General features: G+C 49.3%; 1 long non-coding RNA gene across 1 annotated transcript; it reads right to left on the bottom strand.

Moving 5' to 3' along the window:
* Positions 1 to 21,430: 21,430 nt before the first annotated feature.
* Positions 21,431 to 60,095, bottom strand: LOC135972698 (uncharacterized). Its single transcript, XR_010589178.1, has 2 exons — positions 59,171 to 60,095; positions 21,431 to 22,148 (listed from the first exon to the last, which is right to left on the bottom strand). It is a non-coding gene; the product is annotated as an uncharacterized LOC135972698 (long non-coding RNA).
* Between the last annotated feature and the right edge of the window lie 11,994 nt (positions 60,096 to 72,089).

Below are 72,089 nucleotides of genomic sequence, written 5' to 3' on the forward strand. Positions count from 1 at the left end.
CAGGGAAGACAGTGGGGACACGAGGGTGATCCTTGATCCCATCCGGTTCCAATGTGGCTCCTCCCCATAGTTTGGCTCTGAGATCTGGGTGTAGCTCTTGCTTGCCCCTCAGATGCTGTGCACATTGGCTGAAATTTCACCTCCTGCCCACAGCTGCTGTGTCACTCTCACCAAGGCCTGAGGAAAGAGCATTTCCTCCCACCTCAAGCGGCTGCTGGAGGCTTTACAAATGACCAGATAACGGTCCCCAGGGCAACAGCAGAGCATCACAGCTCTCCCAGTGTCGCACTGGCCTAGCATTCAGCTAGAGGCTACCTCAGCTTTGCGATACATATTTTTTTACAGCGCCCTAGCAGAGCTGTTCAGTGACCTCCTCCTGCAGGTACATGGGATGAACAGTTACCCTCTGACTGCATGGTGCTATCTGCTTATTCCAGTTCCCCGCTGGGAGCGGTCTCCTCAGACTGGAAGTGTGATGAGAATAAAGCTGGGCAGGGCCATTCGTGCCAGAGAGGAAGAGCTCTGAGCATCTAATATGGGCACAGCCTCCCAGGGCAGCAGGCCGGGCACAGCCCCTTAGGCTGGGCACCACATTTGCCTCTTCCTGGATGGTGCAGAAGGACAGCACGGCCATGTGCTCACCTTCACCCCAAGCTCATGCCCGTTCTGGGGCAGGGAGCGCCACAAGGGGCACTAGCACAAAGCCAGCCCGGTGCCCAGGGGATTGCAGGGGCTGTGACTGGCCCTTGCACATGGGGCATAAGTGACAGGCTCCCAAAAAGTTCACAAGCACAAGGACTAGTCACAGACTAGCCTCAAACTCTTGGTGACTCCATGTAGCGTTCATGCAGAACATATCAGTGCTTTGGGTAAAGTCTCCTTGCCAGGCAGATCCATGCTGAGATCACCTTGCCATCTGTGCATCTCCACACATGGGGTCTGCAGAGCGGTTTGAGTCCAAACCACACCTTAGCACATGTCCAAACTTTGGGGAGATTCGGCTCAGACTTGGCTACTGGCCCTGATCTCTAAAACAAGCCCAGCCCTTCCTCCAGCTCAGAACATCTCCAGACTCTGGGAAAACTCAGACCCAAACATGGGCATGGGCTTTGCTATGCAGGCCAATCTCTAGCCTGACTCCCCCATTAGTTACTAGGGGTTTGGCTGTGGGAGCGGTTTCCTGATCAGCCCATTTCGGACACCTGGCCAGGGTACAGCTCTCCCTGTTGGAGACACAAAAGGACCCGCTAAAATAACTGGATATCACCTCCGGCATGCATCCTTCTCTCTGTCCCTCATCTCGGTCTCCCAGCCAATGGGAGCTTCTTCCCTCAAGGCACTGCCACAGTGGCCACTGGCTGCAATACATATAACTTGAATACAGAATCTGTCCCCAGGTGTTTGTAGTGTGTACTGTTGGTCATATAATTACATACCAAGCAGAGTGCATGTCCGTGTATGATCTGTAGCCCCTACAATGCCATGGGAAATGTTACCAGCTAAGTACTTCCAGGATGAGAACTATGTAGAGAGCTGGGGGTTAGATTAGAGGGCTGGAAGGCAGGAATCTTGTGAATTATTTCTTGCTCTAACAAGGATTTACTGTGTGACCTTGGTCAAATCACTTAACCTCAGATTCCTGTTCTTTAATATGGGTCTAATGATACTCACAGCATCTTTCTCACAGGGGTGTTGTAAAACTTCATCCGTGCTTGTAAAGCATCTTAAGATCCTTAGGAAATAAATCCATAACATCATGTTATTAATTAACCTGCAGATCTGGAGTAAATGAACCTTTTTGCTTAATTTAAACCAATGTCTCTTGAAGGTGATTAGCGGTATTAGTAGTACTCCTCCTTGCTAACTCTGAGTATGGGACCAGCTAGCACTGATTGATCTTTGGGGGGCAATTGGATGTTGACCTGTGTTAGAATAATAGGTTGTGTTTATGCTTGACCATGAGGGTCTTTCCAGAAACCTCCAGTGAGATTCATATGCAAAGCTGTTTTTATGGTTCTAAGAAAGGCATTTCAAGGGATCCGATGTGCCTGAAGCGTAAATTATGACATGCATTAAGGACCACCCGCATTAAATAGGCAGTTGCCCCAGCCCAGGGTTTTCATGGTGAATTGGGAGCAAATTCCACAACCACCCAGGTTTGGGCTTTCATAGAATAATATATTTTCAGGTCAGGAGAGCTGTCTGCTTCTCATACAATAGGTTCTTTCTTCCTCTTCCCCCTACCTCTCAGCCTCTGCTGTTATTTATGGTTTAACTCGTAAGTGTGTTACTGAACTCTGGAGTGTTTCAGGAGATGGGGTGTGTGAAAGAGTATAAAAACACAGACCAGCTCTCTCTGACAACAATTGCAAAACTATTGCTCCAGCGATTGAAATGGACAGGAGTAGCTGTAGAGCTGCGTCGTACCAACACCCTGCAAAGCCCTGGCACACACCATTCCAATGATTGGCTTAATAGTTTTGTATTTTACACATAAAATGGGGAGTCTGATACTTTAAAAGTGGGGAAACTGGGGAACAGAGATTCACTGATTTGCCCAAGATCACAGAGAGTCAGCTTGGAAACCTGCCTTCTATTCCAGCTTCCCAGTTTAGTATTCTTATCTACTGGATAACCGTGACTGGTTTTCCTGGGGTGCAGCCTGAAGTGTGGGACCTCTGAGCCCTCTGTCCCACCAACCTGGGCTCCCTCTCACACTGTGATGCTGTGACAAGCTACAAACCTCTGGCAGGTGCTGCACTTACACAGCCACCCACAGGCAGGGACACACCCAGATGAGTTACATGAATGACCTCCCAGACACTCCTGAACTAACAATAGGGAAGCTCCAGCCAATTCCCCCTAATCCCCAGCCTTGCACCCCAAAACTGTACCATCTCGCACTGGTCAGAAGCCTGACCAGTGGAAGTTCATTACCCTGTCCACCCTCCCTCAATGTGGAGAGGACACACACTAGCTTTTATTAACTGAGCTGAGATTTTCCAAGACTTCAACCAAAACACGCTGTTTTAGGTCAAATATTATCACTTCTATAATAGATTTATTAACTACAGAAATATTTTAAGTAGTAAGCATAGAGATTCAAAGTTGGTTACATAAGAAATAAAATAAATTCACAGTCTAAGTTCTATAAACTAAACAGGATTGGAATCAAGCAGTGTCTCACCCTGATGGTTAGTACAAGCAGGTTACAGCTCTTCAACACAGGCTGGAACTTTCCTTCAGCCCGGGACCATGCTCCCCGCTTTCAGGCTTTGTCCTCCAGACATGTTTCCAGGTGTTGAGTTGTGGAAGGGATTGAGACCATATGGTGATGTCACTTCCCCTCTTTATAGTTTCTTCCAGCTTGCTGGAAATACCCTTTGCTAGGATGTGATCAAAGCAGTCTCCATTGTCTATGTGCTATCTCTGAGATGTCTCCATTGTATACGGTTCCTTGGATAGTCCTTGGGAGTGTCCATTCCCTTTAATGGGCCATCAGCGCATCTGGCTCCTCCATTGTTGTACCTGAACGGCTGGTTTTGGGTGTTCCCATCTGTAAGCGTGCGGACTCACCCCTGCAGTGCCTCCTGCTCGTCTCTCAGGGAATTAGCTTGATTTCCAGCCCGGAGCGCCCTCTGCAGGCTGGTGATCTGCCACAGCTTGGCCTCCTGTGTCCCTCCCAGACTCCGGTGCCCGTTCTCTCTGAGGTGCTGCCTCCTCGCAACACCCCAACAATCTCTGTGGGTCTCCCTTCCCCAGGTAACCCCCTCCCACTACCCCCACCTCGCCTCAGTCTGGGCTACTGCCAGTCCTCACCTAGATGTCTTACCCATCTTTTTCTTTCCAGCCATGACTGACTTTCTTTCAGTCAAGACCATCCATGGAAGTACAAGGTGCTGGCTTCAAACCCTCTTGGTTGAAGGACCCACCTTTCTCACCTTACAAGAGCTCTGGTGTCTGTCCAGTGACAGATGCTGAGATGGCGTCTCTCTCCCTATATCTTCCCAAATTCACTGTTTTGACCCCAGGCTCAGGATGACCTCATGCTATTCTTCCCTTCCTGTGGAGGGCCCATCCCCCTGCTGATTCATATGGAATGGGGTTTCCACTGGTTTTGGTCACATCTTGCTTAATTTCACTGGAGACAGGTAGCTAGTTGCCTTCCTTTCTGTCTGGGGAAAACCCTGTTTCTCCCTGTGTTTGGTCACAGATTTTAAAGCGTAATATCAATGAGTAGCCATAATTCCTCCTATAGTGTTAACACTGACATTTCATAATGAAATTAATCACCAGTGTCATCACTTTCAGGAAAGAGAAGAGTGTATCACGTAAGGTAATACAGTAATCTTGTATATAATCAGTTGATTCAATTACTTATTTGCAGTTCAGACACCCCATTTTTCTAGTCCAGAGGCTATCACGCAGACTCACTAGGGTGATGACTTCTTTTACATGCACCTTCATTGTCTCTGCCTGATGATCAGGCTGGTTAGCCAAGCAAATCCACATTCCTTTGTCTAGGGCAGGCTGGGCTGATGCACTGCTTGCCAACCACATTTCAGTAACATAATTCTAGCCCATATCCCTATGTCACAGGGTTCTCCCTCACAGCGGGTGGTTCCTCCTCCTCCTGGCTGCTCTGGGGAATAGCTCTCTTCCAAGCCCGATGCCTCCTCTTGTGGTCCCTCTCCCTTCCACTCCCCGTCTCCCCTCAGATGTCCTCTCTCGCTCCAGGAGCTTCAGCTTCCTCTTCGTGACTTGGCCTTCCAGCCAGCTCACTATGTTTTCCCCTTCCAGGGTGTAGAGTCTCGCTGGACCCGCTCTCCAGGCAATGCCACCCCCTCAGTGGCTGGGAGGGGAATCTGGGCTACTCTGGGTTCCAGCCCAGGGACCCTACAACACACAGCCAAGGCCTACTCAGTCTCTAACCCTTGCTACTCTCTTCCGGGCTGCTTTTTTCCTCCATCCTTCACTTTTCTGGGGACGTCCTTCCCTCAGGGCCAGGCTCCCAGGGTCCTCCTCTTTGGCTGGGTTCCCTCCTTCCCTCTCCAATGTACAGAAGACAGCTGCAAACATCCTTGATGCCATCACTTCCATTGCCAGCTTCCTGACTTTATACCCACCCAGTCCCCACCTGCTCCGCTGAGCTTCATCTTCCCATCATGGGTTGCTTCTCCAGCCTAATCACACTAATAGGCCCTTTCCGAGTTTCCTTAACACCCCATCACACCATAACTCTTTATACACAATCCCAGAATAATGATGATGAGTGAGGTATTAGTTTTCCAGTAATATGCCACCTTTTGGGCATATATCATGACACTAGTGTGTTCAGTGTAGTGAGTCTGCCAGGCCTGACACAGAGCAGTGGCCCATCAGTGGGCCAGTGTGTGACAGCCTCTCAAAAGGGGAACGCAACAGGGAAACCGGCTGGTGGAGCACAGATACGCACCCTACAGTTGCTCATGCCTGTGTCCAATTTCCAGACACAGACGAAAGGCTGTGGCGTATTTGGAGAAGCGAGTGACACAGACTGTCCTTCACTGAGAGTCTTTCCAGCGGGGGGTTCTGTTGTCATTGGTAAATATGGTGGGTGCTCTTTATATTCTTGGGAGCTACCTGAGAGACCTCAGCCAGGAAATTAACCACAGCCCTGGTTGCATCAGGACCCATCTCACCTGCCCAACACCTTAAGAGCACGGAGATAAGAAGTCGAGGGAGAAGTCTCCAGCATTCCTTGCCCACCACGCTGTGCCTAGCACACGCTCCACAAGGCTTTCACTCCCATCTCCAACAGAGACCATCCCTGTGTAAAAGGAGGGGCCTGAGGAGTCCACTCTCCAAGTCCAATGTGGCTGTGATATAAAGGCTCCCCCTGTGCCTCAGTACATGGTGGAGCTCAGGCTGCAGTGCCAGGGGAGCCTTGCAGGTGCTGACACCCAAGCCAGCATGGGGTCAAGGAACCTTGCAAAGCCAATGACAAGGAAACTACTAATGAGAACTCTTTACACACGGCAGCCTCCCTCACACCACCTGAATCATAACCATCAAGCGAATTGCAAATAAGCTATAAAAGAAGGGTGTCATTGGTTGAGTTCCCTCCAATGTCACAATGCTCCCACCTAAGAGTTATCTGGGCATTTCTATAGCTTATACAACATAATTAGCTATCACAATTGTTAATATCTTAGCTTCAAACCAACCTAATTTCTTCAAATACAGTCAGAGCCCAAGATTTCAATGGCAAGTTAGAAGAGTCTGTGCTATCCAGCTGTTTGGACAAAATTAAAGACTGACATAGATGCTAAATTGCTTATTTTACAATTAATTTCAACTCAAACTAATTAATGATTTTGTAAATTCCCAGAAAAAATTCATAATGCATCCAAGGAGTCAGAGCTGTAAGACTGGGGAGGACATATTGTATATTTCATGGAAGACAAAGGTTGAATCCCTGCTTTAAGTGCACAACGGAATTCAACCTAACTATGGAGTCACGACAAGCACCTCCATTATGTACTTTTATTTGCTGGGGAACAGACTATTGGACAGGTCCAAATCAATAGCTCAGGTCATTCTTGAATTGGGCCATTGTGACATCTGAGTGAATTCAGCCTACCAATCTTTCATCTCAAGCTGACTTGCTGGCTGCGGTTCTATTGGTTGAAATGAGTTGATTGCGTGAGGGGGACTGTACACATGTGCCTGCCAAGTGTTCTCATTGGTAGATTACTCTGCAGACAAGTGTCACTGGATTGACGCCAACCATCACTGTATGTTAATGAATCAAGGGCTGAATTTACCAGTATGTAAAACTACCCCAACTAAATTCCACCTACCAACCATGAAGTTTCCCTAGTTATTGGTTGAATTCCACCAGAGCAGGTAATAATTTTCCACATCAGAGGCAGTGTTACTCTGCAAATGGCTCTGCTCACACATAAGTCCCTAAATAAAGCCTGTTTTATTCCATGCAACAAACTGCCATAAATTCACATTGATGTTTACACACTGTTTTTAACACCTGCCTATTCAGAGAACAATCTATTCTGCCCCTTTAAAACTCCAGGTCTCTCATCCCGGAGCTGGATATCTCACAACCCCAAATCATTCTTGTCTGCACATATAGTCACACGCACATGTGCACATTCACACTCATGCACGCACCAGTATGTGCATGTTCCATATACCTTTGTCTTATGTTGGTTTGTTCATTTCTCCATAAAGCCTCCAATCCACAGATCTCAACTACTTAGCCTCATTGCGCAGCCTACTTTGTTTTTTTTTGCTTGAACTCATTACAGTCAACTTTGTATGTTGCTTCCAACTAGTTTTCCTCTCAGTACAAACTCACCCAGGGTCATTCTGCAGTTCATGCTCCTTGAGCAATTATGAATTCAGATCAGGGCTTCTTTGGAGCCCTCTGCAGTAGTGCTTCTGTGTGAAAGGGAAATGTCCCTCCAAAGCCCCAGGCACTTTCCCATGCTGGTCTGGAAATATCTTCGTGAAACCATCTTCATTGTTGCTTTACCATTGTTATTAGCCACGGGGACACATTTCAGAATAAAAGAACCTGCTGAACTCTGGCTAAACTATGACCAAATCTTACGCAAGCCTCCTTAGAGTGTATGGTTCAGATCCAGTTTTATCATGTATGATTTTGGGATGCAACCCAGAACAGGAAATGCCAGAAATGTGCCCGTTCTCGTGTGATTGTCTGCCAGCCTAGACTCCTGAGCCCATACAGTCAATGGGACCGAACACAGAGAGAGTCGTAGAGTTTAAGATCAGAAGAAACCACCAGATATCTATTCTGACCCCCTGTATCTCACAGGCCACCAGCACTACCCAGCACCCACACATTAACCCAACAACCAAAATGAGACTAGACCACAAAGAGGAACCACCAAAATGCACCAGTGCCCAAGGCCCCTGCATGGACATGATTAAGTGAGATATAGCCAGATAATCCTGACAAGTGACCTGCACCCACACCCTGCAAACCTTCCCACTCTCCCTCCCCACCAAAGTCACTGCCAATCTGACCTGGGGGGAAATTCCCTCCTGAACCCGGACCGGTCAGACCCTGTGTGCGCAAGCAAGCAGATGTTCACTCGCAGATCCTGACGCAGGAAAGGAGCCCAGTTTTGTAGACCTCAGAGAATTATCAGACATTTATAGTAGATTTAGGCCAGAGCAAGGGGTAGGGTGTAAACTGGCCCATTCTGAGAGGGGCCACTGGAACATCACAACTCATTCCAAGGTTCAGTTCCTCTCTAGCTCCTAGGCCCAGAAGCAGCAGTAAATCACTATCCCCAGCCCCCCAGGGCCAGCTCTACCATTTTTGCTGCCCCAAGCAAAAAAAAAAAAAAAGCAAAAAAAAAAAAAAAAACCCCCACAACCGCTCGGACTGCCGCCGCCCGAACTGCTGAAGCGTAAAAAAAAAAAAAGCTGCCCGGACTCTGCCACCCCAAGAATGGACAGAATGCCGCCCCTTAGCATGTGCCGCCCCAGGCATGTGCTTGCTTTGCTGGTGCCTGGAGCCGGCCCTGCAGCTCCCCAAGCTGAGTCAGCTACTCTGGCCAGTGGGGATGGAGTCCACGCTTTGCCCATTCCCTGCCATGCCCAAGCCTGCCCTCCTGCTCCAGAGAAGGGGTAGGTGGGTGAGTGCAGAGCCATGATCCAGACCACCCAGACAGGGGTGTAAGGAGATGACTTCTCTATGCAGTCCTGGAGTGTGTGTCACAATCTAGCTATCACTGATTTTATTAACCAAACAGTGAGCACTTGGGGCTTTCTATCTTCAAAGCCCTGTATCAATAGGAACCAAATCAATGGCAGACTCTGAACCCCTCGGAAATATTTATAGGAAACAATTTATTCAGCAAATTTGATGTTTTCCTGTTTTTGCTTCAGGGGAACACTGCCAGCCCTTCCTTCCATCCATCGAGCCAGCCATGTGCTATCTTTCCAAAAGTATCACTTGACATCAACTATAGCATCTTATGCTAAATATGTTTTCAAGACTCTTGCAGTGTAAACAATGTCTTGTAAGTATGTTGTGTTTGATATCAATCTACTTATGTCCTACCCCTGGGATAAGCACTGTTCTTTTAAAAAGTTTAAATAGGATTTGGGTTTTATATGACAAATATTTTTTGATTAATTGGTATTCAAACTGCCAGTCATCTGTTTATCAATAGCATCAGCCTAGTGCAAGGACAACATTCTGCTCGTTAAATTGCTGGTGAGCAAAGTGTTTAGGTCTCAGCATTTAAAAAAAAAAATCTTTTTTTGTGCAAAGAGGCTCTCAGAAAATGTGCTATCATTTAAAGCCAGAATGAAAGGATTTCCACTTCTCTCTAGTCCAGGCCTGCACAACATGCAGCCCGGGGGTCGCATGCAGCCCACGTGGGCTCACTGTGCGGCCCGTGGGGGTTGAGTGGGTGGCCTCACTGTGCGGCCCGCAGGGGCGTGAGTAGGTAAGCGGCGGGTGAGGGAGGGGGGCTGAGGAGGCGAGCGGGCGGGCAGTGGCGTAGGGGTAAGGAGGCGAGCCAGGGGGGTGGGGGGCTGAGGAGGCGAGCGGGCGGGCTGTGGTGAGGAATGAGTAGGCGAGCCGAGGGGGTGGGGGGCTGAGGAGGCGAGTGGGCAGGCAGTGGCAGGGGGGGCAGGTGAGCCGGGGGAGGGGGGTCTGAGGAGGCGAGTGGGTGGGCAGTGGTGTAGGGGTAAGGAGACGAGCCAGGGGGGTGGGGGGCCGAGAAGGCGAGCGGGCGGGCAGTGGTGTGGGGGCAGGTGAGCCGGCGGGGTGTGGGGTTGAGGAGGCGAGCGAGCGGGCAGTAGCGGGGGTTGAGGAGGCGAGCCGGGGGAGGGGGGCTGAGGAGGCAAGCAGCGAAACGGTGGCTGACCTGTTCTACTGATCTGGTCTGGCTCCCATCCCCTTTCCCAGGGCTGGCTCCAGGCACCAACAAAACAAGCAGGTGCTCGGGGTGGCACATTTCTAGGGGTGGCATTCTGGCGCCAGCCAGCAATAGGCGCCGACTCCGGGGCATGGGGAAAAAGTGCCCCCGCCGCCCCAGCTCACCTCCGCCTGCTCCCCTGAGCGCGCCGCTGCCGCTCCGCTTCTCCCCCCTCCCTCCCAGGCTTGCCACGCGTGAAACAGCTGTTTCGCACAGCAAGGCTGGGAGGGAGGAGAGGCCGAGCGGCGGAGGTGAGCTGGATCGGGGAGTGGTTCCTCTTACCCCCCCCCTGGTTACTTCCTGCCCCCCCCACTCTAGCGTACCTCCGCTCCGCCTGCTCCCCTGGGCATGCCGCTGCTCCGCTTCTCCCCGCTCCCTCCCTCTTAGGCTTGCCACACACGAAACCGCTATTTCGCGCAGCAAGGCTGGGAGGGAGGGAGGGAGAAGCCGAGTGGCGGACGCTCAGGGAAGATGGCGGTGGTGGAGTGGAGGTGAGCTGGAGCGGGGAGCGGTTCCTCTACCCCCCGTTACTTCCTGTGCCCCCCACCCTAGCTCACCTCCGCTCCACCTGCTCCCCTGAATGCGCCGCTGCTCCGCTTCTCTGCCCTCCCTCGCCTGAGAGGGAGGGGGGAGAAGTGGAGCGGCAGCATGCCTGGGGGAGCAGGCGGAGCGGAGGTGAGCTAGGGCGGGAGGTCACGGGGGGCCCGCAGGAAGCAATGGGGGAGGGAAGAAATGCAGCAAGCCGGGGGAGGAGGCGGTGCTGGGGATTTGGGGAAGGGGTTCGGAAGGGGTGGATTTGGGGCGGGGCTGGGGGCAGAAGGGCACAAAAAAGATGGGGGGGCGGGCAAAATTTTTTTGCTTGGGGCGGCAAAAATCCTAGAGCTGGCCCTGCGCTCTCCAAGGGTTGCAGCTGTCTGGAGGTGCCTGCCTTCCACACCTTCCTCATTCACACCTCATTTCATTCAACAGGGCAATTGATTACAAAGTGGGGGGAAGATCTTATTCTGCTTCTAGCAAAAAAGACATTTTTCTTTTACCTTAATTATACTACCTTAGGGGCCCGCTATAACATATTACCGAAGTTCAATACTGCTGTTTTGGTGGGGCGGCGCTGGGGAAAGAGGGTTTGTTTCTGTGGGGCAGGTGGTGCTGGGGAGGGGGGTGTTGTGTTTCAGGGGGGCTGGGCGGCGCTCGGGGGATTTTCGGCCCTCAGTTGTTTTCTTTGGAGTAATATGGCCCTCGCCACTTTACAAGTTGCACAGGCCTGCTCTAGTCCATTCCTAGCATTCACTCTACCCTACACTTTCCATCCACAGATTTTCATAAAGGTGGGTATGCATCATTATCCCCATTTTACAGATGGAGAAACTGAGGCATAATGGCTAAAGCCAATGGTTTCAAGCTTGGCTGCCAAAAGTTGCAGGTGCTCAATGCATAGGAAAATCAGGTCACTACATTTGATGCCTAAACAGGGTTCAAATTCCAACGTTAGGCTCCGAAATTTGAAAACTTTGGCCTCAGTGATTTGCCCAAGAGCAAACTGAGCACAGGAGTGAAATCCTGACCCCACAAAATCAGTTGGATTTTTGCACCAACTTTGGAAGAGCCAGGATTTCACTCCAGCTGTGCCAGTCCTATGCCCCATCTACCAGACCAGGCTGTTATTTGCACTACTCTTCCTAAACTTCTCCATCACAGGCCTAGCCTAAGGGATACCATATAATAGATTTACCTAGTTTCATTTTGATGAAAAAACACCACGTCTATTTATTTTGTAGCCTACCTGGCCAGGATTGTGCAGATTCCTCTTGGGGGCGACACTCATCAAAAGGGTCCTTGGAACTGACAGCGTAACCCGGTGACAGGGAGAGCAGAATTGGGCCCTTTACATTCCATTAAGCTTTGATTTAAAAAACAAAACAAAAAACAAAACCCACATTCAACGTGCCCTTTTGGTGCCGGAAACTCAGAAGTGACCAAATGGCAGTAGTGACGGAGAACCAGGAAATTAAATGGATCACTCTGGTTCTATCGTCCAAGCTGAATGACATACAAACAAATTAGCTTCATACCTTAGATGATTTGCATAAACAGTAATGGAGGGAAGGTTGATTAATATATGGAGATATACCTATCTCATAGAACCAAAAGGGACCTCGAAAGGTCATTAAGTCCAGCCCCCTGCCTTCACTTGCAGGACCAAGTACTGATTTTTGCCCCAGATCTCTAAGTGGCCCCCTCAAGGATTGAACTCACAACCCTGGGTTTAGTAGACCAATGCTCAAACCACTGAGCTATCTCTCCACCCTGAGCTATCCCTCAGATAAGGCTCTGTCCCACAGATGCTGAGCACTCTGACCTCCTTCATTTCCATGGGACTGTTCATGGGCATCAAATTAAGCGCACATTTATGTAGATTGGTGCTGAGCACTCTGGTTCCATACAGGACCAAGCTCTTCAAGACACAGAGAAAGTTGATGTCATCTTCACCTCAACAGCCTTACCTCACTGTAACTCTATGGATTGGAGCGGACAGACGCCAACACCACAGATTAAATCCAGCACTAGATTTGCAGCCAGTTGCTGTTCACAGAGGTGAGTCCATTTCCCGGTTATAAATAGCACCACGGTTTAACAATAATAAAGGAGTGAGACATCTGGATGAAATCAAATGAGGAGAGCTGAGCCACATGTGCGCACAGAGTCCAGGCCTGTCCCAAGCTCTGCTACATTTTTTGGTATGGAGGAGCCAGAGTATTTCATAGAGTGAGAGGGGGCAGCTGGCCAGGAAATGCTTTAAACCTAGATCTCTGCTACTTTTAAACTAAACATCAGTGCCTTTTTGCTTATCTCTTTACTTCTGCAAAGACAGCTCTTGGGGAATGCCAAAATGCTAATGGAACCAGCCTGTGGGGAAGGCAGCCAAGCCCCATAACCCTGTCCAGAAATTGGTTCTCCCCTTGATTGTTTTGGTTTTGACTTTCCCCAATCTGTTTCCCAGCCTCTCTTCTCCTTATTATGCTGAGAGACCATCCTGACATCCTTTTAATTCATCTTGTTTTGTACAACTAGTTCACCCGATCCCAGCACCTCCAGATGCATGAAGTTTGCAGTGATTAGACAGGGCTGACTGCAATTCCTTCTCACTCTCAAGTCCCAGGATAGTTGTTTCTTGGTAGGAAGAGGAGCTGCCTGGATCAGACAGCACAGAATAGAGCTACAGGAGCCTTCTCAGCTCTATCTTACTGATCAGCATGCTGAAGTATGCCATGGCACAACAGGGACGCCAGCTCTGCCAGCAGGCCCTGGCCCATCCAGCCCAACAGCAGCCAATCGCTGATGCTATGATTGGAAAGCAAAACCCTCCCTGTGCAACTAGCCAAGTGTGCGCTGTTCCCCTCCAGGAGCAGCTGAAGCATAAGCCTTGCTTGTGCTGGTCTTTGGCTGCAGCCTAGCTGTTAGTCTGCAGGGCTGTCCCAGCAAACATTCCCAGCTCTGGCTCTGATTTGTGCTTGAAATTCTCTGTGCCTCTGTTTCCCCATCCTTACAATTTCACAATATTTTACAGCCATACAGGGAGCTCTGAGGCCTGCACATAATAGGTGCTGCAGAACAGCTTTGCAAGTCCAAAACTGAGGTTAAGATGGGGCTCATCTTTCCCACAAGCCTCCCACATCACTTAGTGTGACAGGCTCAAGAGGCCATGAGTTGCACAAGCTGAATCAACAATGTGTGATGTTGCTTTGCTTTCCACTTGTTCTACCAGGCACTGGTTTCATAGTGTGTCCTTTGTTCACACCTTATGGGACAAAACCAGGCCCATCAGCACTTTGTCTGACTGTGATGCTGGCCGGAGCACCAAGGGACAGTGGTTAAAGGCAGGCTCTGGTCTCCCCCTGCTGGTGCTGGGGTGCGGCACCCTGTCTCACTCCCAGTTGTGGGCTCCAGGGGATGGGTGAAACGAGCTCACCACAGACACAATGGCAGGATGACCCGCACTCTTGAAATGCACAGTGGAGAAACGTGAGTGACCAACACAAAGGCCCAGACCCTCAAAGGTATTCAGGCTCCTAACTTCCACTGTGGGTGGATCTGGGCCCAACACCTTTGTGTAACAGTTCAGATTGTTCAAGTACACATACAGCGACCTAGGGCATGCACAATTATCTCAACCACACCACACAAGTGACCAACACCACACTCCTCATCCAGCCTGTCATAATGATAAAGGGAAGGGTAACAGCTGTCCTGTGTACAGTACTATAAAACCCCTCCTGGCCAGAGACTCCAAAATCCTTTTCCCTGTAAAGGGTTAAGAAGCTCAGGTAACCTGGCTGGCATCTGACCTAAAGGACCAATAAGGGGACAAGATACTTTCAAATCTTGGGGGGGGGAGAAAGGCTTTTGTTTGTGTTCTTTGTTTGGGAGTGTGTTCGTTCTCGGGACTGAGAGGGACCAGACATCAATCCAGGTTCTCCACATCTTTCTAAACAAGTCTATCCTATTTCAAACTTGTAAGTAAATAGCCAGGCAAGACGTGTTAGTTTTCCTTTGTTTTCTCAACTTGTAAATGTACCTTTTACTAGAGTGTTTATCTTTGTTTGCTGTACTTTGAACCTAAGACTAGAGGGGAGTCCTCTGAGCTCTTTAAGTTTGATTACCCTGTAAGGTTATTTCCATACTGATTTTACAGAGATGATTTTTACCTTTTTCTTTAATTAAAAACCTTCTTTTTAAGAACCTGATTGATTTTTCCTTGTTTAAGATCCAAGGGGTTTGGATCTTGATTCACCAGGAGTTGGTGGGAGGAAGGAGGGGAATGGTTAATTTCTCCTTGTTTAAGATCCAAGGGGTTTGGATCTTGATTCACCAGGAGTTGGTGGGAGGAAGGAGGGGAATGGTTAATTTCTCCTTGTTTTAAGATCCAAGGGGTTTGGATCTGTATTCACCAGGGAATTGGTGAAGGTCTCTCAAGGCTACCCAGGGGAGGAAATTAGCCTTGGGATGGTGGCAGCGGACCAGAGCTAAGCTGGTAGTTAAGCTTAGAAGTTTTCATGCAGGCCCCTACATTTGTACCCTAAAGTTCAAAGTGGGGATACAGCCTTGACACAGCCCCCTTCCACTCAGCATGCACCTCACCCACCAAATTCTAAAGCACACACCCTGCCAAAACCACCTTAAGCCCTTACAGACATTTGGCTTCACTCCCTTTGGGATTAATGGGAGGTGGTAACCACTTTGAAAGAGGGCAGTGCTTTGTTCAGTCCTCTGGAAAAGATCATGCTGGACCATGTCCAGCTGAAGAGAAAACCTCAGTTATGGTGAATAGTGACAAAAATGACCATTAATCCTAGAAATATTCTTCAAACTGTAGACTACCCCCAGATATGGAAACAGAACTCAGACACTTCAAGGTTAAGACTATTCAGGACACCAGGTAGTTAATTTCTAAGCTAATTAATTTTAAATTGGATCCTTTTATAAATTTAAACATCTTTACTTGTAAATTCTCTGAAAATTCATTCTGTGCTTCGAGAGCCGGTGCTCAGAGTCAGGAGAGGATTCGATGCATACTTCAAATGTAATCGCTGGGATCCCACCAATTTTTCAATGCAAAACTCAACTCAGACTTAAGCAAGCATCACTCACAGTTGCCTGGTTAAAACCTGGAAACTTTCACCCACTGACCCATGAGTCATCCCCATTTAACAGATGGGAACTGATTTTTCAAGGTCAAACAGCCAGCCAGCAGCAGAGTGGGAGATCAAACCCAGGGGACCCAACACGCAACCTACTGCTCTAGCCACTGGACAATATTACCATCCTATCTGCACCCAAGGCTGGGAGTGAAGGACAAGCACCCAAAAACAACCAGGTCCCATTGTGCTAGGTCAGTGGTTCCCAAACTGGGGTTCGTGAACCCCTGGGGGTTCACAGAACGTTACAGGGGGTTCGCCAGAAAAATTTCACTAATGGCGAACAGAGGACCCTGGGCCTTGGAGACAGCAGGTGGGACCCGGTTGCAGGGCAGACACCCCGAGCCCCAGGGATAGCGGAGCCGGGCAGTTGGGGCTGGCAGCCCGAGCCCTGCCACCGTGAGCGGGGGAGCCGGCAGCCTGAACCCCAGCCCGAGCCCCAGGGAGAACGGGGCCAGGCAGTTGGGGCCGGCAGCCTGAGCCCTGCCCCCGTCAGCTGGGGAGCCGGCAGCCCAAACCCCAGCGCTCCGCGTGGGGCTGGCAGCCCGAGCCCCAGGGAGAGCGGGGCCCTGCAGTTGGGGCCGGCAGCCTGAACCCAAGTGCTCTGTGGGGGGCTGGCAGCCCGAGCCCCAGGGAGAGCAGGGCCAGGCAATAGGGGCTGGCAGCCTGAGCCCCGCCCCCATCAGAGGGGGAGCCGGCAGCCCGAACCCCAGCCCGAACCCCAGCCCGAGCCCCAGGAATTTGCCAAATCTCATCTAAAGCCAGAACCACGGCCCTCCTTGTTACCACCAGCCACAACCTCACCAGAAACTAGAGATGGGTGAAAAATACCAAGCATTTTTCACAGAAAGTTTTGAATTTTTTTCACATTTTTCAAAATTCTCCAAGAAAAATTTACAAAAAACTGAAACGGAAAAATGGTCCATTTTCAAAAACTGTTTTCATGAAACATTTTCTGATTTTTGAAAACCAAAAATGAATTTATTTTTATTAGAAATCATTTTTTTAAAAACAAAAGCCAAAAAAAAAAACATTTTACAGAAACATCTTTGGTTTCTGGTTTTTCTATATTCGTTAAAAAAAGTTTCAATTAAAAATATTTTTCAGAGGTTCATAGATTCCAGGGCCCGGCAGTTGGGGCATCCATCACACTGAAGAAATTTAAACTTAAATCCCTGAAAATATTCATTTTTAGGAGGGGGTTCACGAGATTTCACAATTTAGTGAAAGGGGTTCGCGGGCTGTTAAAGTTTGGGAACCACTGTGCTAGGTGGTATGTACATATGTTGTAAGAGACAGACTCGGCTCCACGGAGCTCATAATCTAAACAACAGGTGAGGCAGGAAAGAGGAAGATGGAGACATGCCCAAGTCACAGGCAAAGCTGGGACTAGAACTCAGATCTCCTGCCAATCAACCCTACCTCCCAACATTGGGTCAGGGTTCCTGACCCAGCATTGGGGCTTGTCTATTCCCAGCAAGTCACAGAGAAAGTTATGAGCTGAGTGGTGCCATTTAACGGCCTTAAAAAACAGCTCCATGCCTAGAAAAATGTTAACTGCCAAACTGCAGCAAAAAACAGTGCTATGCACAGTAAGATAATGCAAGCGTTGAATCTGTTCCATTCCCCATAATCCACCAAGTGCTTCTGATTCCTCAATTTCTCCCAGGGCATGGGGCCTCGTGGGGAAACGGAGAAGAGATGATCAGCTGAAAGGCACATGAGAGTCCCCACTCCAGCCAGATCTGTTCCCAGTTTAGCAAGAAGGGGGATTGATGTGGAGCTGATCTGGTGTTGCTATCATCTGGGATGACCATTTTCACACAGGGCTATTGAGTCTGCTGCTCAGCGGTTACCTTGCTGCACAGTAGCTACGTCATGTTGGGAGACACAGACGGCCTCAGCTTGTTACTGCAGCAGATACATACGCACAGAAGTACCAGGCTGGAGTCAACCCAGGGTCTGTACTGGCAAAACATTCACCACGGTGAGTGCGTTATAGTGGGAAGTGGCCTCCAACTTTCACTTATCAGGGGGCTGGAGGAAGGGTGTGGTGCTAGCTGGAAAGAGTGTGGGGTCAGGAGATCCTGGGACCACTTCACTCCCTCTCTATGAAAGCCCCCACCATGCACTAGTGCTGCCCCAACCCAGCAGAAGCCACTAAGAAGTGGGCTGCCATACGACCCCAAGGGAATGGGGCTCAGGAGCAGGTCATTCATGCCTCCTTAGATCTCTCCTTCCGGGGGTTACTTCTTAAGAGACGTTGTTACAGTAAATTTCACTGTAGCCCATGAGAGTGGTTGTGCCCATGGGACCACATCCCCAAAGGGTTTGCACCCCTAGCGTAACACTGCAACAGGGGCGGTAGCAGATGTGGCATTTTTTCCAAAAGGGGGGTGTGGGCAGCACAACCTGTGCCTAGAAGGAGGCCTGTTGGGGGAACATGCTTTGTTAGGGAATTGGCAGGAGCACTGTGCAATCGAACCTTCAAACAAGCAAGGCTGAGTGCAGGCAAGATCTGTCACCCCAAAATTACAGCCAGAATCTGCCTCTGTAGGTGCCCCTGGGAGCTGATCAAGCACCGGGTTCCCTGAATTGCCTCTGCATTAAACTGGCCATGCTGCAGAGAGCAGCCACGGGGGCTCCTTCGCAGCTCCTTGTCACGAGCCCTGCACTGTTGCTGCTAAGGGAAGGGGGAGGGGGAGAATGGAGCCCACATACCCAGCTGATGGCACGAAGCCAACCATATCCCCGCAGGAACACTGGTATTTTGGTCTGTTTGTTTTGCTTCTGCTGCCCTCATGCCTGTGAGACCCACACCCGAGGTTTCCCATCCTTTCTCCTAAAATGAGAGAGCTTCCAACCATGCATAAAACAGGGCTCCATGGTGCTTGTGAGCCCACCACGTTGATGCTGTTAAAGAAGATATTGGCCTCTGGGCTCAGAAGAAATTGAGCACTAAAGGGCACAGCAGGTGGTTAATCACACATGAACCCAGGGAAGGTGGAGCTTTGTAGTGAATTAAGATGCTGCCTATATCACGGAAGGCAAAACACAGCCCCTATTCTAGAGCAGACACAGGATCCCAAAGCTCCCATGGAAACAGGAAAGCTTCTGCCTTCTTCGCAGACAACTTAAACCAACCCTGCAGTCCTCCTCCTGGCATGGCCTTCATTTTCAAAGCTGCTGCTGGAGTCAAAGGACTGTGCAAATCTGACCAATTTTAGCCCTTTGTCTTTATTAATTTTCTTCCCAGTGTGAATATAAAGTCTGTGCAACTGGCATTTACAACTCCCCAGTGATGAAATACACAGCACGGCAGCCACTTCTTATTGATCCCGGTGGAGAACATAAATGAGTCATAGGTTGATCACTGACATTCCAGCAATAGGGGACAAAGGCATGGAAAGGCCTCCAAGCTGGGGATGAGCTAGTTAAAAGGAGCTGGTCGAATACTATTCTGTGGAGCAGAGCAATGTGCTTGGTGGATATTTTCTCCTATAGCTGGCTGCATACCATTCCTTCTCTCATCCGCTGAATAGCCACAGTATTAGCTGGCTCATTTAGCCAATTAATATATTTATTTTTCTGGTATTTGACCAGCCTCAGTAATTAGCAAGTCACACCAGATAAGGTTGCGCTCTAGGTGTTCAAAGATAGTAGAAAGACCAGAGGACCTGAGCCTGCCTAATGTTGTCATTGCTCACATTAAAGAATAAACATTTCCAAAGAAGCGCAATCTTGAATGCTGGAGATGTCCTCTCAGCCCCAGAGGAAATGGAGTTCCAGCCATTCATAGCCCCTTTAACAGAATTGTTGGATATTTACAGGCACGAGCAAAAGGCAAGAAAGAATCAAGAAAAGAAAGACAAGACTGCAGACTCCGAGGAACAAGACAAGAGCTGGGAGGAGGAGGAGAGACATGCACATAGGTTGGGCTCTCTTCTGAGAAATATAAATATTATAAATCAACTTAGTTGTGTCTTCTTGCTGTCCAGTAAAGCTCAATACTGTTCTGCTAGGGCCCATCCCTCCTGACTTTAATTCTCAGATGGGGGGGGGGGGGGAGACACCCTGATGAGACTGATACAGGGGCTGTAATAGAAAGGCTACCTCTTCCCCATGCAAGGGGTACTCAGTGGCTGTTCAGAATCTGGAACGACAGTGCTAATATATTCTGAGATGCTCAGTATTAAAGCCCTAAGATTCCCATTGAGAAAGCTACGCAAGACAATGTGTTTTGCTAACTAGATCTGAGGTCATCTCAATAAGCCTTAAGCCTGTTTTGTTTAGTTTAGTTTGTACATAATATGTTGAGAAATAGCACAAGATGCTGAGCACATGAGAGTTTTGTGTAGGGTGGAGTGGAAGTGGGGGTGTCTTAGCTAGATCCCTTCTTTTCATTTCATTCTGACCATGCCTTCTTTTTCCAAAAATGACTGACAATCCAACCCAACCCTATGTGATTTTGGCTTTTTGCAATAATACTGAACAAGGCTCAGCTCTCCACAGGACTGACTTCTGCACAGGATCAGTCAAATTTAAAGAACCTTGCTCTGCTTCTGTAACATAAGGTTGGATGTTAAGTACTTTTTTTTTTTTTTTTTTTTTTTTTAAACTGAAAGCGTGAGGTTTTATAAAAATACCAGAAAGGAAGATGCTTGGCAAGTGATAATCCATTGTAACAATATGCTTAGTCCTTGGACAGCATTTTACATTTTCATTGCGCTTTGCAAGCCACACCAAGGGGCACTTCAGCTGCAGGTGCAGAATGCTAATTGAATGTGCCTGTCGTAGCTTGAAGGGGTGCTGGCATTGTTTACTTGCAAGATTGGATCTCAGTGAGAAAGGTCTCTCTCTCACTGGTCATTACAGGTATTATGCAGGACATAGCAAAGCAAGGCGGGGGGCGGGGGGAGAAGTTTCTATTGGGGTGGAGCTGCCTCTTGAATTTGAACAGCCAGATACAAGGGCTTTTAGGAGAACTCAACAGGGAGCTATAGAGCTCAGGGAGGCTTTGAAATAGTGAGACAGTCTATTGCTATCGTGTGCTCTACCTAGCCTTGCTCTTTTGCAACTCAGTATAATTCTTACATATAGGGCAAACAGTACGACTATAACATTGTCAATGCTGTTATATATTCTAGGACAGAGTGATGTAACAGGAAAGCGGTAGGTATCAACCTGCTCACCACCAGACAGCTTATGTTACAAACTAATAAAGATGTTTCAAGAAATAAAAATTCTGTAACATGAACTAGGCGATTAAAGCTCTTTAAAACTTAATAAATGAAGGGAACATTCATATCCATTTCAGCTACACATACACAAAACCATGGCTTTCATAAGTTAGTGCTGTGATTGTCTTTAATATCCCCTCCCCACCCCCACCGGTTAAGTGGTAGGATAGTGCACCAATCCCTGATGCCAGATGGCAAGTTGAAGAGGGGGTGTTATTGTGCCTCAGTAGGTCACAGCTGAGGATGCCAGATTCAGAACAAACTAATGAGAAATAGGGCAGACTTGCCCCAAATTGGTGGTTATTACTAGATATACCAAGCCAGTAATGAAAGTAAATTTGTCTCAAGCCACTAGTTAACAACGAGTCCAAACTGCAGTATCCTTAGGCATCACAGCCCTTGTTTCACCACTCAGACACTGGACTCTGATGAGTGGCTACTGAAAACCAGTTACATTAAACAAAGGGTTCTTCTGATCTCGAAAGATCAGCCACATACCCAGGTCAATATGTAACTCAGATCTTACCCAATGATCACACTTATCAATCCTTTAATATCAAACCTTTAAATATTAATTTTTGAGAAAAGGAGAGAGAGTTAAAACAGTCAAAGAGATCATATACATACAGTAATTGCTAAGATCTTGGATCAGGTTTGAACCAGCGAAGTTACAAACTGCTGGCTTGTAAAGTCTCTGGCAACTTCCAAAAAGATTGGAAGGTCCTCAGTCCATTGGTTGGAATGCTCCTTTTTAGTGCAAGTCCATAGCCCAGAGATCAGAGCAGGAAAGAGGAAAAATGGAGATGCTTCCAAGCGGCAGCGCTGTCAAATCCCGAGTGTAGCCAAGCCCTTATATGACGGACAACTGCAACAAATCTTGTACAATGTAACAGTGATATAAATGTCATGTTTCAACCATACTTCACAGGGGTATAGGGAGGTCCTGATACTGAATTCTCAATGGACTGCAGGAGGGGAGCATGGAATTGTTAAAGCTGCAGGTCCCCCAGTCTACAGTTTGAGAAAAGCAAGCATCACCTGCTGCATGTTCCTCTCCTTTTCCTGCACCTTTCTCCTCTCCACTCTATCTTTCTCCATGCTGTCTGCACGGGTGATCTCCAGGCCCTGGTCTCGTTCTGATGCAGCACTGGCTTGCAGGATCTCCTGGCACCCAGGGTCTTTTCTCCTCCTTCTCTGGTCCAGGAGTTCTGTGGGCATGGAGACGGAGACCCAGAAGGCCACAATGGCAACAGCTGCAGATACAGCACAGAGAGGTACCACTGTCAGTGTGCTCACACTTAGGGTTACCATATTTTGAGTGTCCAAAAAGACACTCCACGGGGCCCCGCCCCTGCCCCCAACCCCACCCCCTCCCCTGCTTCCCACGAACATTTGATTCGCGGGAAGCCTGAAGCAGGCAGCAGGTAAGCTGGGGGGGGGAGGAGGCGCAGCCCAGTCTGGCCCCCCCAACCGAGCAGCTCCCTCCGGCCCCGGCGTTTCCAGCCTGGCTCGGCTCGGGCCCTGGGGTGCTGGCCCCGGGCCAGCCCCCGGCCGAGCACCCCCGGCCCCCGGGCCCAGCACCGCCGGCCCGGCCCCCAGCCCCAGCCCCGCCGGGCCCAGCACCGAAAAGTCGGACATGTCCGGGAAAATCCGGACGTATGGTAACCCTACTCACACTAGAAATTGAAACTTAAGATATCAAACTCAGTCTGCTTGCTCCCAGGGCCGGCTCCAGGCACCAGCTTCTCAAGCAGGTGCTTGGGGTGGCCGCTCCAGAGAGGGGCGGCACATCCAGGTATTCGGCGGCAATTCGGCGGACGGTCCCTCACTCCACCTGGGAGTGAAGGACCTCCCGCCGAATTGCCGCCGCAGATTGAGATCACGACTTTTGTTTGTTTGTTTTGGCTGCTTGGGGCAGCCAAAACCCTTGAGCCAGCCCTGCTTGCTCCCCAAAAGTTGTAAGCACTGCATTCTCACATTGCTTCAGCCCAGCGGCAGTCACAGCACCAGCCGTGGTGAGCATGGCCTGCTAGGGGTTGGGGAAACGAAGGAATTGCTCGATTGCATGATTCTAATAATAGGGCAATGACACAGAGTACTGGCACTGTTTCCACAGGCAGAGGTGATTTTAGCTTCTCTCTCTCTCTCTGGGGAGTAACAGAGGTTCTGAGCACAACTACTGCTGGTGTTCCAATGCTGCCTGAGCCCATACACTGCTAGCCTGTGCACTGCAGTGGTGCCTGCTGATGGTATCACTGAGTGGCATGGAAATGTGTCCTACCACAGAGGAAGAAATAAGGCACCCCATCCCAGAAACCTCCAGCAGAGGATTGCAGAGTACCTGCATGGAAGTTTCATCGAGATCTCTATGGAGGATTCACAGAACACCCTAGTGCACATAAACAAACTGATCCATGTGGCCCCTAACTCTAGAAGGGGAGGAGAAGCAGAGAGCAACTTTACCTCTATTGGTTGTTCCACTACCTCTTCTACCATGAGTAAGAAAGAGTAAATTAAACAGATGTTTCAAATCAAAGTAGCAGGAACAGTGGTGGAAACCCCAACTGCACACTTAGAGGTGCCTTCCTCAGCTGTCAGGACTGGCTGTGCCACAGTGGAGTCAAGAACTTGGCCTGGCTTGCTGGATCCTCCAGTCGCCTGTCCCCCATACTCATCTTCTGCCTCACTGTTCCTGGCAGGGGCCTGACTCAGACTCCTTGGAAGTCTCCACAGTGCTCTTGGAGGTGGGGGTGGAGTCTCCTGCGAGAATGGTTTGCAACTCTTTGTAAAAGCAGCAGGTTTGTGGTTCTCAGACTTTAAGGCCAGAAGGGACCATCGTGATCATCTAGTTTGACCATCACAGCCACAGAACCCTCACCCACCCACTCCTGTAACAGACCCCTAATCACTGGCTGAGTTACTGACATCCTCAAATCATAGTTTAGAAACTTTAAAGTTACAAAGAATCCACCATTTATACTAGTGTAAACCTGCAAGTGAGCTATGCCCCATGCTGCAGAAGGTGGCAAAAAAAACCTAGGGTCTCGGCCAATCTGACCAGGGGGAAAATTCCTTCTAGACCCCAAATATGGTGATCAGTTAGACCCTGAGCATGTGGGCAAGACCTGCCAGCCAAACACTTGGGAAAAAATTCTCTGTAGTAACTCAGAGCCCTCCCCTTCTAGTGTCTCATCACTGGCCTTTGGAGCCATTTGCTGCTAGCAGTCACAGATCAGCTACGTGCCATTGTAGGCAGTCTCATCATACCAACCCCTCCATAAATTTAAATCGTATCTCCCCTCAGCCTTGCACACAGTATTCCAGATGAGGTCTCACCAGTGCCTTGTTTAAAGGTACTAATTTCCCAGTCTCTACTGGAAATACCTCACTCAGTGCATCCCATGACTGCATTAGCCTTCTTCACAGCTGCACTGCATTGGTGGCTCAGTCACCCTATGATCAATCAATACACCCAAACATTTCTCCTCCTCTGTTGCTTCCAACTGATAAAGCCCCAATTTATAAACAAAAATATTCTTGTTAGTCCCTACTAAGTGCATGACCTTGCCCTTTGCACTATTAAATTATCCCATTCCTATTACTCCAGTTTTCAAATCTGAATCTTCTTGTATGATATTCTGGTCCTCCTCCGTATTGGCAATACCTCCCAACTTTGTCATCCACTAACTTTATTAACACCCATTTTTTGTGCCAAGGTCTCAAAAGAAAAATGTTAAATAAGATTGGATACCTGAGGAACTCCACTAGTAACCTCCCTCCAGGCTGACAATACACTTTCCAGTATGTCCTGTTGTAGTCTCCCCATTAACCGGTTCCTTACTCACCTTTCAATTCTCTTATTAATTACCATCTTCTCCAATTTAATTGCCCATGTGGAACTGTATCAAATACCTTACTGAAATCCAGGTAGATTAGACTTACTTCGTTTCCTTGGTCTTATAACTGATTCCCCTCCTCCTCCCCCTTCTCAAAGAAGGACAAGAGGTTGGTCTAACAATCTACTTTTGTAAAACCATGTTGTATTTTTAGCCTATTACTGTTCTCTTTTGCGTCCTTAACTACTTTCTCTTTCAAAATTTGTTCCAAGACCTTGCATACAATTGAAGTCAAGGTAACAGGCTTGTAGTTTCCCCAGATCACTTGTTTTCCACCCTTTCTTAAATATAGGTAGCATAACAGCAATTCTCCGGTCATTGGGGTTCTACCTTAAGTTTACAGATTCATTAAAAATTCTTGCTATTAGGCTTGCAATTTCATGTGCCAGTGCCTTTAACATTCTTGAATGGAGGAGATTATCCAGGACCTTGATTTAGTCCACTGAATTATCTGAGTGACTTCCACCTCAGATGTGGTCCTTTCTACTTCCATATCCTCATTTCCATTAGTCATCCTGCCACTATCCCTAAATTCCTCATTACCCTTATTGAAAACCTGAGAAAGCATTTAACGATAATCTAGGCATGGCCAACACCTAATCTTCACCCCATCCTCAGCAGTCCCATTTTTCTGTTTGTATAGATCCATTGTTGGCCTCCCTTGCCTTCTGGTACACCTGCTGCAGCTCCTTGGCTTTCACGCAGCACTGCTACTGGTCCCTGTTGTAGCCCTTCACCTGCAATCCCCAGTGATCTGCTCATAGAAAAGGAGAGTGATGAGATAAGAAGAGATATAGCCGGGGGGATGGGATTGGACATAAGAAGGAGAGGGGGGATGAACAGTAAGGGGTCCGTAACAAATTGCATAACTAATGGGAGACAGGCTAAACGGCATACATTAGGATGTTTATACACCAATGCGAGAAGCTTAGGTAACAAAATGGAGGAATTGGAGCTCCTGGTCCGAGAAATGAAACCGGATATCGTAGGAATAACTGAAACGTGGTGGAACGGTAGTCATGACTGGAGTACAGGTATGGAAGGGTATGTGCTGTTTAGGAACGACCGGAACAAAGGTAAATGTGTGGGGGGGTGGCATTGTATGTCAATAATGAGGTAAACTGTAAAGAAATAATAACTGATGGAATGGATAAGACGGAGTCCATCTGGGCAATAATCACACAGGGTAAAAGAACTACTAGAGCCTCCCCTGGGATAGTGCTTGGGGTGTGCTATAGACCACCAGGATCTACCCAGGATATGGACAAAACTATTTAATGTGATTAGGGAAGTAAATACTAATAGGAACTGTGTAATTATGGGGGACTTTAACTTCCCAGATATAGATTGGGGAACAAATGCTAGTAGCAATAATAGAGCTCAGATGTTCCTAGATGTGCTTGCTGATCAATTCCTTCATCAAGTAGTAGCTGAACCGACGAGGGGGGAGGCCATTTTGGATTTGGTTTTGGTGAGTAGTGAGGACCTCGTTGAGGAAATGGTTGTAGGGTACAACCTTGGCTCGAGTGATCATGAGCTAATTCGGTTTAAACTAAATGGAAGGATTAACCGAATTAAATCAAAGACTAGGGTTTACAATTTTAAAAAGGCTAATTTTAATAAATTAAGAGGACTGGTAAGGGAAGTGGATTGGGCTAACATATTTATGGATCTAAAGGCAGATGATGTCTGGAATTATTTTAAGTTAAAGCTGCAGGAGCTGTCGGAGGCCTGTATCCCGAGAAAGGGAAAACGGTTAGTAAGCAAGAGATTTAGACCGAGCTGGATGAGCGACCGTCTCAAAGGGGCGATTAGGAAAAAACAAAAAGCATACAAAGAGTGGAAAAGGGGAGGGATCAGTAAGGAAACTTACCTTATTGAGGTCAGAGCATGTAGAGATGGAGTGAGAAAGGCCAAAAGCCGTGTAGAGTTGGACCTTGCGAGGGGAATTAAAACCAATAGCAAGAGGTTTTATAGCCATATAAATAGGAAGAAAACAAAGAAAGAAGAAGTGGGACCGCTGAAGACTATAGCTGGAGTGGTGATTAAGGATAATCTAGGCATGGCACAATATCTAAACGAATATTTTGCATCAGTCTTCAATGAGGCCAATGAAGGGCTTAGGAATATTGGCAGCGTGACAGAGGGGGATACAGGAGGGGGGATTACCGTATCCGAGGTAGAAACCAAACTTGAACACCTTAACAGGATTAAGTCGGGCGGACCAGATGATCTTCATCCAAGAATATTGAAGGAACTAGCGCGAGAAATAGCAGGCCCCTTAGCGATAATTTTTAATGAATCTTTAAACTCGGGGGTGATACCGTTGGACTGGAGAATAGCTAATGTGGTTCCTATTTTCAAGAAAGGGAAAACAAGTGACCCGGGTAACTACACGCCTGTCAGTTTAACATCTGTAGTGTGCAAGGTCCTGGAGAAAATTTTGAAGGAGAAAGTAGTTAAGGACCTTGAGGTCAATGGCAATTGCGACAAATTACAACATGGTTTTACCAAAGGCAGATCGTGCCAAACCAATCTGATCTCCTTCTTTGAGAAAGTAACAGACTTATTAGATAAGGGAAATGCAGTGGACCTAATATACCTCGATTTCAGTAAAGCGTTTGATACGGTACCGCACGAGCAATTATTGGTTAAATTGGAAAAGATGGGGATCGATATGAAAATCCAGAGGTGGATAAGGAACTGGTTAATGGGGAGATTGCAGCGGGTCGTACTGAAAGGTGAACTGTCAGGTTGGAGGGAGGTCACCAGTCGAGTGCCTCAAGGTTCAGTTTTGGGTCTGATTTTATTTAATCTATTTATTACTGACCTCGGAACCAATTGTAGGAGTGGGCTGATAAAGTTTGCGGATGACACAAAGTTGGGAGGTATTGCCAATTCGGAGGAGGATCGGGATATTCTGCAGGGAGACTTGAATGACCTCGTAAACTGGAGTAAGAGAAATAGGATGAAATTTAATAGTGAAAAGTGTAAGGTGATGCATTTAGGGATGACTAACAAGAATTTTAGTTACAAGCTGGGGACGCATCGGTTGGAAGTAACGGAGGAGGAGAAAGACCTCGGAGTCCTGGTAGACCGCTGGATCACTATGAGTCGGCAATGTGACGTAGCAGTGAAAAAAGCCAATGCGGTCTTGGGATGCATTAGGCGAGGTATATCTAGTAGGGATAAGGAGGTCCTGCTTCCGTTGTACAAGGCGCTGGTGAGACCTCATTTGGAGTACTGTGTGCAGTTCTGGTCTCCCATGTTTAAAAAGGATGAACTCAAACTGGAACGGGTACAGAGAAGGGCCACTAGGATGATCAGAGGAATGGAAAACCTGTCGTATGAAAGGAGACTCGAGGAGCTCGGGTTGTTTAGCCTAACCAAAAGAAGGCTGAGGGGGGATATGATTGCTCTCTTCAAATATATCAGAGGAATAAATACCAGGGAGGGAGAGGAATTATTTCAGCTCAGTACTAATGTGGACACGAGAACGAATGGATATAATCTGGCCGTGGGGAAGTTTAGGCTTGAAATTAGATGAAGGTTTCTAACCGTCAGAGGGGTGAAATATTGGAACAGCCTTCCGAGGGAAACGGTGGGGGCGAAGGACTGTCTGGCTTTAAGATTAAGCTAGATAAGTTTATGGAGGGAATGGTTTAATGGGATAACATGATTTTAGTTAAATGAACAGCATGCCATCGCTGGTAAATAGTATCAATGGCCAATGAGGGTCTGGCTGGAGAATCTTGCCTGCATGTTTGGGGTTCTACTGATCGCCAAATTTGGGGTCGGGAAGGAATTTTCCTCCAGGGTAGATTGGCAGAGGCTCTGGAGGTTTTTCGCCTTCCTCTGCAGCATGGGGCGGGGATCGCTAGCTGGAGGATTCTCTGTTACTTGAAGTCTCTAAACCACAGGATTTGGGGACTTCAACAGCAGAGTCAAGGGAAAGGGGTTGGGACGGCTTTGTGGCCTGCATCATGCGGGAGGTCAGACTAGATGATCATAATGGTCCCTTCTGACCTTAAAGTCTATGAGTCTATAGATGTCTATGTTTCTACAGCTGGATCAGAGCTGTGCCAGACCCAGGAGATCCAACACCTCCTGTCTACTCCAGGCAGGAGCACATCTGAAGCATGAAGCGGGCATGCACTCAGCAGCTCTCCATTGTTAGGTGTGCTCGCCAAACCGTGCAACCAGGAAAAGGCATTTCAAAAATTTGCAGGGCTTTTAAGTGGGGGGAGGGAGGGGAGAAAGGGGGCTTCTGGCCCCAGGGCAGCAGAGTTCACAACAGTGAGCAGAGCAATCAGGATAGGGCATTGTAGGACAGCTCTTGGAGGCTAGTAAGAGTTGCTATAAGTAATACAGTGTCTATACTATCACTAAAAAGCAACAGAGGGTCCTGTGGCACCTTTGAGACTAACAGAAGTACTGGGAGCATAAGCTTTCGTGGGTAAGAACCTCACTTCTTCAGATGCAAGTAATGGAAATCTCCAGAGGCAGGTATATATCAGTGTGGAGTTAACGAGGTTAGTTCAATCAGGGAGGGTGAGGTGCTCTGCTAGCAGTTGAGGTGTGAACACCAAGGGAGGAGAAACTGTTTCTGTAGTTGGATAGCCATTCACAGTCTTTGTTTAATCCTGATCTGATGGTGTCAAATTTGCAAATGAACTGGAGCTCAGCAGTTTCTCTTTGGAGTCTGGTCCTGAAGTTTTTTTGCTGTAAGATGGCTACCTTTACATCTGCTATTGTGTGGCCAGGGAGGTTGAAGTGTTCTCCTACAGGTTTTTGTATATTGCCATTCCTGATATCTGACTTGTGTCCATTTATCCTCTTGCGTAGTGACTGTCCAGTTTGGCCAATGTACATAGCAGAGGGGCATTGCTGGCATATGATGGCATATAGAACATTGGTGGACGTGCAGGTGAATGAGCCGGTGATGTTGTAGCTGATCTGGTTAGGTCCAGTGATGGTGTTGCTGGTGTAAATATGTGGGCAGAGTTGGCATCGAGGTTTGTTGCATGGGTTGGTTCCTGAGTTAGAGTTGTTATGGTGCGGTGCGTGGTTGCTGGTGAGAATACGCTTAAGGTTGGCAGGTTGTCTGTGGGCGAGGACTGGCCTGCCTCCCAAGGTCTGTGAAAGTGAGGGATCATTGTCCAGGATGGGTTGTAGATCACTGATGATGCGTTGGAGAGGTTTAAGCTTTTAAGACCCTCTGTTGCTTTTTACAGATTCAGATTAACACGGCTACCCCTCTGATACTATACTATCACTGTGTCGAACTAACTGTATTGATTGTCATTCTACGCCACTTGGGGAGATGGTGTTAAATTGGCATAGCAGGGCACCTACAACAGGAGACAAAAAGTGAAGACACTTCCATAGCCAGGTCAACATAAGCGGCCTTGCATCAACATAAGCTGCCTAGTTGTTTAGTGTAGGCCAGACCTTAGTGTGTTAGCAGCAAAGCCGCTGGGGCTGGGGGCCTGAGAGTGCTTTTCACTCCAGAGCAAAGCCACCATAGACAATCATTCCTCAGCCTCACTACAGGTGAGTGAAGAGGCCCAGGCTGGACTCATGGTTCCTGCCATTGTTCACAGCTGGCCCTGTGGATGTGGAGAGAACTGCAGGGAGGCAATGCTACTGGAGAGAAGAAGAAGAAGAAGAAGAAAAAAAAAAAAGTCAAGGTCTGGGAGGAAGGGAACAGGGAGAAAACAGGAAGGGAGAGAGCTGTAAACACCAGAGCTCCTTGCTCCCCCCTCATGGCTCCCAGTGCCCTGCAGCTCCCCAGCCTTTGAACCATGTGGTATCATCTGGGGTGAGAGCCAGGAAACCATGCAGAGCAAAGCATGTCATAAAGATGTTAAAGAAAATGAACACAAATGTTAACAAATCCTGCCAAAGAACTCCCCAGATAGATGGCTTGGTGCTGCGAGGGCACAGGCCGAGAGCACAAATCAGCAACTTCTGGGGAAAGCCACGTACACGTGATGAGTGATCCAAACCAGGCAGTTCAGAACCTCCCCCTGAGCTGGAAATGGGGCTCTCCTTCACTTCCCACCGTGAACTATTAAAATGCAGCCATTGCTCTATCATTGCATATGAGCACACTGTCTCTGCTCATTGGCCCTGTAGCTTCTGAGAACAAAGAGGGAAGCAGAGTGGATCATGCCAGGCTTTGAAGCTAATCTAAGTTCAGTGAATCACTTCATTTTTCCATTCTTTGGTCCTCAACAACTGTAAAAGGGAATCAATGATACTTGCTTCCCAGCGTTATGAAGATTAGTTAATGTTTTCCTGGCTCTTTGGAGATATGGGCTACATATTACATGGTGAAGTATTTAATGCTGTAAGTTACTGATAGAAGAATGAGAAGATCTATGTGTGCATCAAGATCTTGTTTTAGGAACAAATTGCAAGTCCCTTTTTATAAAAGGGTGTTGATCATGTGCTGAGGTGCTATTAGAAAGAAATAAACCATGAAGAAATCAACCCTCCCCCCCCCCCCAAAAAAATCAAGTGAAAAAAATGAGCAGCTGCAGGGCTGGATTTACACCTACATGCCCCTAGGCACAGCATCTCCAGCGCCCCCTCTGCCTACAGCTGACCTTTGTGTTTTCTGTAAAAAAATGAAACTTTTAACTCATTTTTAACTTTTAGGTGCCTCCAAAACACTGGTGCCCTTAGGCATGTGCTTATGTCTAATTGGAAATCTGGCCCTGAGGAGCATGATGTATTCAGGAAGCAGTTGTTATTGCAAGAATCCTTGTCACATTTTTCCATACATAAAAAAAGTGAGCAGATATAAGGTATTTGAGATCATGAGACCAAAACAAGAACAAAAGTCAAGTCACCATGAGAGTGGGTGGAGTGTATCCCTGGCTGTCTGAACACAGAATGGCTGCATGTCTCTGAAGACAAGAGTCCTTTCAGACTTAAAGACGTATTGCACAGAAAAAACATGCAACAGTTACAAGCAATCTAGCTTCTGCCTTTTCTCCAAGACTTAAAACAACACCAGAGCTTCTACCATCCTCTTGAATATATCAGCTCATTTATCCATCCACAGTTGATGTCAAAGCCAAGAACCTAAGTCACTGCAGACTCTTACTGGCAGACCCCAGCTTGACCTTCATATCTACATTCCCCCAATCAAAAGAAGCAGTTGTTGAATGTGATTAGGCCCATACTGAGTTGCACAGTGATCAATGTTAATGTTCAGACATTCAAGCAATATAAATGTAGATCCAAAGCCCCTGGGCATCAATGGGATCTTTTCCTAATTGTACTTCTTGTCCACCCTGATCCAGAGACAGTATAGATTCATAGAACTTGGGGCCAGATGGGACCATTCTGATAATCTAGTCGGAGTTCCTTTATAACCTAGGCCAGGGAACTTCACTCACCTACAGCATGTCTTTTAGAAAAGACATGCCATATTGATTTTGTCTCCCAGTGCTGGAGACTTTACCATGTCCCTAGACAACTGTTACAATGGTTGATAACCACATCAGAAAACCGCACACTGAATCCAGTGCAACCACTAAAGTGAAAATAGGGAGTTGAAACATACCAGACAGGATGCGATAACCGTATGACTGTCTCAATAGTTACTTGGGGAACATGGGGCTTTGGCAGATGAAATGGGGAGGCTATTGAAAGGCTGATTTACTAAAAATACGGAAATGGTTCTGACAGATGAGAGACAGAGATGTTGCTAGAGTTTCTGGTAGGAGCTGCATCAGTCACCACATTGCCTGGAAAATATAGCACAGGAAACGGGCTGGCTTCACATTTAGAGACCCTGTCTGAACCGCTTTGCATATAACAAGGATTTGTAGGGAACAAAGAAATCCCTTCCCTTTACCCACCAACATTTGCTAACTTCCCAAGCAGGGAAATAAATCCCTCCTTCCTAGATATTTCTGTGAGCACCATTATCCTTTGCTTGCTATATTTGCAATTCAGGACAGTGAAATATAATGGGACCAAGATATGAGATTAGAAACAAGGAGATTCCCCTTGGAGAAATGCAGCTAATACAACTGGGGGAGCAGGAATAACTATAATACACATACTCAATGGGAAGAGGAAATCTGGGAAGTTGGTCTTTTGCTGAGGGTGACTGAACAGATACAGGAATTTTCCATTTGTTATGGAACCAAAAGGACAATCAAGAGCCGTTACCTAAAGGTGTCATGGAGGAGAGACCTGGGTGAGTTTTTTTTGTTCTAAACTAAAAATAGCCGTTTTCCAACAGTGAAATGAAATTTTCCACAACTTTTGAAAAAGGTTACCAGTTTTTCTACAAAAATCACCAGTTTTGCATTGTCTGGATTTTCAATAAGATGAAAATTTCCATGACAGAACTTTAAGGATTTTTTAAAAATTTGTCATTTCTTTTGAAGTTTTAATGGAAAAATTCTTACCACTTTCCAACCAGCTGCGGGATCTGTGTAGTTCTCATTCAGCTGTGCTAGAAGCTAGGTTACCAGAAAGGTATTGGCAGCCCAATGTAAATTATTCTGGGAGGCTAGAGGGGCTGATTCATGGAGAAATTCTGAGGGCTAGAGCCTACACTCAATGAAGTCTATGACAAAGCTCTCATTGACTTAATTGAGCAGGACCAGGGCCTAAAGAAGAAAGAACAGGTGCGAAACTTAGCTGGCAGTACTAAAAGGGATGGGAACAGGATGCCACTTCACAAACATGGCGCACACATGTTGAGAGACTGCTGTGCAGCCACAGTATAATTTTAAGTAGTCAGAAATCAGGAGGAACAAATACCACCATTCCCAGGAGTTGTTTAAATGCCCCAAAAGTAACTGAAAAATCATGAGACTATTTTATCCATTGTGAAAGCCCCTCCTCCATTTTCAGAGTCCTTGCCATATAACTTTGCAGTGAAGGAGCTTTCGGTACAAGTCAAAATACACCTTAAAGGGAACAGTGATTGCAACCTTCCCTTTGGAGTTGGATTTAATTGAGCAACACTAGTGCTAGTGTTGCTCAATAAGTCCATTATTTCTCTCCCCCACCCCATGAAAATTTCATTTCTTTGTCATGGGAAAATTTCAAACCAAAATGAACAGTTTTCTTTAGAAATAACCTATCCAAAACGGACATTTCCCCCCATTTAAAGAAACACAAACCAACACTTGACAAAAACCTCATTTTACAGCAGGGAATTTTTTCCCACCAGTCCCTCTCTCCAGGGCCGGTACAAGGATATTTTGCGCCCTAGGCGAAACTTCCACCTTGCGCCCCCCGGCACATCAGTTCATTGAGGGGCAAATTCCAACGAGCCTTTATAGACCCCAGGGGCCAGCCACGCCCAGGGGCTGCTCCCCAGACCAGGTTACCCCCTCCCCGCCCCCTGAACTCCCCTGCAGGGTGCACAGCCCCTCCATGAGCCCACCCCGGAGGTCCCCCTGAGTCCACTCACTGGCTTTGCTGGGCTTGGGCCGCTGTAGCAGTTCAGAAGGGAGGAGCCGCCTTCTGGAGGCACCAGATAAGGTGACCAGATGTCCCAATTTTATAGGGACAGTCCCGATTTTTGGGTCTTTTTCTTATATAGGGTCCTATTACCCCCCACTCCCTGTCCCGATTTTTCACACTTGCTGTCTGGTCACCCTAGCACGAGAAAGCGGCACAGGGGGGCAGCAGCCCTGCAAAAGTGGTGGCATGGCTAGCAGGGAGCAGCTGCGCCCCCCGCCCTTCCTGCCCAGACTGCGGCCGGCCCCCCCCCCCGGGGACTCCTAAAGGCTGCAGCGGATGCAGGCCCCACATGCGCCCCCCGGCTGCCCCCCTCGCCATGCTCGGGCTCTGCGGCTCCCGGGCACGTGAGCCGCCTCCCGGGCGCAGGGCCCTGAGCCTGCTCTGGAAGGGGCAGTGGTGGTTCACACGCCCAGGAGCCACAGAACCCGAGCTCGGTGAGGGGTAAGCTGGGAGGTGCGCCTGGCTGGGCTGCAACGCACCTGGCACCTCCCCCCTAGGGGCTCCTGCAGTGATGCATGTAGGTGGCAGCTCCCGTGTGCGTCCCGGCTCCCCCCTGCCATGCTCGGGCTCTGCAGCTCCCAGGAGTATGAGCCTCCACTGCCGCTGCCCCTCCCAGAGTAGGCTCAGGGCCCTGCACCCCGGTAGCTCACATGCCTGGGAGCCGTAGAGCCTGAGCACGGCAAGGGGGGCATATGGGGGCCACTGACCACATGCAACTGCTGCAGCCTACAGGAGCCCGGGGGCCACAGCCTAGGCAGGAGGGCAGGGGGTGCGGCTGCTCCGCGCTAGCGGTGATGCCGCCTTTGCAGGGCTGCTGCCCCCTGTGCCACACCGGCTCCCCCATGGTTGGGGCTCGCTACCCCCGCAAGCTGATGCTCTGGCTCTCCGGTGCCTCCGGAAGGCGGCTCCTCCCTGCTGAGCCAGGGCACCGCTTTTTTAGGGTTACCATATTTCAACAATCAAAAAAAATAAGATGGGGGGGAGCCCCACCCACATCCAGTCCCTTCCACTTCCTACCCTCCTCAGAACATCCAACCCCCCCCCACCCGCTCCTTGTTCCCTTGCTGCCCCCTCTGGGGACCCCTGCCCCCCAGGATCCCATCCCCTGCTCCTTGTCCCTTGACTGTCCCCTCCTGAGACCCCCCCACCCTATCTGCCCCCCCTAGGATCCTACCCCCTACCTGTCCCCTGGCTGCCCCAACCATTATCCACACCCCCACCCCTAGACAGACCTCCGGGACTCCCACGCCCCATCCAGCCACTCCCTGCCCCCTGAGACACCCCCCCAGAATTCCTGATCCATCCAACCCTCCCCCCACCCCTTGACAGCCCCCCCGGGACTCCTTACCACCATGCTGCTCCAGCCGCTGGCTCCACATGGAGCCAAAACAAACAGCCAATCCTTTAGTAAGGAAAAAGCTAAACCTGTATTAATATAAAAAAAAAAAAAAGGAAGTATGTTACTGGAAGGTTAAAATGTATCACATACATTAGTTGATTTCAGAATGCATAGATCACAGTAACAGCAGCAACTTTAATCTGTCCGTTTGTAATAAGTCTCTGATCACCCAAAAGTCTGGGGTCCTCACTCTATTGTTCAAAGCCTCTGTTTGCTAGAAGTTGGAGTCCAAAGATGTGGAGCAGGAAAGAGGCAAGGGGATGATGGTCACAGTCTCCAATGTATAACCACCACCACCAGTCCATGTGCATGGAAAGTTCTCTCTCAAGCATGGAGTCAGGGATCATGGTCCTGCTTTGAGCAGGGGGTTGGACTAGATGACCTCTTGAGGTCCCTTCCAACTCTGATATTCTATGATTCTATGAGCCGAGTCACTGGGCTCCCATTGTCCATATGCTCTCAGAGGCATCCTTGGGAGAGGCCCATTGGAAGAGCTGATTCTCCTGAATGGCCCCATCAACCATGGCTGCTCATGAAGTCCTAGCCTTGATGTAAATCTATCTTGCAGGTGTTACCCAGGAATACAACATGTTTGAGATACAAACACCTACCAAAGACTCATAACATCACATATAGGGAGACCATACGTCCAGTTTTGGCCAGGACAGTCTGTTTTTTTAAGCCCTGCCCATCACAATTTTTTTTTTTTTTTTGGCAAAAGTGGGCATTTGTCCCATTTGCTCTTGACAACTTGATCAGTTGGAGCAGGAACGTGCAGGGGAGGGGGAGCAGCAACAGCAACACCAGGCCCAACCTTGTGGGGGAGGCGGGGGAGCGTAGGCAGAGCTCAGACCAGCCCCACACAGGAAGGAGAGGCTCACGTGAGCAGCGACACCAACCCCAGCCTCATGATGGGGGGAAGGGGGGGGGAGACAGGGCTTGGGCTAACCCCACTTGGTGTCCAGTTTTCATCTACAATGATAATGCATGCACATAAACAAGATAACATTGTTCAACAAATCACAACTTTTCCAATGATACTTTGTATAAGATTTCACAATCGTGCAACAATGGTGATATCTTAGAATAAAACAGTCATCTTTCTTTTTATGCAGTATCATAGGCTGATGTACCAAATGCCAGTTAACACCATCTATAGAATCACCAGGACTTGTGTCACCTGCAATTACCTGGGCCAGCTCCTACCCAAGTACTGTCCAGATTTGTCTATTTAACATTTTAAAATTAACAAGCACAGTTGAAAGTGTAATACACCTCTAACACACTACACTGTATTGTATGTCCATTTATACATGGCAGTTCTATGCAAATACGCACAGCCACTCCTTTCATATTTATGGTAAAACAAAGTTTAAGAGCAAGGCTTTACAATGGAAATTGAGTCATATTTAAATTTCCGCAACTGATTTCCTAGTAGAGCCAGGGCCAGCTCTAGGCACCAGCCGACCAAGCACGTGCTTGGGGTGGCACTTCAGAAGGGGTGGCCAATGTTGGGGTGGCGGGGGGTGCTCGAGGGTTTTTTTTTGTTTGTTTGTTTTTGTTTCAGCCGGGCAGCAGGGGGGGGGGGGCGGGGGCTTTGGCGGCATGGTGCTGGCGGGGGTTTGGCCAGTGCTTTGGGGGGGGCGGGGGTTTGGGCGGCCCGGCGCAGCGCTCTGGGGGGCGGGGGTTTGGGCGGCCCGGCGCAGCGCGGCGCTGGGGGCGGGCGCACGGGGGTTTTGGCGGCGCAGTGCTGGGGGCGTGTTTGGCGGCCTGGCGCAGCACTGGGGGAGGGGTGGGGGGGGGGGTCGGCGGCACGGCACTGTGAGGGCGGCGTTACGGCGGGGCGGCGCACTTCTTGCCTAGGGCAGCAAAAAAAGTTAAAGCCGGCCCTGAGTAGAGCATCTGGGCCTTTGTGCTAAAGTTTTCCAGTGAAGTGCTATCCTTTTGGGTTCAATCCTGCTTTGGAAGGATGAACTAACCACAATTCAGACATCTTCAGATCTTTGGATTTCTCCCAAGTCATGTCCAAGCCTATTAGTCATAACTAGATATCCATCTTTCCTGCAGAGCTCTGGAGGCATTCCAGGCTGCCCCAGACTGTTTGCTAGATTCTGCTATTCTCTCAGATCTATCTTTGTGTGTATATTGTGTGTCACCATCAGTAAGTTACATCCACTGAACATTTGGGAAGAACAAACCACAAATAAATTCACAGAAGAACCGTAACCGAGAAGTGTTGCAAAGAGACATCACACAAGTGGACTTGATTTCCAGCCCATATTTATAAATTATGTAAACAGATTCAGACAGAAAAAAAATCAAGCAAAAGATCAAGAAAGTCATCTGAAACAAGGCTCTGCACTTGGAAGCTGAGCCCTAGAAAGCAGTAATGCTGCAAACTAAGGGTGCCTGTGACCAGCAAAGTGTGTCTCAGCATGGGACCAGTGGGAGCCGCTAGGGTCTCTGCATTTTGGAGAATCTGGCCCACAGAGATTATTGTAACCCTTCTGCCCATCTAAGTTGGCAGCAACAAGGGCCGGGTTCTGTATCTAGGGGTTCCATTTCAATAACGCAATGCAAAACCGGCTCGAGCCCCCACCCAGTGACCTGGGACAATTACATACCACCCCCTGGGTGCCTCTAAGAGGCAATACTTCCCCTCTCGCAAGCACGGAGTCTGAGTGTAACAGAAAATGTTTACTAACATGAGGTAAACGACATCAGCATTAAATTGGAAAAACACCACAAACAGGATTCATAACACAAACCATGAGCAAAAACCCACCCCAGCAAATTGGGCTGTGTCCTTTCCCTTTGGTTCTTGAATCCAGCAACCCAAAAATCACCCAGAGTCCCCAAAGTCCAACACCCCCAAAGTCTCTTGGGTCCAGCAACCACCCAAAGTCCAACAGACCCCAAAGTCTCTGTCCCTGGTCAGTGCAGCCCCAGAGTACAAAGGGTGGGGCATGCAGGGTGTTATGGGGCACCTTACGTGATCCGAGGCCGGCTGGCCATCTCTCTGTGGGGTTCCGCCACAGCCTTCACCACGAGCCAGTCCACTTCCTGCCGTCCCCCTGCTCTACAAGCTGCTCTGCTGCGCTCCGCTCACCAACCTGTGAGCCGCTCCAGCCGTCCCCGCAAACAGCTACGCTTGCCGTTCCTTGGGCCGATCCAACCGGCCCTGCAAGGCTCCGCACCGCTCGCTGCTCCTCCAGTTGTCCCCACAAATTGCTCCTCCAGCTGCTTAGCAATATAGCTTCAGGCTCCCCCACTAGTTAACACAGCCTCAGTGATCTCAGCTCTTAATAACTTTAGCTCTTTTGTGATTTCAGCTCTTAGGAATGTCAGCTCATAGTAGGGGAGCCCCAGTGCTAGTGCACTATTGGCGCAAAGTGAATTCAGCTCAGCAGCCTGTAACTAGACTCCTAATGGAATCAAAATTGGTGTTTCAAACCCTCAGAGGGGGCCCATATCACCAGGTACAAATACCTGTCCCCATCCTCTCTCAATTCACTGGGTTTTGTAACCCATGCCCCTTGTCAAGCAAGTGCTACTTAGGTAATGGTGAAGGACTCACTCAGTCCTTCTGTCATACAACAGTTCCACTGGCCTTGATTCACAGAATCAGGGTAACAAAACTTTATTCTTCCTACCCCAATAACAGAGAAAACTGGGGATCCCACACCAGCCAAAGTAACCACTTTGAGTTGCTGTTTCATGCCAGGCAAGTGGGTGTGCCTATGCAAACAAGATCAGCCCCTGGAGTTCTTTTCCACACTCGCCATAATTCACCACCAGATGTCAGGGTAGAGCTCATCCTGACTCTGCTTACATTATTATAGAAACAAACATCAACCTGTCTCCAAATGAGGGGAGAACCAGAAAGCTCAGCAGCCTGCCCTAAGTGCAGAGAAAAAATGGCCGAATGATAGGTCTCATCTGAAGGACTGCCACAGATATGTATGCTGATTGTGATACGGTGGGTAGAGTGATCCACACTACTAATGGACACGGTTACCCCCGTAGGGTAGCTCCGGCAGCTGTCCACCCCGGCCGCAGCCTCAGCTCACTTCCCCCTCCTCCCCTGAACACTCCGCCCCCCCTTCTCCTCCCCCCCCCCGCTTCCCGCGAATCAGATGTTTGCGGGAAGCCTGAAACAAGCAGCAGGCAGGTAAGCTGGGGCAGCACGGCCCGGCACGGCTCCAGCTGAGCGGCTCCTTCCAGCCCAGCCCCCTGGCCCTGGCCTGGCCCCCGCCGAGCACCGCAGCCTGGTCCGGGCCCCGGGCGCTGGCCCCAGTCCCGGCCGAGCGGCTCCGGTCCCGGTTCCCGCGACCCTGGCCGAGTGGCTCCAGGCAGCGCGGTAAGGGAGCAGGGAGGGGGTGTTGGAAGAGGGCAGGGGAGTTCGGGGGATTGTGGGGGGGTGGATAGGGGTCGGGGCGGTCAGAGGGCAGGGAACAGGGGGATTGAATGGGGGCAAGGGTGCCGGGGGGCAGTCAGGAAGGAGCAGGGGTTGGATGGGGCAGTGGGGGGCAGTCAAGGACAGTCGGAGACAGAGAGAAGGGGTGGTTGGATGGGGCAAGGGTCCCGGGGGGTCCTCAAGGAACATGGGGGGTTGGATGGGGCAGGAGTCTGGCAGGGGGGCACGACCCCCTCGTGGGGTGAGGAGGAGGGAACCTGTTAATATTTTGGCAGCTCATCACTGCCAAGGACAGCAACTGTGAGTGGGGTACAGAGAAGGGACAGGCACGTTAAAAGTACTTTTGAGTTGCTGGACTTAAGACCCTGAAGGCAAAAGGACACTGCTCAACTTACTTGGGGGTGGGTCTTTTGCTCACGGTTTGTGTTTATGAACTCTAGTAGCGGTGTTTTCCCAAATTAATGCTGAGTTACTTCCCTCCTTTTAATAAAATTTTTTGCTACACTCAGACTCTGCTTGTGAGAGGAGAAGTATTGCCTCTTAGAGGTGCCCAGGGCCTGGTGTGTAATTGTCCGAGGTCACTGGGTGGGGGCTCAAGCTGGTTGTGTTGTATTGTTGAAAAGGATCCCCTAGATACTGAACCCAGCCCTTGTTCTGCTGGCTCCACCTGGCAGAAGGGTTACATTAGCAAGTACAAGATCCGACCCCATGGCACAACAAACAGCGCCTGCTCTCCCAGCAAGCTCCAGACCAGGCCTGACCACACAGCATAGTAATCAGGGCCCCACCCTCCTGCAGAAATGCACAGACAAAACCCCACAGGGTGGAAACCAGGGAACCCCCAGCAGCAACCCCTGGGAGCAGCAAACAATACCCACCTCTGCACCAAAGCCACCACCTGAGCAGTATCCATGGGGAATAACCAGCACACACTCTCCCCAAAGGAGCCTTCAGACTAGACTGCTCACCTCTTCACTTGCAACACCCAAGTCAGGCACCATGGCAAATAGGCCTTGCCTTGAGCAGTCCTAGGTCACACCCCACAGTACAGCAACCATGGCTCCCCTGCCCCACAACAGCAACCCTCACACCAGACCCAAGGGCACGGCACACAAGCCTGTATACCTGGCAGCAACACCTGAACAAGACCCCACAGGGCAGCAACCAGAAAACCTCCCCACCCCTCCCAGCAACAACCCCTAGACATGTGAGGGTGACAACCAGAGAACCCCCCTTCCCCAGCAGCAAACCCCAGACCATATGATGGAGTAACATCAGTACCCCCCATCCTCACCTACAGCAACAAACCCAAAGCCCTACAGGACAGCAACCAGAGACACACCTCAGCAACAACCCCTAGACCCCACCAGACCCCACAGGGCAGAAACAAGAGCCCCCCCCAGCCCAAATGGTGGAACAATTAAAGAATCCCACCCCCCCACCCCCTCCAGAAGCAACCCCTAGACTAGACCCTATGATATGGTAACAGGGTTGCCTTGCAGCACTAGGCCCCACAAGAGACCCCACAGCAAAGAAAACTGCCCACCTGCAACACCCAGATGCATCCCCATGGGCAGCAGACAGAGGGAACCCCCCCCCACACACAATCATGCAGGACCCCAGAAGTTGGCAACCAGGTCCCCTTGCAGCAGAAACCCCCACACAGGGCAGCACCCAGAAGAAAAAAATGCCCATTGCCCATATCCCCCAGCCACAACCAACCCCACTCCAGATGGCATAGGGCAGCAGAACCATCCCCCTGCCAATAGCATCCCCCAGACGAGCAGCCAGAGTAGCCCATGCCACCCACCAGTATCAACCCCCAGACCCCCCAGGACAGCAACCAGAGAGAACATTCCCCCCCCCCCAGCAGCAAGCACCAGACTACATGATGGAGCAACTTCAGAACACCCCCGCCGCACAACAAGCCCCAGACCCCACAGGGCAGCAACCAGAGAACCCCCCTCCCCAACAACTACCCCTGGATCCTACAGGTAAGCAAAAAGAGTACCCTCTCCCTGCCCACAGCAGCAACCCCCTGACGCCAACAGCAACCAGAGACACCCGCCCCCCCCAAGCCCACACAGTGAAGCAGCTACAGATTCCCTCCCCCCACGCAGCAACAGGCCTCAGACTCCACAGGGCAGCAACCAAAGAGACCCCCCCCCACCCAGCAGCAATCACCAGACCCCCACAGTACAGCAACCAAAGAGACCTGCCCCCCAAGCCCAGACCAGACCCCATGGTACAGCAACCCATCACCACAATAGCAACCCCCAGATGACAACCAGAACACACACACCCATCACAAAAACTAACACCAGACCCCATGGCACTGCAAAATGACAATTTCCCCCCAGGGCAACAACCAGGTTTTTTTTAAATTAATGGAGATATCCTATCTCCTAGAACTGGAAGGGACCTTAAAAGGTCATTGAGTCCAGCCCCCAGCCTTCACTAGCAGGACCAAATACTGATTTTGCTCCAGATCCCTAAGTGGCCCCTCAAGGATTGAGCTCACAATCCTGGGTTTAGCAGGGCAATGCTCAACCCAGTGAGCTATCCCTCCCGCCCTTCCATAACATAAGAACGGCCGTACCGGGTCAGACCAAAGGTCCATCTAGCCCAGTATCCTGTCTACCGACAGTGGCCAATACCAAGTGCCCCAAAGGGAGTGAACAGAACAGGTAATGATCAAGTGATCTCTCTCCTGCCATCCATCTCCATCCTCTGACAGACAGAGGCTAGGGACACCATTCCTTACCCATCCTGGCTAATAGCCATTAATGGACCTAACCACCATGAATTTATCCAGTTCTCTTTTAAACTGTTATAGTCCTAGCCTTCACAACCTCCTCAGGTAAGGAGTTCCACAAGTTGACTGTGTGCTGCGTGAAGAAGAACTTCCTTTTATTTGTTTTAAACCTGCTGTCTATTAATTTCATTTAGTGACCCCTAGTTCTTGTATTATGGGAATAAGTAAATAACTTTTCCTTATCCACTTTCTCCACATCATCCGCCCTTAGTCTCCTCTTTTCTAAGCTGAAGAGTCCTAGCCTCTTTAATCTCTCCTCATATGGGACCCCTTCCAAACCCCTAATCATTTTAGTTGCCCTTCTGCGAACCTTTTCTAGTGCCAGTATATCTATTTTGAGATGAGGAGACCACATCTGTACACAGTATTCAAGATGTGGGCGTACCATTGATTTATATAAGGGCAATAATATATTCTCAGTCTTATTCTCAATCCCCTTTTAATGATTCCTAACATCCTGTTTGCTTTTTTGACCGCCTCTGCACACTGCGTGGACATCTTCAGAGAACTATCCACGATGACTCCAAGATCTTTTTCTTGATTTGTTGTAGCTAAATTAGCCCCCCATGATATTGTTTGTATAGTTGGGGTTATTTTTTCCAATGTGCATTACTTTACATTCCACCCCACCCCCCAGCAGCAACCCCAGACCACACAAAATCAGGGGGTGGTGACCAGGAAAAAAAAAAAAAAAACACCTTCCTGTTCCCCCTCACCCTCAAATCAGAAAAGACCCCAAAGCACATCAACCCAGGTCCCACCCAGCAAACCCCACACCAGACCCCAGGGCATAGTACACAGGCCGGCCTGCCCACCAGTAACCAGAGTCTTCAGAGTAACAGAGATTCCACCATTTACACTAGTTTAACCTACAAGCGACCTGTGCCTCATGTTGCAGAGGAAGGTGAAAAAAACCCAGGGTCTTGGCCAATCTGATTTTGGGGGAAATTCCTTCCCAACCCCAAATATGGCAATCAGACCCTGAGCATGTGGGCAAGACCTGCCTAGTAGAGATCACCCCCACCTCTCAACAGCCCCCAGACCGTACCACATAGGGCAGCAACCACAGAACCCACGCCCCCCAGCAGCAACTCCTACACCAGATCCCACAGCACAGCAAATAAACCCACCCACCTGCAACACCCAGACCCTACAGGGTGGTAACCAGAGAAGCAGCAACCCTCAAACCAGACCTGACCCTAGAGGGCCACAACCAGAGAACCCCCTACCCCCAAACACACCGAATCCCATAGGCAGCAACCAGAGGAACCCCCCCCCCCACCCCACAAACACCAAACCCAAGACTAGATCCACAGGACAGCAATGAGGTGCCCTTGTAGCAGCAACCCCCAGACCAGACCCCACGAGACAGTAACCAGGTCCCCTTGCAGCAGCAAGCTCCACAAGAGACTCCACAGCACAGCCAACTGGCCCACCTGCCAGCAGCAATACCTAGATGTGTCCCCAAGAGCAACAGCCAGAGGAAACTCCCCACCCATCCCCACACAACAAACTCAAGACCATACAAGACCCCAGAAGATGGCAACCAAGTTCCCTTGCAGCAGCAACCCCTAAAGCAGACCCCATGGCACAGCCACCAGTGGTCTCTCTCCCCACCTGCAGCAACCACCTAACCCCACAGTGCAACAACCAGCACCTGCTCCCACCTGCCATTATCCTTCAGTCACCCCCCCACACACACACACAGCAACCCCCAAACCAAGGCCCCACAGCACAGCCACCACCACCCGCCCTGCAACAAACACTAAATCAGACCCTGCTTTGCAACAACCAACACCTGCTCCCCCCACAGCAACCCTGAGACTAGACCCCATGGTGCAGAGCCCAGGGCCCACCCTGCACCCATCAGCCCAGATCCCATCCTGTGGTGACCAACCACTCCAGACCAGACCTAATAGCATGACAACCAGCACCTGCAACAACCCCCAGGCCAGAACCCATAGTAACCAGCCCCTCCCCTTCAACTTGTAGCAACCCCCACACCCAAACAGGCAGTGACCAGGCATCCACCAAAGAAACCACCAAATGAGACCCTATTTTGACCAGCCTCTCCCTCATAGAAAATGCCAAACACCCCTCCTCATTGATAACCTTCAGACCAGACATCATGGCCACCCCCCAGAGTCCACCACACAGGTACCACCTCCCCAAGATCCATGTAGATGTCCTGATGGGGGACACCCCAGCAAGTGTGGAGTTCATGTTTGCCCTAGAGTTTGGGTTCTTATAGAGACTTATCCAGCACTGGGAACCCCCCCCCCCCCCCCAAGAGAGCCCTGTGAAGAGGTGCACTCACCATAGCAGCAGTCTTTCAGCCTGGCACTCCCTGCTGACAACCAATGTTTCTCTGTGGTAGTCTGTCTTCCCTTGACTCAGCCCTCTGGCTGGCTCACAGTTTTGTCCCCAGCTCTTGGGGTAACAGCAAACCCAACATATAACATTCCAACATCCTCACAGGAGGGTTTTCAGTCCCAACACCAGGCCCTTGGTCCTCACCCCCTTGCCTCAGGGCTTCCCAATGTACTTCTCCAGGCTCAGGCCACCTTGCCACAGGCTAGCAGAGGAACCCAGGCCCTCCTGCTACCCTGGGTTCCAAGCCAAGGACCTTCAGCAGCCAAGGGCTGCATGGTCCCACTCCTTGCTGCTGTTTCCCTGAGCTCCTTCATAGACACCATTTTTCAGGCCTTTTTCCCCACACCCTCTCTAGACTGACCCTTCTTCCTGGACTAGGATCCTAGAGCATCACCACTCTGGTCCCAGCCACTACCTTCAAAGTCTTCCTCTCCTCATACTAAGGAGCCTGCCTCTGCCCAGCTGGATGTCAGGATCAATTAATTCTGATTCTCCCTCCCGGAGCAGCCAGGTAACTTAGCTGGCTTCTCAGGCCCACATTAACCCCTGTATGGTTTACACACTCCCCCAACATCCTCTTCTCTGACACCCTTCTCATGGCTTCCTGCTGGGACCTTTTTATCCATCCCTCCCCCCCCCCAATCGCCTTGCTCTGGCATCTTTAGCAGACTCAGCAGCTTTGCCAGGTCCCTTCCTCCCCCCATCCTCTTTGTGTGAGAGGTACCAGGCTGGATCACTGCCCCCTCCAGATCCTGAATGCATTTCTGGGGGGTCAGGCACACTTTCCACACACCCTGTAGCAGGGAGCAGCAGAGAACTATCCTCCACTGCACTTGCTGACCCCCACGTGTCTGGGGCAGAGATGTGCCTAAAAGCCCTTATGAATGTGTGCTAGGGAAACCCTAGGCCTACGCTCCTGGAGATCTACCGGTGCTCTTGCCTAGGTGCTGTGTTGACAAAGGAGGCTTGTTTGATCCTTGCACTTGTTTCCTTCTCATCCTCAGTGTTGCAATGCTTTGTTCCAACTCCACCGGCAATGGACTTTCAGGGCCAGTGCAGAATGAGGGCTGGGCAGAGACTGGACCTGGTGCCTCTCCTGTTCCAAATGCTGGCGGAGAGAGAGAGAGACTGTGGTGAAGGAGACAAATTCATCCTCCAAGAACATCCATCGATTTCCTTGCACTGGGTAGGGGTGTGAGGGCAGACATCTACTTGGAGCATGAAATGGGCGATGGAAGAGACAGCCCAGGATGATTTCACTAAGCCACCCTGATTTGGGGTTGCACCAAGACCCGAGAAGGGAATGACGTCATTCTCAGTCCATTGAAAACACATCAGGAACTGAGACAGAGGTTAGAATAGAAGTGGGCACCTGACGCTTCTCTCCCAGAGCACACCGGACACAGGGCCCGGGGAGTTCAGCACGGGGATGAGGGTTTGTCATGGGGATAGATGTTATCCCCCATTAGTTATTCTGTGGTGTTAGGCTGCTCACAAAGAGCACGGGAAGACCAAAAGCCAGTGGTCATAAAACTGTCTGCGCTCCCTGCAACACATCCTCCTGGGACTCCTTAGCTAGCGCAGCCACAGAGCACCAACAGCCAGCGAGGAGTGTACACAGCTTTCTATTGGGGAGCTCTCAGCACCTGCTGGAGCCCGTGCATCCCGAAGGGACGTGCTCTGGGAACATCAAGCATTAGCCAGAGAGAATCACTTAGGGCAACTACTTGTGTTTTAAGGCAGAGCTCCCTGGCAGTTCAGGGATGGTGGACCTGTAGGTGTAGGTATTTGCTAGGTGAGGCAGGCATATGTATACATGAAGGCAGTAATGCAATGAGACTACAAGCCACAAGGCCTGTAAGATAATAGCTTAGCTAAACAAGAAGTCTTATCAAAGCAGCTAACTAGGAGTAAGCCTAGACCATAAGCTAACACTGTAATGCCTGAACCACTGACGTGTACCCATGAGAGGTCAGTTCATACCAGCTTGAGATGTTGACTCCCTTAGCCCATGCATTTCTCCAAAGGTGATAAGGAGCGGCTCCTAGAGCTGGACTGCAATTGTGGCTGACATTAGTAGGACTCATGCAAAGGGGCTAGACACGTACCCACCCACACACACACGCAATACCCATCCACAGCCTGACCATTGCTTAGTGACAGCCCTGGATAGGAACACTCCTGAACTGTGGGGACGTTTGGATGCGAGTCCAGAGTCAAATTCTGCAACCACCTTCAGGGATCTTCTTACTCCCTCCATAGACTTTCCTTAACCCACCTCGAAAACTTGCTGCCCCCCTTCCTGCATCTAGCACTGCTTACTCTCTCTCAGACTGGGTCACATGTTTCTCAGTGAAATGATTTTTTTAAATCAGAAAATGGGGTTCCATCGAAAACAAAATTTTGGCAGAATAAAAAATTGTTTTGGCAACATTTTTCATTTCCCGTCCTCCTGGAGAAGTGAAAATAAAATATTTAGGGGGAAAGAAAATGTTTATGTAGTTTCTAATTTTTTCCTTTTTGAAATTGTAGGGAAACATTCCCCTTGGCTAATACTTTTTCCTTTTCCCCTAAAAAACTACCTCCCCCCTACGCCATTATGCACCCTCAATCTCTCCCTGTGGCTGGCCAGCCCTGTAAACAGTGAGGGATGCTTTGTGGTGTGGATAGAGAGGAATGCAGTCACTGCCCCGGCCTGTGAGCCATTAGCCATGCAGGAAAAGCCTGGCCTGGCACAAGGGGCGACTGCAGGGAGAAGTGTAACATTTTGGAGCCCCTACAACAGACCAGTGATTTCAATCACAAGCACCCCACCCCTTATTAATGCTCTCCGCCCTGCGGTGCAGACTCAAACCACAGCGCTCTCTAAATGCCATGGGCCCAGGCGTGGCCCAAACTCTGCAGTTTCAATTCACAGCCAAGGCTCCACCGACCTGCCAAGCCGGCTATTTCCCGGCCAGTTCCGCACATTTTGGCACCGATGGAAAGCAGAAGGCACAGATTAAGATTCCCACAAACAACCCCCTTGCATTAAAATAACATTAGGGACTGCTTCGAAAGCCAGCCCTGCCCAAGCTGTTGTTCCAAAGGGGCCAATCCACACAGCGCTGGGATGAACACAAAGGGGATTTTTTCCTGTGACGGGATGCAGACTGACCTGTGGGTCTCTGGCCGCGACAGCCACATGTACCATCGCACACAGCACTGGCCCAGCCTGAGCAATCGTGGGGCAGATTGCTGACAGTGCTACTGGTTCCGAAGCTGATATTTTGCTGTGTGATGCGAGCAAGGGCAATGTGCGCCAGAAGGAGGCGGGAGAGCATGTGGAACGTCACAGAACTACATGGAGTCAACACATCGTTGTTTCCTTAACGCCCCCAGGGAGAAGTTGGCCCAGCCTCCCCAGACTCTGTCCTGAAAGAGCCCATCCAGAGACGGCTTCTTAGGCTGCACTGCTGCTGTGAGAGGCGTTTGAGTGTCTGAACCTGCTAACAGTCCACTGCTGGTCCCGCCCCTCAGGGTAGTAATAATGCCCTATCCTCTACAGTGCCTGTCCCCCAAGCTGCTTAAACTGTCCGGCAAACATTAACTAAGCCTGATCCTGTGGGTGATTAGCACTGGGCAGAGTAGGAAACTGAGGCACGGACAGATCCACTGACTGGCCCAAGGATACATGAGCAGTCAGTGGCAGAACTAGGAGTAGAACCCAGGAGTCCCAGAGTCTTGCTTTAGGCTGGGATTTTCAAAGGCACCTAAGGGAGTTAGGTGCCAATGGAAGTCAGGCATCTAACTCCCTTAGGTTCCTTCAAAAGCCCACATTTAACCAGTAGACAGCACTCAGGGGAAAGAATGGATCCTTTTACACCTGAGAAAATCCACTCCTGCCAGGAGGCCCTGTCCTCTAGGAACTCTGGATTTGATTCCCAGCAGATTGTTTTTATCAACTCTGTATTTAATCAAATGCTCTCTAATTTAACATGAGCAGCAGTTCCTGTCTCTGAGAGGTTTGGTGAGCAGCCAGAAAGAGCCCCAATAAAACAACTTCAATATGCTGATAGCAAAGCGTGAGGAATTCCAGTGGGAAGGGCAGGCATGGGAGGGGAACCAGGTGGCCCTGCGTGGAAACACACTTTCTCCCCACAGGCCTGTATCAGAGGCTAAATATTCCCCGCCCCAGGCTGGATTCAGTGACTGAGATGTTTCTCCTTTACCAGATTAGCTAAATAAGCAGCTGATGTGCAATCCATCCCCAGCGTGGATTCAAAACAGCCAATTGGCACCTTGCTGGTGTTGGTTTTCACTCACCTTCCCCAGACCATTGTGCATGGCTGCATTGGATAGACTGGAATAGTGTTAATAATAATAACAACAACAACCACCCCTACCTCTTACGTTTGGGAATCTAGGCCTTAGTCATTAGGTCTAGCCCACGAAAAGCATTTACCATGCAACAGCTTCAGCTGCCAGTCATGGTCCCAAAACAGAATTCGCCAGGAATATGGGAGTTTTGAGAGTGATGAGAAATGGAGGCCAGCACTGAAGGATGGATGGTAACCAGCAGCTTCCACTAGTATCTCAGGAGGATGTTAAACAGAAGATATTAAAATTAGACATTTTTAAATCAGCAGGTCAGGAGAGGTTGCATCCAAGAGTTTTAAAAGAGCTGTCTGAGGAGCTCACTGGACCATTAATGTTGATTTGCAATAAGTCTTGGAATGCTGGGGAAGACCAGATGATTATGGTCCCCTCTGGCCTTGGAATCTATGAAAAGAGCCCAAGAGAGAGAGAAAATACACAATACGTCAAAGAGCCAGAGATCCATCCTGTAATGACCCACTTACACGGGAGACTAAACCAGTGCCTCTCACTGCAATTTGCCAGCAATATTGGGTTTACAATGGTGCCAATGGCGCTGGGCCCACACTCAGAAGAGGCCCCGGCTCTTGGACCATGGCCCTGCCTCCCACTCCACCAGCACTCCCCCCCAAGGCCCCGCTCACCAATCGCTCCTCTTCAGCCCCTGACCCCTTGCTTGCTCCTTTCTCCTCCCTTCCCCCATTCAAGTGGCAGACGGGCCCTCAGGAGGAAGAGGCCAAGTGGGGGCAGGGCCTCGGGATGGAGCCTGGGTGGAGCAGGGCCATGGTCCAGGTACCAGGGCCTACAAAAGATTAATCCAGCCCTGCTTGCCAGCCTTTGTATCTCACACCATCCAAGGAAAGTGCTAGATGAGGATAAGGAAGAGAGCTCACCTAACACAAATAATCCACTAAACCTTTATCAGTTTGTTCTGAACAGAACTGGGAGCATATCTGGCAAAACATTTTTTCCATGTTAACTCAGTTTTTCCAAATTTCAAACAGACAGTTTCATCCACCTCTGGTTCCAAAAGGTTCATCTCTCTCTGCCCTGTTCTCATGCATGTCTGCACCTGCAGAGGCCAGCTGGGACTGGAACCAGAACTGATGGGGAATCTCACAAGAAGTTTATTCTTCAGCCTAATCCAGTGCTCATCCAAGTCAATGGTAGCTTTGCCATTTGGTTTTGATAGGGGCAGGATCAGACCACAGGGACATTCCCAGCCCAGGTGAGATAAATCAAGAAATTTGGTTAGTTCCAGTATGATTTTGATAACTACTTGTGCAAACTCAGACTCCAAATTGTATGTGAGTCACTCCCCACACATTCTGATAAACAGGGTACAATTCAGCTCTAGAAGCAGGTGCTGCGATTCCAGCTTTACTAGCTACAGACAAACTCTCTCTGTGGTCTGTTTCAGTCCCACTTGGATGTTGTGGGCTTCACTCAATCTTGAATGTTACTGGGTCACAGCCTGCTTAGGAGAGACTGTGAAAAACACACAGTATAGATTGGGGGGAGGGGGGAGGAAATCCAGGGAACCATCTATCAGAGTAGAAAACAAATCCAGATAGACTGTGACAGAGAGGAGCAGAGAGGGACAGAAAAATCTGAATGAAGAATAAATCCAGTACAGTCCACCCAACTCCTACTGATCACCCATGTGGCCCAGCTTACAGTCTGCTGGGATCCCACCCTAGCATATGGCAGTTTAAGCTAGAACTCATCATTTCACTTTATTTTAGGGGCTAAAGGAATTGCCCTGGAAAGAAAAGGGTTAAATTACAGGGGAAATGTTGAACAAACACACTAGTTTTGCAAACCCATAAAACAGGTTGCAAGTTTCATAAAACCTCAAACCCAGAAAATCCTCCCTCCCCTCCTTTAATTTCCTCCTTATTTGAGTCACAGTCTCACTCAGCTCCTTGTTGTGGGCTAGGATGTGATGAACTCCCTCCCCTTAACAGATAGTGACTTTTACAGCCAGAGCTGGCGGTTGCCTCTGCTCTTAACAACTCAGGAGCCCCAGGTTGTATCACAGCCGGCCCTAGAGCAGAATCCCAGGAGGAACAAGCTTGACCTTTCCTTGGAGCCCAGCTGTGTTCCTTGATCACGAATGCAAGCAGGTGGGGTTGCATGGCTGTGCTCCAACGCCAAGTAATTGATTATTCAAAAACATTACAACTCCCTTGTGGCTCGTCCTTTATTTTTCTGTGGGTAATCTGTTCTTTGTGTTACTCGGCTGAAATTCTATTCGGTTTCTGGGCCGAGAGTGAGCATTCTCTCCGTTGCACCCTCCGTTAAGAGTCCCGGAGGAACTCAGATACCGCCGTAAAGTCTAGCGCTCTAACATGAATGACAAGGGCTTAGGAAGCTCCTTCTACCTGGACACTGTTTTCTAAGGGGCATGTATGAAGGCCCTGAGCAGAGTGGGTGATTTACACTGAGGCCCGTTAAGTGCCTACTCCCTATTCATAGCCAATGGGAACTGGTCGCCTAACTCCCATTTGTGCCTTTGAAAAAAATCTCTCTCTCTGTAACCAGCATTGTTCTGCTGCACAAGGGGTGCAGAATCCCAGCAGCCCAGGGGTAGGATCCACATATGCATGTGTACTGCACAGACCCCCCACTCTACCTCTACCCTGACATCAGCAGGCAAGCAATCTGCAGCTACATGGCTCTGCTGATCAAACCTACCCTTGGAGGGGGCCTCAGCAGCCTTGGTGACTAGACACTGGAGGCTTCAGAGCAGCTCTGCTGCCACTCCATGGTCTGCAGGGGAGAGGGAAGATGTCTCTCCACCTGCCACTCATGGGACTCTTGTGCACAGCCTATTTACCTAGGCTGGGGGAGGGAACCAGTATTTGACCTCAAAAGCTGAGGCTGTCTATTACTCAAAAAACTCTAAAATTCTTTATCCAGCTCTCACTGGTTATTAGAGCTGGCCAAAGCTCGGTAATTTTGGTTCACCTGATGTTTCAACATCTTTAAATTTGCTTTTGTTCCAATTCAAAAGCAAGTTTACCCAAATTCCTTGGCAAACCAGCAATCATTTTGTCTCAGAACCACTAAAATACATTCAAAATGTGAAATTGGCATGCTTGTCAATGTCACAGGTGCTCACTAGGTTGCCTTAGAAAATTTCCAACCCACTCTACTGGGTATTAAAGCTAAACAATCCCAGTGTGGCTGACTGGCTCCCAGCCACTTTGCAATGGCCTCAGCACCATGCACATGACTGGAGCATGACAGAAACAGAGCCCCTGAGCCTGCCCCCTCCCCCAGCCCCACGCTCTGCTACCTCCTTCCATTCACACACTAACAAGAACATCAAAACAGTCCTGCTTTTGCCCGGATGTTGTTTGACAGCCCTGACCGTGGAAGGTGATTGTCTAGGGAAAACTACAGAGAGGTACAAGGACAGAGGCAGGGACAAGGTGGCAGCATGGACAGGAAAACCCAGCCTTGAGACTGAGAGGTAATGGGCTGAGATTCAAAGACAGAATAAAAATTCCCCCACTAAAAATACTGTTTCAAAATGGCTAAAGGTGCTGGTGTCCAACTACCCTCCGACATGGGCAGAAAACACATTGTCCCTAATCTCATTCCTTTATTGCTGAAATTGAGAAAAATAATCAGCCTGGGGCAGACACGTGGCATAAAACATTTCAGCACAAATAGTTAAAGTTTGGCAGAGCTATAAGGAAGTGAAAATATGGTCTTATCCTGGGAAATGTCAGGCAACCTTAACTGTAGCTTGTGCTACCACAGCCACCTGTAATAACATCCAGGCTAATTTCCCAGCCAAACACAGCGCCCATCCTAAGTGGTCCATCAACTGCACTGACAGCTTTAACATGGGGAAAAATAGGATGTGATCATGTAATAAAAGACTGCATCAAAATGCATTTGCACAAGGGGTTGAAATAAGGATGCTCTCTGGCATTTCCTAACTGTTGAGTGCTTGACTTTACAAACTTCATTGTTTTCATATATTTGTACTGTGATTTCCTAGGGATTTTTTTTATAAAGAAAATTATAACTGGAGGACACCTCCCCACACACTCATCAGCAGGGTTGGAACTCAAGACTTCCAACATCCCAGTATAGGCCTCTACCTCCAGGGTTGAATAAGTAGTGATGTGGGCCTAGTATCTACCACTGCTAGTGAACTGCTTGAAAATTTGGCCCTAATCACAATAGCTGGCAGCAGTGGTAGGCTGTTATGCTCTGCACCAGCCAATAATTGGGGCAGCATACTAGACTGAAACAATGGGTTATATATGCAGGAGTAACCCCATTTTACAGACAGCATACCCAAGTACATAGATTGGGCAAGTCCTTTGTGTGGGGGCAGTGGGGCTAAGTGGCAGAGACTCAGCTGCGCTGTTTTAGCACCATGGGTTCTAATCCCAAATCACCCAAAAAGGACCTTGGACTACTTCAGTTCCTGGCCTCCCTTCTACAGTAGGAATATTATTATTCTGTCGTAGAGAGGAGGCACTAACTCACATTACCTCTATCCTGTGTCTGCTTTGCTTTTCCTTGGAAAGAACAAGGCTGCCAGAGGCCAGGCACAGAATCTGGGAGCACTCAGGGTAGAACACTCAAGAAATGGCAAGAGCAATTGAGAAAAATAAACACGTCTGAAGTCTATGACTAGCTGAGCTTGTAAACATCAAACCCTTATTATAAAATCATAGCTCAGTAAAACAGCACAGGGGAGGTTACATATTGGAGAGTAACCTTTAAAGAACGACTTATGCGCTGGGGAGACTAAAGCCAAATCAGCCGAAGTATGTGTGTCTTTGTTCATGAGGTTTTATAATTAGTCAAGCTGTCAAAGAAAATCATCTAAGAGATGTGGATTGAATCCAGGCTTCTCCTATACACATCCACCCATATTCTCCTGGAGTGAAGTCTCAGCAAGGTATTGGTTACATAACTAGAGCCAGTGAACAATTTTTCAATTGATTTATCTGCCGACTATTTTCTGATTGCTAATTTTCTCCAAACAGATCAAGATTTTTACTGGTTGCTCATTTATTAAAAGTGAGCAACAAATAATGTTCTCAAATGTATCAGAGCTATGGATGGTTCCTAGACTGATCCTAAGAGCGTTCAGTCAGCTACCTGAGCTTTCTGACTGGCCGTGTGTCACATGTTATTATTTCTGTTCTCTGATTGGAGGATCTAACCTTTGTAAACTACCTCCACTTTTGAGTGAAACAAGCAAATCTCATTTCTTGATTAAATGTTCCCTTAAAAAAAAAAATCACTCTCCGCAAATACTGGTACAGTAACTCCTCGCTTAACGTTGTAGTTATTTTCCTGAAAAATCCGACTTTAAGCGAAACGATGTTAAGTGAATCCAATTTCCGCATAAGAATTAGTGTAAATAAGGGGGATTAAGTTCCAGGGGAAAATTATATATATTACATACATACACAAGTATAAGTTTTAAACAAACAATTTAATACTATACACAGCAATGATGATTGTGAAGCTTGGTTGAGGTGGTGAAGTCAGAAGGTGGGATATTTCCCAGGGAATGCCTTACTGCTAAATGATGAACTAGCACTCGGCTGAGCCCTCAAGGGTTAACACGTTGTTAATGTAGCCTCACACTCTACAACGCAGCACAAATGGGGGGGGGGGGGGAAACAGCATGGCAGACAGAGACAGTGACACACACCCTGTCTGTGTGTGAGAGAGAGAGAGAGATACGCATTGCCCCTTTAAGGAGGCTGACACCACTCTAAGTACATTGCCTTTTTAAGTAGATCAGCAAGTTGGGACAGCAGCTGCTGCCAGCAAGCTCCCTCCATGCTGAGCCCTGTTGTGTCCTCCCCCTGCTCTATGGAGATGGGGTAAGTGGGGGGCAGGAGGAGGTGGGAGGACACAACAGGGGGGATATTCGCCCCACTCTTCCTCCTCCCCTCCACCCCCCTCCCCACACAGCAAGCAGGAGGCTCCCGGGAGCAGCTCCAAGACAGAGGACAGGAGCAGCACATGGCAATGGGGGGGGAGGGACAGCTGAACTTCCGGCAATTGATAGCCTGCTGGGCAACTGCCGCCCAGGGAACTTAGGGAAGCGGGGAGCTGATGGGGGGCTGCCAGTCCACCCTGGTTCCAAGCCTCCCCCCTCCCCCCCACTAGGGACAACGGGCTGCTCTTTCTGCAAGCAGTGGACAAAGCAGGTGGCTGCCAAAACAAACAATGTTATAAGGGAGCATTGCACATCTTTAAACGAACATGCTCTAATTGATCAGCAACGTAACAACAAAACAGTGTTAACCAGGACGACTTTAAGTGAAGAGTTATTTTATAAGCAAAACTTCACAGGGGTGAATATTAACAGCAATTAATACATGAACAGACAAATGGAAACCTTGCTTCTGATTCATTTAACGGTCTGCATTTGGAACCAGGTCTACACATGATGTCCATGTGACATACCTCCAGCCACATGAGATTCAAGACAACATTTAAATCCAGGGTGTGAATGCCACAACATTCCGGGGTGTTCAGACCCTGTGCTTTGGCCTGGTCCATTATAAAAATCCATGTAGGGGCCACTTACACATTTTAGGCCAAGGCTCAGAACATACCTAAGTTTAGATTAGTCTGCAGTGTTGTAACCAGAAGGCTTTGAGTCAGCGTCGCTATGGCAGGATCAGCCTGGGTGAGAAGCTGTGTTAAGAGGAACACCTTGGGCCTTTGTGTTATATTTATTTCTCACCATCATTATTGTCTGTTTCATGTTTCCCCCAGTGGACGAGTCCCTCTTTAAGAGGAAGTGAAGCAAATGTGTATTTAGCCCAGCTAATAACTGAAAATAATTCTTGAGCTGTCTAAATCAGGGTAGATAACAGCAGCTGGGCATACAGCCAATGACATAGCAATCCAACCAAATCAATGTGTATCATTTTTCTGTGTACATTTATGACAATGTAAGGATCTAAGTCAGTGCTTTCCAGCCTCCTGGATGCCACTGACTTCTTCGGAAAAGAAAAAAATTGGAGCACTGAATATTTATTTAATTTGTCATCGTCCCATGCCCAGTTAAATCTAAATGGGTGTGAATGATGCAGTTACGTTTCAACATACAGTGGCTGCTGCTGTGATCATTTGGTGCTAAAGGTAATTGCCAGTACAAGTTACAGTCTCCAAGTGTACCGCAGCATAATTCCAGAGACCTTCCGAGTACTGCTAATGTTGCATCATTTCTTACCTGCTCAAGCCAGTTTGGAAGGGCACCTCCAACATCCCCACTCTTTCCTTCTTGGCTTCGTTTTCAATTCACACTAGCACTTGAGCTGCCATGGTTTTCAACAGACTGTCTGTTCTTCAAGAGCTTACACAGAAATGGCGGAGAGAGGCCAAGGCTGGCTGCAGCTTCTCATTAATTACTTTTCCGAGATGACACTATCTGGTGATGCTGACAAAAACCAACAGATGTGGTGCAGTCATTTGCAGAAGACTTACGTGGGATAGATGAGGCTGTTTTTCACAGAACAGTGTGGAAATGTAAGGAGTAATTGGTGCCAGATTTACAGCTCCAAATGTCTTGCATCTGGATTTCATTTTGAGAGCAGCCAATGTAGAGAATCCCTTTTCGAAACAAGGTATTAAGTATTTCCCATCTCTGAGTGACAATTCTGGAAATTCTGTTGGCAAAGTAAGCTAGACTGCAAAATGTCATTCTTGCTGAAAGGTACGTCCAGAGAAATCTCACATGCTTGTTTCTGTAAGTCCCTTCTGGAGAACTAGAGAACTACTAGTTAGGTCTGCAGGGATTCCACTTTCAGCATCTGCAAAAGGGCTCCTCATCCACTGATCATTAGCAACTTGCAAGGGAAATACACACAAAATGGCTTTTTGAGGTGATCGCTTATAGATCCTTGATCTCTATCGTGATTTCACTTCATTTTTGGTAACAAAGCCAATGTCTTCTTAATCCTGCCATCTTCTTGTCTCCCATGTTAAACACAACAACAGAGACCCCTTGGATAGCGAACAGGTCGCTAAGTAGCTAACCTGAACAGCCATGCATGGTCTTCAAAATTCAAGACATCTTCTGTTGGGTACTCCTACGCCTTTCCCTTCCCAGGTAACAGTGCTCCCTTGCGGGTTCCTCCTGCTACCCGCCTGGTTTGAGATATCCAGTTCCGGAGTCTTTGGTAAGTATTTAAACAATAGCTTTTATTATAGAAATGAAATAATGAACACTGGAATTCTGTTGGGCAGGTAGAGTCACAGTGGGGCAACCTAGCTAAATAATACCTAGCCAGATAATGCCAAAGAACTGGTAACAATATACAAATTAACAATTGACCAATCAGTACAGAGCACAAGGGAGTTACTGATAGGTAAACAGATTAACAAATCAGGAACTGTTGCTGGGTCAACTAGCAACTGTTGCTATGCAGAGCAAGACTAGTATCCTACACATGATCCATAACCATAACAGGATTTTGAGACCCACACTCTTCAGGTCAGGAGTCCCTTCTGCACATCTGCAGATCCACAAAGGTCACACAGGAGACGCCATGACTGACAGCCCTTGGGCAGCACTCAATCTACTGGCTCTATGCAACCTACACCTCCAGTTAGTGCTCAGTCAGCACTAGCTGAAGCTCTCCAGGCTGCTTGAAGTGATGAGTGAGCACCCAATCCATTGGAGTGTGAGGGGAAAGCTGTTCACACTTGCTGCTCATCTCATCACATATGGCAATAAATACCCAAGACATCAATACCCAAGAATTTATCAGATTACCTATCTTCACTGCGTCGGCCAAGCTCTCTTCAGCTGGGTCGGCATTTTCTGAGTGGCTAATGCTCCCTGAGGAACGTGGCAATGGCTCCGCCCAGCAACAGGAGCACTAGTGGGAACATAAACAGTCCACCCCTGTGTTTGCCAGTCATTGCCTGGGCACCCACTACATATTACAGCGCAGCATGCTGGGTCAGGGCCAGGCTTCACTGCAAACTCACTGAAAAGCTGGGAAGCACAGTCAGCAATAGTATGAGTGGCTACATTGCACGCTAAGAAATTTTCACTGACTATTCCATCCCTGTCACACCTGATTGTCCAGGAGACTTAGGCACCTAAGTGCTTATGTCACTTCTGAAAATGGGACGTAGGCACATAAAAGGCTTTTAGGCGTGTGATAGGACTGCCCCTACCAGGAGTGCCCTCCTGTAGCAAGCCATGGCATGACAGGCATGCCTCCCTTGGTTTCCCTCCTTTAGAGACACCCAGAAATAGACCACAGTTTCCCCAAGTATAAATATAGCCATTGCGGAGCTCGTTTATTACAAAAGTCCCAGGCACATTAATAAGTCCCACAATTACAGTGCAAAATTCCCCCAGCTTAGTCCAAACACTAAATGCAACATACAGCCCTGGTATCCCCCAGCAACAGCCCCAGCATCCCTCAGTGTCCCCCAGTGACATGCCTCATCTGGAGGGCACCCCACTCTTCCCAGCAGGAATCCCACACACACACACACACCTCTCTGCTAAGAGCATCCTTTCTAGGGAAGCATCCCTCACTCCCCTGGCCTCTCCGGGTTCCTCTGGGTCCAGCTCTCCAGCTCTGGTGCTGTCAGGGGGTGAGCTCCTCTGCTGCTCCCCTGCCTTCAGTCCTCTGGCCCTGGCTTGGCATTGCTGGCAGCACACCCCTTTTGCTACTCTTCTGCCTTCAACCTTCTCCCAGGAACCAACTACAGCTTCCCTGAGGGAGACACCACCAGTTCCCTGGTCTCTGGCAACTCTAATCTGCCCTTCCTGATTGAATCAGTCTGCTGTGACTTGCTGGGCCTCCCTCTCACTGGGTCTCTTCCAGCTCAGAAGCTTGCTGGTCCTTTATAGACCCCAGCTGCTGCCCCACCCTCTTCCTTGGTCAAATATGAGCACCTGCTGTAGTACTGGTAGCTGACCCTACTTCATTTATAGAGGCCAGCCCCAATGACACACCTCTCCCCTTTTCAAAAAGCCCTGCCTCTCTCACAGACAGGTTTTATTCGACCTGTGAGATCCCTCTTGGATTACTCTAACCCCCAAACCAAGCACTCTCCTCACAAACCTCACACAAACACTCAAGGTGCCTGCATTCTCCACAATATTGCTATAGGGCAACCCCTCCCCGGAGTGCCTGCCTGCAGCAGGCCACAGCATGGCAGGCATATCTGCCTCAATTGCTTTCTGGTGGAATTTCTCCTCTAATGCTTACTGTCTAGGCAGGTTTTCCCACACTGCCCCCCTGACTCTGGTAGTTTCCCCTAGGGATCACCCTAGCTCAGGCTTTCCCACACAGGAGCCTATCCTGCTCCCTGTGGGTTTTCTATCTGCAGGAGAGTCCTGCCTTCTCCAGGCCCTTCCCAGAGAGAGGGAACTCACCAATCTCCGCTCTCCTGGGTCTTCTCTCTCAGCTGAGCCCCGTTAGCTCCTTATAAGGTCCAGGTACCTAATGGGTCCTTAGCTAGCTCTGCCCCTCAGGCCAGGGGGCAATTAGCTAATCAGCCCACAGGTGCAACGCCTGGCTCTAACTGGCTTCCTTTTCCTTGTATAGCCGATGATGGGGGTTCACCCCATCACAAAGTGCAGTTGGAAATGTTAGCCCATATCCTTAGTAGCTCGCACAACCAGTTCCTTTCTGATTGTGAAAACAGGAAAGCTGCATGATGCATAAACTAGGTAGCTAAGATGGGGTCCTTCTCCATGAGACAAAAGTCCCATGCACATAAGTCCCACAAACATAGTCCAAATTCCCCCAGAATTGTCCAAACGATACATACAAAATATAGCCCCGGCATCCCTCTGAAACACTGCGCTAACCCAAATAAATAAGAAGACACTTCCAAGACCTTCAAACAGTCATTGCTAGCAAGGTCAAAGGGTAGACTTTTCTCCATGTGAGCCAGTAATTTGGGCTTGAGCAGATCCAGTGGTGTGCCTTTAAACTGAGTACACTTTGGGTACGTCTACTCTTGGAGTGGTGGGAGTGACTTCCAGCTTGAGAAGACATACCCACGCTGGCTCTGATCGAGCTAGTGTGCTAAAAATAGGGTTACCAGATTTCAACAATCAAAAAAGAGGACACTGGGTGCTGCCCCAGCCCCGCCCCCTCCCATTTCCCGCCCCTCTCAGAATCCCCCTACCTGTCCCCCCCCACCCTAACTGCCCCCAGGACCCCACCCCCTATCTAAGTCTCCCTGCTCCCTGTCCCCTGACTGCCCCAACCGCTCTCTACACCCTCTTCTCCTGACAGCCCCCCCCAGAACCCCTGACCAATCTAACCCCCCCTTCCCTGTCCCTTGCCTGCCCCCCCTACCAGGCAGAGGGAGAGCTGCGGGCTTCACGTGCAGCCAAACAAATAAGGCGCTGCTCTGCGGGGGAGGAGGGAGCAGGGGAGGGGAAGGGACTCTGGCTGCTAGAGGCCCCAGTGGCTACGAGCAGCTTTCAATCAGGCACAGCCGTCCAATCAGCCACACCACACTCTGCATGAGGGGAAGGGGGAAATCCCGGACATTTCTACCTTATTAGAAATCCCCCCCGGACGGCCATTTAAAGCTAAAAAAAGCCGGACATGTCCGGGGAAACCTGGACGAATGGTAACCCTAGCTAAAAACAGTGTGGCCAAAGCATTACTAACTGTGGGAGGGACTAACCACCTCAAGAAGGACCCGGTCTGAGACACTAGGCATATACTCAGGTTGTGCTGGTACAGCTAAACTTGCTATTTTTAGCATGCTTGCCCGATCAGAGCTAGCACTGGTAGGTTCTTCTTGAGCCACCCCAAGTGCAGATGTGCCATATGATTCCAGGGCACATGATTAGCTGGTTTGGAGCTCTCCTTCACCAGTTCTGTAATTCACCCCACATTGCCAACAGAAAGCATTGTCACTCCCTACCCCTGGGTGTCCTCACTGCAAATCATTCCCCATCTTGACCCACAGTTCGTCTCTTCTTTATGCCATGGGCTGTGTCTGTCTCTCGTCAGATCCCAGTTTTCTCTCTCTTCACTTAGTCTCTGGGGGCAATGGATCAGCGTCATCGTCGCACCACCCGCCAGTACCTGACAGCACTCAGGGAAGCTAATGATCCAACCAGTGAGCCAAATTCCACGAGCACCAGCTCAATGAATCCCGGCACTGTCATCACCGACAACCCCAACGTGCAGCATGGTGACTTCTATTTCATTGGTCCAGCTCTGCACATGTTACAACTCAACATGGAGGGCTTGTTGGCTGCCAAGAGTGATTTGCTCGGCCTTCTTGCTCATTGACATACTATTGACATCATTCGCTTGCAAGTAACACACGTGGCAACTGCCGAAGCCGGGCATTACAGTATTGACAGCTTTGACCAGTTGTGCCATGTGGTACACACAGAGCCACATACGTTCGGTCCGATATTGCAGATGCCATTCAGCTGATGTCTACTGAATTCTGTGACACCATCCAGGTTGGTGGTTTCTGGCTGGCAAATGTTTACAAGCCTCCAAGCGTCAGCTGGAACCAACATGATGCTAAGCAGCGAGGCACGTTCCATTCTTCTAGAGGGATCGTGACTACTCTCCTGACTTGTGCTGGGTCAGTTCAGTTCATGGCCATCCTCAGCCAGCAACACGCCAAGTCTTGGATAACTTTCCACACAGTGAACACAGACCATCGCTGATCCATATCGGGCTACAGCTCCCAGTTATCAAGAGTTCCAAAAAGAAGCAGTGGAACTTCCAAAAGGCTGACTGGGAAAAATACAGGGAAGCGCTGGAGAAGAGTCTGGTGACAATACCAGCTTGGCATATCTTGGTAAATGAGACCTACCATCGCTTCTGTGGTGCTATCTACAAAGCAGCCTGCAGAGCCATCCCACGTGGTTGCCGAATGGTCTACATCCTGCTCTCAATGAGGAGAGCGCTGCCTTGCTCGAGCAGTATGAGGCATCTGGTGACCCATCCGGTGAACCAGCCAATGGGAGCTGGGGGGCGGTGCCTGCAGGCGAGAGCCGCACGGAGCCGCTTGTGCACCTTCACCTAGGAGCCGGACCTGCTGCTGGCTGCTTCCAGGGTGCAGTGGAGTCTGCAGTGCCAGGACAGGCAGGAAGCCTGCCTGTGCACCCCAGCTGTGCCACTGACCATGAGCTGCCTGAGGTAAGCCTGCACCCCAACCCCATGCCCCAATCCCCTGCTCCAGCCTTGAGCCCCCCCAAACCCAGAGCCCCCTCCTGCACCCCAAGATCCTCATCCCTGTCCCCACCCCAGAGCCTGCACCCCCAACCCAGAGCCCTGACCCCCTCCCACACCCCAACCCCCTGCCCCAACCCAGAGCCCCCTCCCACACCCTGAACCCCTCATTCCAGGGTGTACAGTGAATCTTCTGTCATCCCATCATCCATGTCAGTGATTTTAATAGCCATCATATCCTCTGGAGCTATAACAAGAACAATCGTGCTGGAGAACAACTGAATCCTGGGCTTTCACCAAAGACCAGCACCTCCTCTACGCTGCCAAAGACCGTGGCGTGTTCAGGTCAGCACGATGGAGGAACCGCTTTACTCCTGACCTTTGTTTTATGTCACGTGACATCAGCAGCCACCCGATACCATCCACAACGTCAGTTCTCGATGACTTTCCCAACAGCCAACATGGGCCAGTCATGATTTGCATAGGCCTACAAGTTCCAATCATTCGATCCCTCCCTAACCTGTGCTGGAAACTACACTCTGCTGACTGATCCTGCTATGTGGCAATCATAGAGGGCTCGATAACTCAGATTTCACCATATCCGGCTCATGACCGTGCTTTGTAGGCCTACTAATATTGGCCACCAAATTGAGCATTGCAAGGTGCTTCAGAAAAGCACTCACTCCTTCCAGGACAGAAGAAAGCGAAGCACTCTTCCAGCAATATCAAGCTGACAAGAGCCCTGAGACTGCAATGGCCTTGCTTGAGTCTCTGAACTCAGCAAGAAGGAAAAGGTGGTGTGAAACCATTATGGTGCTTGACGTATCAAAGTCTGAAAGCTCCTTCATCTTTTAAGTGATCCGGCTCCAACAGCCTACAAACCACCTCAAGTAAATGCAGATGCCATCTCCTCACGGTTAATTGCCAGTTCCCGTGTGCCAATGGATTAAAAACATTAGGCAGCAAGTCCACAAACAAATGTACCACGCACCAAACCAGTGCCTGTTGTCTTCACCTCTTTCTTCCCCTACACAGTAGATGAAGTAGACACGGGTCTCTCCAACACAAAGTCCGGGAATGGAGCAGGAATGGATGAAATATATCCAGAATTCCCAAAGAATCTTGGTCTGCAGGCAAGAAGGTGGCTGGCGGACTTCTTCAGCAACATCCACTTTTCTAACATAATCCTGAAAGAGTGGAAGGTAGCCAAGATCATAGCCATTTTGAAGCCCGGAAAAGGGGCCACTGACAGGTCCATCTCCCTCCTTAGCTATTAACTGTTGGAGTGGCTCTTACTTCAAAGGTTACAGGAGACACTGGAGCAACTGGTCCCTAAAAAGCAGGCTGGATTTAGAACTGTCGCAACTACTATGATCAGTTCCTGGCCTTAACCAGCTATAGAGAATCCAGCTACCAGCAAAAATTAAAAAGCGTGGCAGCATTCATTGACCTTTCTTCTGTTCTCCAGCTGAAGTTATTGTTGGCTTTCCCATGCAAATCAACAGACCCCATAAGAAGCAATCAGGAACCTCATTAGCAGTAGGGGAGTTTGCTAAGATTGATGCCACCCACATGTCATGGTGTGTCTTTCTGGGACTTGGCTCCAGTTGCAAAGAGGAGTTCTCAGTTCTGTGCCCTTTGATATATTGTCTGAGAAGCCAAAGAGCTGATTGATAAAGGGCCTGCTGCTGCAGGCGGCTGAGTGCCCTCATCTCTTGTGAACATCAGCGGGGATTGGGATCTCTTAGCACCTTGTAGGATCAGGCACCAAGCTCTAGCCGTGCTGCTTCACACCTAATATTTTATAAATCTCTGAATGTGCAAAGTGCTGTATTCATTAGCAGGCTTCATGACGGCGATGTGTAGGGGAGGAATGTGGGGTCAAGTGCCCCCCTCCCCATATTTCTGAGTGGGTGGGAGTCAGGCTCCCTTGCTGGAGGGGTGGGAGTCAGGCTCCCTTCTCCTGCTGCACCTGCCCCCAGCATGCTCGGCCCCTGTCCCTGGCCGCTGGGGTGGGACCAATCACTTCTCACGCTGCTTGCTTTGGGTTCCTGGTCTGTGCAGCACAGCAGCTGCCTGAGAGAGAGCCTGGCTGGGGTGGTGGCCTGCCCCGCACCCTCTGCTCCCTGTCAGGGCCCGGATGCTGGGGACAGGGGCCAAGCAAGCAGGAAATATCTCGGGGGAGTGGGGGCTCCTGATTGCTTGGCCCCTGTCCCCAGCAGCCAGGCCCGGGTGGGGAGCGGAGGGGGCAGACAGTTGCCACACTGCACAGAGTCAGCGACCCAGAGCAGCCATCTTCAGCTGGCGTGAGAAGCAGCTCCCTCCGGCTCCCTGCCCAGGCCCAGCTGCCAGAGAGAGCAGCTAAACATGCTGGGAGGGAGGTGCAGCAGGAGAAGGATAGAGCCCCCCTACTCCAGCAGGTAACTCTGGTGGACAGGGAGTGTGCACCAGTCTTGGACTGGGTGCAGGGTTGGGGAGTCACTGGGCAGAGGAGACATAAGGGGTGGCCACATATCCTCCTCTTTAGATTGTGCCCCCGCCCCAGTATCATGAGGCACACGTAATCTGTGTAACCAGCAAAGCACACGCATATCTGTAAGTCTGTGCGCAGTCCCACTGAAGTCAATGGGGCTACTCACATGCTCAAAGATATCCATGAGCCTGAGCCCTAAGTGCTGTGCTGGATCAGAGGGGTAATTAGAAGCTGGAGCAGCTGACAGCCTAAGGCAAAGTGGAGGGTTCAGCAAGTCATTCGCTGCTGGGAAACGTTTGACCATTGCCAGTGCAAAGCATGAAAATAAAGCAAAAAATATTAAGTGATTTTTTTTGTTATGTTGCAATGAAATTGAAATCTGAATGTGCATTGCCATGAATACAAAGTTCTGTTTACAGCACTGGTCATTTCCCAGCAGTTAGTGGCCAGGGTAAAAATCACATATCTAACCCCAAAATCATCTCCACTAATAACCCTGTAGAGCAGGGGTCGGCAACTTTTCAGAAGTGGTGTGCCGAGTCTTCATTTATTCACTCTAATTTAAGGTTTCGTGTGCCAGTAATACATTTTAACGTTTTTAGAAGGTCTCTTTCTATAAGTCTATAATATACAACTAAACTATTGTTATATGTAAAGTAAACAAAGTTTGTAAAATGTTTAAGAAGCTTCATTTAAAATTAAATTAAAATGCAGAGCTCCCTGGACCAGTGGCCAGGACCCGGGCAGTGTGAGTGCCACTGAAAATCAGCTCGCGTGCCACCTTCGGCACGGGTGCCATAGGTTGCCTACCCCTGCTGTACAGTATAAACTAGAAAGAAAGTTTAAAATCCAGTATTCTTTTTCACAATGGGTGCTGCTGGTTTCTTTTCTCAGCAGGCAATGAAAACAACCTAGTTTCACTTTTGTCAGTTTCAGATTCTCACACAGCCCTTTGGGTTGCAAATATCACATCAGAGTGTTTATTTGTTATAAATGCTCTCCTGAAAATATTTCAATACAAGCATCTTCTTCCAAAGCCGAAAGCTTGGGTCAAATTTGACCTGAAAATGTCCTAGTATGGTCAACTCCCATGATTTTATTGCGAGTCTTGCAATATTTTGTGTTTTTCTCAGATTTCCAGCGCCTGTAGTTGGGGAATATATTAGAATCTCAACTTTCATTTGAAAAAAAAAAAGTAAATTTCTGGGCCTCTTGGTTACAGAGAAAAGCTGGAGAATGTGACCCTTCAAAGGCTCAGAAAACAGATGGCAAATAAAAAGAACTCAACATGTATTATTTTTAAAACTCATGATTTGTATGCCACGATCCTGGTTTGGGGGCTTGATTCATTGACTGCTTAGTGTTGGCAATACTGGTTTCCCTTTAAAAATGCCCACAGTAGCCAACAGCAAACAAGATTTCAGTCTCCAAGCTCCTTCAAGGTTTACAATGCACACTAGACACTGGCTTTGAAGCTTAATACGTTTCTGTCCACTGCACATAAGAGCTGGATTCAGTAAATCTGTCTGTAATGTGAAACGCCTGCAACACTTCAGACCAGGGGAGAAAATGGCTGGCTCCACACGCAGCCAGCTGATAAAGCAAGTGTTGAAAAATGTGCTAGGCTCCCTTGTTCATGTAGCCTTCTAACGCTACTCAGCTGTGATTCATATGCCTCCAGAGATTCAGGCATGGGTTCCAGCATGTAACTGAGGGCTTTTCCTCCATGACTGTCCTTGGTGGTCTCTCTGCCCCTCTGGGGTAGGGGTAAGAAGGGGTTATTCCCTTGTTTGTCAAATGTGTTACAATGCAGTTATTAAGGCGCTGCAGTAGCCACTGTACGTTTAAAGTTTTAACCAGTTTCCCAGCAGAAGCCCAGTTTGGATGCACACAACTCCCTCAAAGTGGAGCCTTTCTGCCTGTGTCATCTCCACAGAAGAATCGTATGGTGGGGGAAAGGTGGTGGTTCATCAGACAAGGTGTTTGGAGCGCTCTCGTGTTTGGAAAAGCCTTCTCCATATCTGGGGAAGTCATAGCTCAGGAAGGACTTGGCCTAGAAACTTCCTATTTCTTCTATTCACTTGCCCTCCTTGAGAACTACTGGGCGAAGACCTGCCAAGGTCTGGAAGGTTGATTTTACAGTAATTTGCTATGGGTTTTGAAACTCAGAAAGGTCTGTGAGCTCCTAGTGGACTTTATAAAGCCCTGGGGAGAGAGCCACTGGCCCAGGAGACTAGTTGTCCAGATTGAAAAGCTTTAGTCTGGGCCTTTCCAAAGAGCCTAAGGGAGTTAGGCACCCTAATCCCATCCAGGCTGGGTGCCCAATTCCCCTAGCGCCCTTTGAAAATGCCAGACCTAAAACATCCACCAAAGTAATTTTGCAAGGCATTGGTGGGTGTTGATGGAGAGCGGGAACAAGCAAATGGGAGAAGCTCAGGGCTGGCTCCTGGGATGGGTGCAGTTCTGGGGGCCTCGCTGTGTGGATGGGCAGGGTCGAAAAGCAAGATTCTAAGTTTAAAAAGAAAGCCTGAAAGTCAAGCTTGCCCTGGAGTGCTGGCAGGAAGAGGAACTTGTCAAGATGGGGACCTCCCTCTCGAAGGCGTGCACCTCCCTGTCAGTCAGGAAGCTGGTGCCCAGCCGCACGGTAATGTGAATTCAGCGCCGTCCCAGATGCAGCAAATGCCTTCTCCACATTTGGCCAGTCAGGGGCCTCTGTCCAGTCCTCTCCGATGAGATTCTAACCACTGTGATCCAGGCTTCGGCCATTTCCTGTGGCATGACTGCAACTAGCGGGAGCTTGATCATCACCAAGAGTCTATTCGGCAACTTATTTCCATCAGCTGTCCAAAGAACTGTTTGCAGATCACTCGGCCAGCTCTGCACATGGCCAGACAATATTCATCACCTCAATGACTGGCAACTCTCTGCTTGTGCCGGCCAATAATTTTTTGGTGAGTACCTTGTCCCACTATTCAGCCAGCTCTAATTCAGCTCACTCAACCCCAGAAAGAGTTCCACTAGCACCACCTGCAGCAGCCCACTTTCAGGGGAGGCCCAGGTATATCTCTGGCATTCTCCCACCATGCCCGGCACAGGACTATACCAATCCATTCCCGAGCAGCTCTGAGTAGGGAAAGCCAGAGCATTGGTTACAGCTTCTCCTCCAGCAGGGTGACGTTCAAACACAGCACATACTGTTGTTGTTTCACCAGCTTCCCAGCCCAGTTTTAATCACAGCTCCATTCCTGTGACCCTCAGCTGATCCTTTCCTCAAGCAGGCATTTTCTACCCCCGTCCACTGTCCTTCAGCCACACTCCATCCTGTTTTCTTCCTGCAAACTAACTCCTAGGCTGATAGAACTGCTTTCTCAGCTCACTGATGGATTAGTGCTTATCAACAATCTCAGTCCAAGCTACTTCTGCCTGCCTCCCAAGGATCATCAGATATTGTCCTCACCAAAGATTTTCATAGCTGAATTTATAACACAATGAATGGATAATCAGGAATCTCAGCTTGCTTTTAATTATGGATGGGACCAGTAGCACCCCATTATTAAGGGGGCCTGACACTTCCCATCATAAGAGCTGTTTTCATTTGCTTATAACTTGGATGAACTTTAACCATTTGGGCTGAAATTGCCATGCCAGGTGTCTGGGAAATGTAGCAAAATTTCAGCCAAAACAGTTCAGTCATTTCCAAGAACAAAGCTGGGGAAAATGCATTGCTAGCCCATGTTTAACTCTGGCGAACTTGTCTTCAAAAAGCTCTAATGCCCCCATGCTTTGGGATGGGGACTTGAAATTCGGCAGGTGATACTAGAGTGGGGGATTGACAGATTGGGATAGGATCTCTAGAGGGGAGAGACTAGGGCAGCTGGGCAAAGAGACTGGGATTGGGATGAGAAATTTAAGGAGTAGAGATGGGAACTGGCTAGGTGCAGTGAATGGGATTGAGATGAGGAACAAGAGGTGGAGAAGAGACAGGACAGGGACAGGGCAGAAGAGGTTAAGTTTGCAGGGAACGGACAGAAGAATCTGTGCCCACTAGAGCACACACCCCTCCGCAGCCTGGAATGGAACCCAGGATTCCTGAGTCAAATCATTTCTCTGCTGTCAACAAAAAATAACTGTGAGACTGTGGTGGGGCGGCTGCCCCACACAGGCAAAAGAAGGGTTAAAGTAGCCTTGGGGAGGCTGCGCAGAATCCAGCCAATTAGAAGAGATCTTATTGAGCCAGCCAATAGGAAGAAGGCTTAGTGGAGCAGCCAATCAGGGCCAGGCTGGCCCATATAAGAAGGGCTGCTGAGCAGAACAGAGGGAGCCTCTCCCTGGAGGCCAAAGGAGGAGGAAAGGCTGCTGTGTAGGAGGGTTGAGAGAGACAGTACCATGGACAAAGCAGTGCTGGGCAGGGTCAGGGGAGCAAGAGGGAGCTCCAGCCTGATGGCTGCCAAACTGAGGCCCCGATACAAGGGTGGAGAAGGTGCTAGAGCTGCGGGGAAGTGGCCCAGGGAAACAGATGGTGGAGTAGGAGGAGGGGCAGTACATGGGCTGGGACCTGGAGTAGCGGACGGGCCTGGCTCCACCGGCCCTTTGCCCCCCACTTGCCATTGAGGGGAGTGGTCAGTGCATGGACTGCAGTTTGCCACCGAGGCAGGTGTTGGACTGAGGACGGTCGGGTCCCCCGGAAGTGGGGAGAGAACTGAGTGTGGCACAGCCAGAGGGCTGTGTCCAGAAGAGGACGCCGCGGTCCAGGTAATGACATGGGTCCTAGAGGTGGAGGTGAGAGTGGCGACGGGCAAGACACCACTAGACAAGGGTGCTCTGGTGAAATGAGAGCTAATTCCCAGGATGGCCAGCAGGCGGCACTGTGATGATGAGTCCTGCCCCGTTACAGAGACCCACTGGCAAAGTGTGTGTCTGATTCCCCTCTAGTGCTGGCCCACACAAAGGAGGACAGCCTACTACTGCTATCAGTTACTCTATTACTCAAGTGGCAGAGGTCTGTGTGGTGCATCTAAAGGTTCTAACCTAATGGGTTTCAAGACTCAGAGCTTGATAAATGTATGGAGAGGGTGGTATCATGAGGTTGCCTAAAATGGCATGTAGCCAATCTGTGACTGCTAGAAGCAAATTTCTCCACCGGCCAGTGATGGGGCACGAGATGGGGAGGGCTCTGAGTTACTACAGAGAATTCTTTCCCAGGTGTCTGGCTGGTGGGTCTTGCCCACATGCTTAGGGTCTAACTGATCGCCATATTTGGGGTTGGGAAGGAATCTTCCTCAAGGTGAGATTGGCAGAGACCCTGGAGGGGGGGTTCGCCTTCCTCTGCAGCATGGGACACAGGCCACTTGTTGAACTAGAGAAAATGGTAGATTCTTTGTAACTGGAAGTCTTTAAATCATGATTTGAGGACTTCAGTAACTCAGCCAGAGGTTATGGTCCATTACAGGTGTGGGTGAGTGAGGTTCCATGGCCTGCGATGTGCAGGTCAGATTACAGGATCATGATGGTCCCTTCTGGCCTTAAAGTCTGAGTCTAACTCTGCTGTTGACCCACGTAGGTGTTAATACCATGCCACAGGATGGAATTTCTGTTTTTTTCACTTTGCTTTTCTAAAAATCTAGGACATTGAGCGCGCACACACACACACACACTCTCTCTCTCTCTCTGTTATTAAAACATTATTCAAGTTGCAAAGTCAAGCACCCAGAAATTCAGAAATGCCAGAATGAAGGTTACCTGTGCAACCCTTACCCAGCCTCCTGGTGTGTATGTGTTATGCTACAGTCTGTAATGACCTGACAGGGTGGGAGGGGATTGGCGCCAGCAGCCAATCAGCACAGGGGAAGGCAGGGCCGAGAGCAGGGGGATGACATTGCTGGTACACAAAGGCCCTTGCTGAGCTTCTCTGGCGAGCTGAGTCTCTGGCAGGATGGGGATGGGTGAGGGGGCTAAGCAGGGGCAGCATTCTGGATCCAAGGATGCTGAGGGACAGGTGGAACTGAGGGAGCTCACCCTAACCTGTTTCTCCAGAGTGCTCGCACAAAATTCCTCCCCAGGAGCTCCCCCTAAAATGCTCTTCCTACCTGGATGCTGACCCTAAAACGCACCCACTCATGAGCTCCCCTTAAAGCACTCTCACTGCCACCCTGCATTGCTCACCTTAAACCACTACCCCAAGGAGCCATCCCGATATCGCTCCTCACCACAGTGCTCACTCTAACCTGACTCCCCGTGGTGCTCATCCCAAGCCGCTCCCCTCACTCAATTGCTCACCATACACTGTTTTTCTGACTTGGGTGCTCACCCCCATTCCAGGATGCTCACCTAACCCACTCACCCCACTAGTACTCATTAGGTCCCCCCAGGTAACTCCCTCCTCCCCCACCACAGCTCACCCTAAATCAGGATGCTCATCCTCAACCACCCCCCGGAGTTCCTCCTACCCATTCACCCCACTGTGCTCCCCTGCCTCCCCAGGGTACTCCCCCAAACCAGTACCCCATAATGGTCACCCCAAATCTCTTCCCCTCCTCCCCCCCGGTGCTCACCCTAAACTGCTCCCCCACGGCTACCTAAACATCTCCCCCCACTCTCACCTTAGCCTATCTGGTTTCAGAGGGGTAGCCGTGTTAGTCTGTATCAGCAAAAACAACGAGGAGTCCTTGTGGCACCTTAGAGACCAACAAATTTATTTGGGCATAAGCTTTTGTGGGCTATAACCCACTTCATTGGATGCATGGAGTGGAAAATACATTAGGCAGGTATAAA

The sequence above is a fragment of the Chrysemys picta genome, chromosome 7 (genome assembly GCF_011386835.1).
Source record: "Chrysemys picta bellii isolate R12L10 chromosome 7, ASM1138683v2, whole genome shotgun sequence".
In the NCBI taxonomy this organism is placed as follows: Eukaryota; Metazoa; Chordata; order Testudines; family Emydidae; genus Chrysemys; species Chrysemys picta.